We start from the raw sequence: 71,752 nt of genomic DNA, 5'->3' as shown, positions 1-71,752 counted from the left end.
TCAGAATTTGACTCCTAGACCATTTTGCTGAGTTTAAGAGAACCATTCCTCCTTGTTTGATTGTCATGCTGTGCACTGTTCATTCCTACAGGCTTTGGTTCTCTTAGATGTCACCCCCGACCAGTCAATGGTAGATGAAGGAGTGGCTCGGGAGGTCATCAATCGCATCCAGAAACTTCGCAAAAAGGTGAGTTTGTCCCGTTAAAAACAAGCTAATTGGGAGTTTTGTTTGGTTTTTTGGTTGTGGGGGAGGACAGGAGAGGCAGGTAGTAAACCATTGTAATTGAATAATGAAAATTAGCCACTCATCTGCGGTCCGTTCCCATTGTGCTCTGCAGGAAAAGTAGGCCCCTTCCACTCCCTTCTCATTCACCGCAAACTGGACGTGGCTCTTTTGTTTCTCCAACCAGGAGCTTTCAGCCAACCTATGCCTTGTCCACCTCTGTCAGTTCTTCAGGGTTTCTACAGAATCATCATCTGGATGTGCCTCCTGAAAGGCACAGAATGTTGGAGATGGCAGTGGGTATTTGAGGAAGGGCTCCTAGCTCAGGGAGACATTGTTGGATCTGGACAAAAGGGTGGTTCTTCCTCACAAGGGAGCTGGGACCCAGGGCAGGTGCACAGGCCTCTTGCCTGCCCACCAGGAGAGGGAGCCAGTAGCTCCCACCCCTCAACCCTGAGGAGGGGCTCCTGCACCTGCCACCGGTCCTCCTCAGGCTGGGTGTCTGAGACCTGCAGTTCCAGGTCGCAGGAGTCCACTCCAGCTGGTGACGGGATGCGTGTAAGCTCTGCCTCAGTTCAGAGCTTCGGGAGTGGGGAGTGCTTTTTTGCTCAGTCACTCCTTTGTTTCTGAGGAACATTGGGCAGGAGCACAGGAGTGTCAGCTCTGTTCAGCACTATACATTTTGATTAACAAATGTGTTTCCCTTTAAAATTTTCTGTATGTGCTTTCAGTGCAATCTGGTTCCGACTGATGAAATAACAGTTTATTATAAAGCAAAGTCTGAAGGGAAGTATCTGAATAACGTTATCGAAAGCCACATGGAGTTCATATTTGCCACCATAAAAGCTCCCTTGAAACCGTATCCAGTTCCAGTGTCCGATAAAATCATTATTCAAGAAGAAATGCCGGTAAGTTCTGGGTTCTGTTGAGCTGTGAAGAGACTTAAGGTTAGATTTTATATTGTTGATGGGGTGACCCTTTGATATTCTGCCCCCAGTATTGATTGGTGTCATCCTCTGTGCTGGGGTACAGGTGGGGCCCGGGAGGGGTGTCAGGGAGTAGAGGCAGGGATGGTGGAGCTGTTCTCCTGGGGAATACTGTCAGGGGACCAGGGGCCATGGGCCTACTTTACCTAAAACCAGAGAGGTTACTATTGTGGATCCTGTGGCTGACTTGAGCAGTTGACTTGAGCAACTAACTTTTCTGGTAGTAGGTCGTACATAAAATTACAGTTCCATTTCCTATTGGCACATTTTAGACGCAACTATGAAAATCTAATACCAAAACATGGAAGATACTGGCCATAATTCAGAAATAGGTCATTTATAACAAGGGAGGGAGTTCTTTTCTGTATTATTCATTGACTCCATCATTTACCCCTTGTCTCACTCCTTTCTGGGGGGCAGATTATACCAACAGGCAGGGGCTGGGTGTCACTGTTGGGCTTTTCAGTGGGGCAAGGTACAAGGTGGTTTCATTTTCTGTTTTGTGTATTTTTAAAAGAACAAGGTGCAAAGAGAAACATGAAGGGAAAAGTCATAGCTTTGCCTATTTCATGATGAGAGTGAATATGCTCTTAGAATTGTATGGAACTCTTGGTATGAAAAGTAGTTGCTGTTAGTTGGTGACACTGTGGTCGATGCTGCAATTACTCAGTCACATACTCTCATGTGCTCAGTTAAAGGGTTCTGCCCTGGAAATTACACTCACCAGAGGATCATCCCTGCCTGGTCCTGTTTGTGCATATGTCAATCTTAACATTTATACAAATGGCAGCGAGCAAGGTAAGAGTAAATGAATCCATGGCTTGTACTTTACTTTTTAGTTAAACCTTTGAATGTCTTTGAGGCTATTATAAGAGAATTAGTAAAATCATATAACTTTCTGTCTAATTGCCATCGGAAGGAATCCACAAAAGTAAATGATTGGACTTGCACTTCCAGGAAGATAAGAAAAGACATACTTTTCCCTATTCTTCCCTCAGCATACAACCAAACACCCTGGGTAGGATATATAAAAACAAATATCATAGGACTTTTCAAGGGGGAGGGAAGAAGGCTGATTTTTCTTTTTGCCTCATGTATCCCAGACTTGGAGCTAAAGGAACCAGCAACCTGGAAATGCCTAGTGCAGACAAAACGCTCAAACAAAATTCCTCTTTAGACAGAGGACCAGGAAAGGTGCACCCTAGCAAGACAGAAAACTTCTAGACAGTATCTGTTCTACTCCAGCTGAACACAACAGAAGAAACTATGGCCCCACTGGCACTCCCACCAGCAAAGACCAAGTGGGAAGCCTAGACTTTTGTCAGAGCCTCAGACGGCTACGACCATCGTGGTTTCAGAGAAACAAACACAGTGAGCTGGGACGTTTACCCTCCTTAGGCAGTAAGAAGCCCCTCTGCCCAGTACTATGAGTAAGACCACGTGGGAGCCTGGACTTCCATTCCTACCAGGCAGTAGTAACAAGGCATTCCTCCCCTCACCAACACCCAGGGGTAATGAAGCCCCATAGTCCCACCATGCCGCTGAGGTATCTATGAGGCCACAGGAGCAGTAATAAGGCACCCTTATTCTTGGAGGCCAGGGAGGTACCCGTTGAGGCTTACAAGAGTGTAGGAACTCTCTTATCTTGCCCCTCACCCCTGCAGTGTTGAGGAATCCTGACCTCTGTGACAGTGCAGCTGAACTGGGAGCTTAGACTTCTCCCACCAGTGCCTTTTCCCCCTGCCAGTGTGTTGTCGAACAAAGTCATCTAAAATAGATGACTTAAATAAGAACCAGAGTCTCAGGACCTAACACATCCAAGTATGGGTTTTTATTTTCACATCCAAGTTATAATTGAAAATTAGTCATCATATCAACAATGGGGAAGATCTTTAGCTGAATGAAAAAAGACAATACATATGAACACCAAGATGACAGAAATATTAAAGTTATCTGACAGAGGGGTGCCTGGGTGGCTCAGTCTGTTAAGCATCCAACTCTTGATCTCAGGTCAGGTCTTGATCTCAGGATAGGGAGTTCCAGCCCCATGTTTGGCTCCCCAGGATGGAGCCTACTTAAAAAAAAACTTTTTTTTAATCTGGCAGTGCATAAAGCAGCATAATAAAATTTTTCCATGGGGCAATTATAAACACAAAAGAAATAAATGAAAATAGGAAGCCTCAGCAAAGGAATGGATATCAAGAATCCAATGAAAAATTTAAAACTCATAAATACAAGACTAGAATACAAAACACAGTGGATGGTTACAATGACAGAATTGTGTTCGCATTGACTGGAAGATAGAGCAATAGAAACTACTATTCTGGACAGAAGAGAATTTTTTTAAAAAAATTGAATAAAATGAACAGTCTGAAGGTTCAGTGGGCTATTAACAGAAGTTTAATATTCTGTCACTGAATTTTGGGAGAACTAGAAGGAACGACAGGACTGAACAAGTATTCAGAGAAATAATGGCTGAAAACTTCCTAAGTTTGGCAGTACATGAGCACCTATAGATTCAATAAGCCGAGGGAACCCTATGCCCCATAAACCCAAAAGTATTCACATCAAGACATGGTGTAGTCAAAGCCCTGAAAACTGAAGAGAAAGAAGACATGCTGAAAGCAGCAAGAGAAATATGCTCCCCTAACCTAACAGGGGGAAACAATTAGAACACTATTGGATCTCATCAGAAACCCTGGAGGCTAGAAGGCAGAATAATGCTGGAAGAAGAGTGCTTTTGACCCAGAATTTGGTATCAAGAAAAATACTTTTCATGGTGAATCAAGACATCCCCAAATGAAGGGAGACTAAACTCTTTACTAGAATGACTTAACCTGAAAGAATAGGTACAGGAAATTCTTAAAACAAAGAAAAGACTGGGACACCTGGGTAGCTCAGCAGTTGAGCATCTGCCTTTGGCTCGGGGTGTGATCCCAGGGTCCTGGGATTGAGTCCCACATCGGGCTTCCCGCATGGAGCCTGCTTCTCCCTCTGCCTGTGTCTTTGCCTCTCTCTCTCTTTCTCTCTCTCTGTGTTTTTCATAAATAAATAAAATCTTTAAAAAAAAAAAAAAAGACAAAAGAAGAAATGTGGAGACATCAGGACAGAAGAAACAATAGAAAAAGTCAAAATATAGGTAAATTCAACAGGATTTCCCCCTTGAATTTTCTAAATTATTTGGTGGTTATAACAAAAACTATAACATCTCTGTGTATACACAAAAAACATTTAAGAAAATTAAAAGTAGGAAAGAGCAAAGTGATGTGAAAATAGGTCAGGTTTCTGTGCTTCCCTCAAACTGGCCAAATGCCGACAGCAGGCCAGTTGTGTGTATATGAGGTAACACCTGGTGCCACCACTAAGCCTCTTCCTGGAGATTCACACAGAAACACTACAGAAATAAAAATGGAATTCTAAAATATGTTCACATAACCCATAGGAAGGTTAGAAAAAGAAAACAACAGAAGCAGAAAATAGGACAGAGAGAGCTTAAGCTTACCATCAGTAATTACACTAAATAGGAGAAGGACCTGGCTGGCCCATTGGGGGGGAATATGTGACTCTTCCTCTCCAGGCTGTTAGTTCAAGTCCCACCTTGGGCATAGAGGTTACTTTTAAATAATAATTACACTAAAGGTAAATGGTTCTGAATAAACCAATTAATAGAGATTGGCAGACTTAGGATAAAACATGTTACGAACTATATGCCGTATATAAGGAAGTCTTCAAATGTAACAGTATGAGTAAATTGAAAAGACATACCATACAAATGTTAATCAAAGAAAGCAAGAAGGGGCACCTGGTTATTTCCATCAGTTAAGCATCTGACTCTTAATTTTGACTCAGGTCTTGATCTCAAGAGTCGTGGGATCGAGCCCCATGTTGGGCTCTATCCTCAGCAGAATCTGCTTCTCTCCCTGTGTCTCTGCCTCTTCCCCCTCATACCTGCTCTCTCTCTAAAATAGATTTTATTTATTAATGAGAGAGTGAGAGGGAGCACAAGAAGGGGGAAGGTCAGAAGGAGAAGCAGACTCCCCACTGAGCAGGGATCCCAGGACCCTGAGATCATGACCTGAGCCAAAGGCAGATGCTTCACTGACTGAGCCACACAGGTGCCCCATAAATCTTTAAAAAACAGTAAGAGCAGGAATCAGTACAATTGAAAAAGAGAACAGTAGAGAAAATCAATGAAACAGTGTGGTTCTTTGAAAAAATAGAATCCATAACAAAATTAATAAGCATCTGGTGAGATTGCTTTAAAAGACACTATTTACCAACATGAGCAAAGACCAGATATCAGTACAGACTGCAGAAATCAGATACGTGAATCCCAGGGAGAGCTCTCCACACATAAATTTGACAACTTGAGTGAAATGAGCCAATTCTTCAAAAGCACAAACCACCTCAACTCACCCAATATAAAATAGATCATTTCAGCATCTCTTAGCTATTAAGGAGATTGAATTTGTAATTTAAAAGCTCTCCAGAGGGATGCCTGCGTGGCTAAGCAGTTGGACAGCTGCCTTCGGCTCAGGTCATGATCCTGAGATCCGGGATCGAGTCCTACATTGGGCCCCACGGGGAACCTGCTTCTCCCTCTGTCTATGTCTGCCCCTTTCTCTCTCTTTCTCTCTCTCTCTGTCTCTCTCATGAATAAATAAATAATTAAAAATAATAATAAAAATAAAAGCTCTACAGAAAGTTCACTTATCTGGTTGAGTCTAAGACCATCACTGATAATGTTGCGCAGTGCACACGTCCATCAGAAAGTGAGTACTACATACTAGTTGAATGTACTATATCTGTAAGTTTTTCTATTTCAAAAATATTTCTAATGAAAGAAGCAAGTTTCACAGTTACTCATACAGTGGGGCAGCATTCATGTGTGAATTCATTTATATGTTGTATATAGATAAACACGGACTTGAGAAACAAAGTTCATGTTAAGTTTGTCTTAGAAAAGGGAGGAAATGTACGCCCAGTGGCTCAGAGGTTGGGCACCTGCCTTCGGCTTGGGTCGTGATCCTGGGATCCAGGATCGAGTGCCGCATTGGGCTCCCTGCAAGGAGCCTGCTTCTCCCTCTGCCGATGTCTCTGCCTCTCTCTCAGTCTGTGTCTCTCATGAATAAATAAATAAATCTTTTTAAAAGGGGGGGGGGAGGATGATCTGAGGAGAAGAATAAAAGAAGTATCATTTTTTAAAATTTCCTAAAGTTGGACCCAAAGGATTTTGCTAGAGAATTCAACCAGACTGGAAAAAAATTAACACCAATTCTACATAGATTCTTCTGGAAAAAAGAAGAGGAAAAAACCACCAACTCACTTTATTAAGGTAGCATTGAGACCAAGGCCAGATATAGATAATACAAAACATTATGAAATAGGATACAGCTATAAATACAGAGAATTTTGATAGGTGGGGTTTATTCAAAGGATATAAGACTGGCTCAGCATCCAAACACCAGTCACATGAATCCACCATATTAACAGGCTAAAATATCAATTGTTACAGAAAAAGCATTTGACAAAATTCAACATCCATCATGATTTTAAAGAAACAACTAAGAAAAACATGGAGAAAAAAGTGGACATCTACACATAAGCCTGCTGGTGACATTATACTTAAGGGGAAGAGATTGAATGTTTTCTATCCAAGATTAGGGCAAGAGTGCCTATTCTCACTGCTCTGACTCTGCATTACCCTGGACTAAAGCAAGAAAAGAAAGGGCATAGATTCGAAGGGATGAAATAAGATTGGCCCTGTATGAAGAGAACATGATGGTCTATGGAGACACTCCCAATGACTTTGCAGATTAACGTGTATGTCCTGGGACCCCTGCACTGGATTGCCCACCAGCACTGTCACCAGGTAGCACCTGGTGGTCGTGTGTACTTCGGGCCCATGACAATGGTCTCTAGACTGCTACTCTGGTTCCATGCTGTGTCCGTGATCCTGTGGAAGGAGGTGATTGGACGGGCAGTGGGTGTGCATCGTGGTGTCCACAGGCCAGGGTTCTGTGTCACCCTCAGTCACAGGGCAGCAGCAGGAGCAGCAGCAGGAGCAGCAACAGGACAGATGGGGCCTATGTCCCCATCTGCCGACTGCCAGGACTGCTGGGCCCCACTCTAGCAACGGTATTTTCCCAGGATTCTTACAGGTGCTGCCTTCACGTGATCTGGTTTGTAATTGACCTTTAGGCTGAAAGCACTCACATTGTGAGAAAAAAAAAACTACAAATGATCTTTAAATTTATTGTTTTAAAGTATTTTTGGTGTTGTATATACCTTCTGGGTTCATGCATTAATTGGTGGGATTTGTTTTCAAAGTTAAACATACAAAAGTCAATTCAATTTTTGTATACTAGCAACAAACAGAATGATATTTAAAGTGTGATGCCATTTACAGTTGCTCAAAAAAGAGACACTTAAGTGTAAATCCGGTAAAACATGTACAGGACTTGTTTGCCCAAATCTATAAATTACTGATCGAAGAACAGACATGCTGTGTTCACAGATTCTAAGAGTCAATGTAGTAAAAAACACATCAGTTCTCCCCAAATTAATACACAGGTTTAACTCAATTCTGATCAAACCTCAGCAACATTTTTTGTAGACACAGAAAATATCCTAAAATGTCTCTGGAAAAAGAAAGGAAATAAAATAGCTAAAACAACTTTGAAAAGTAAGACAAGAATGGGAGAAACTGCTGCACCGAGTTTCAGGATGTCTCAGATGATGGTGGCGTGAGCGTAGTGCAAGCACAGGCCCATGTCCCCGGGGGGGAGAACCCGGAAATATGCCCACATGTTGCCTGCAACTTCTAGAAAGGAGCAAACACAGGTGAGTTGAGGCATCTTTTCATTTTGTGGTACCAGAGCCTTTGGTGTCGGTATGCAAGTGAAGCCCTGGAGCTACGCCCTTAAAAGGAAAAAGGTCAATAAATTGAACTTCCTCAAAATTTAAAATTCTGCTCTGTGAAAGATCCTGTGGAAAGAATAAAAGCGTGAGCTACAAGGCAGGTCCTTGCAAACCATTTCCAGCCCTGGGGGTGTCCAAGATACACAATGAACTCTCACCACCCACAGATGATGGGGAAGGGACAGGAGCAGACATTGACCAGAGAGGACATACAGGTGCTGGGTTGTCCTGGAGTTCTCTTTCAAATTTAACTTTTGTTTTTCCCTCAGTTTCACTCATACTTGTGGTTCTTTAGGTGGAGTATTGCTTCTGGAAAACCCAAAAGGCGATAACAGGTTGGATGTTTTAAAGCTGAAGAGCATCATTACTAGTATCTTTGATGTACGGAATTCCGAGCTGGCTGTCCTCCATGGTGCAGTGGGTATGTGGAAAGGGTCAGCTGTCCTGGGACATGCGGTGGCCCCACAGCCATGCCTCCTCCCACATCCGAGCAGGCCTGGCCCTCGGCAGCCCAACTGGGATGGTGACTCCCCAACCCACAGACCCGCCCTAGTCCCTGCAGCCCTCAGGAGATGGACCCTCCCATCCTGCCCACTCCCTGCTGTGCCTTGACCTCACTAAGCACTAGTGACTCTGTCTTGCGAGACCCAGATCATCAGTAGGACAAGCTAAATTAGGAGAGAGACCTGTTAGTCCCTCCCCTGCATTCTACCAAATGTGATCTTTGGGGACAAGGTCATTGCCAGCGTGATGAGGTAAGAGGGTGTCACCAGGAGCACTGGGGTCAGGGCCATGTGATGACGAAGGCAGAGATGAAATTGGGGAGCTGCAAACAGAAGGTTGGGAGCCTCCAGGAAGTAGGGACACAATGGGGCAGGGCCACCCCATGGGCTTCCAAGGGGCCAGGGCCCACAGAACACCTCAATTTTGATGTCTCGCCTCTGAGACTAGTTGCCTGATGTCGTGAGCCCCAGGGTTGTGGTTCCTAATGGCAGCTATGGGAGATGAGTACCTGCTCTTTAGTAAGAATCCAGATGCTCATTTTCAGGAACTTCTACATAGCCTAAAGGTGGAGCTGCCAGACAGGCAGAGACTAGGGCAGGCCTGAGGTGCCAGATGCCGTTACCTCTGTGACCAGGCCCAGGGCAACTAAGGGAGCCACGGGTGTGGGTCTGGAGCAGATGCCCTACACCCCTACTCCCTGGGGACCTGCCCCAGCTGTGTGGCTCGTCCCATTCAGCCCACCCATGTTTATAACCCTAAGCAGTGTTCAGTTTTAGATAAATGAGATCTGCGTGTGTTTGTGTGTCTTATTTTTCACATGTGTTTATGGGTCAAAACTATTCTCTTCTGACTGTAATTATCATTTTTTTTATTATAATGCTTTTTTTTCCACAGTGAAGTTTAGCATGTAGGAGACTTTAAGAGGATCTATAATATCAGAGAACATACTAAAGGAGAAAAAACAATCTGCCATATGCTTTTAAGTTATTATGCAGTCTGTTTTGCAACATTCAAATTTCCTGTTATTTGCATGTCATTTAATCCCTATTTTATGGAGAAGGTGGTATCCTTTGACAAAGAGAAATCAGGTAGAAAATATCACTGCAAAGGTATAGTTTAATAAGTGAATGACTTCAGCTCTGCATTATATACCCTGAGTGATTTGTCATTGCTGTTTTTGTTGTTACTTCTAGAAATACAAAACCAGACAGATTTACTGAGTCTTAGTGGAAAAACACTTCGCGTGGCGGCAGGGTCAGCCCCCGCTATAGTGGACGGCCCCAGCACTGCACTCTGCCGTTACATCAACCTACAGCTCCTGAACGCAGGCCCGCAAGGTGGGCCCTCCCCACTAGCTGCCAACAGCTGCACAGGCAGTTGGCGGGTTGTGGGGTCGTGGGGTGCTGGGTGGCAGGACTTCCTTTCTCAGTCCACCTCTCCCACGGTGTAAGGTGCACTCCTATGCTCCCAGGGGGCACAAACGGGCTTGTTTCTCATGGTGTGTTTGTGTGGAAATACCTCCATCTGCACAGTCAGGGAGTGTTACTGCTAAATGAAGTGGTATTAAATGCAGAGCCACTGAAATGCTTAATTTTGCCTTATTTTTTTCTGGGAAGCATCCTGAAATCTGTTGTGCACATCTGTGCTCCAGTCAGCAGGCTAGATGGATGTGTAGTCTCCCTTGGGCTCGGGGCGCTCATCGTGTACTGCATGTGCTCATGGAGTAGCTCTTCCCCAGCCACAAGTGTTCAGACCTGTTGCTAATTCCACTGCCCCCTCCCCCCGCCCCCCCCTTGCAGACTGGACACCAGCTCCCAGGTCCTGCTGGCTCTGGGAGCCTCTGCCCTGCACGTGGCCTGCAGCTGGGGTGGGGGGGCATCCACCTCTCAGAAGCTGACCCAGTGGTGCTCTCTTGCGCAGAGTGTGTGAAGGGAACAGTGGGCACACTCCTGCTGGAAAACCCGCCTGGGCAGAATGGACTTACCCACCAGGGCCTCCTGTATGAAGCAGCCAAGGTGTTTGGTCTTCGCAGCAGGAAACTCAAGCTGTTTCTGAACGAGACTCAGACACATGGTGAGATCACAGTACCTGCTATATCTGCTTTATTCTTTGTTTTCTATTGTCTTTTTTTACATTTTTTTTCCTTTGGCTCTTTCTCCAGAAATCTGCCAACTAGAGGGTTAGAATGATAATTAAAAGGATGATTGCTTTTTGCTTTGAAAATAACCTTAAGGGATCCCTGGGTGGCTTGGCAGTTTGGCGCCGCCTTTGGCCCAGGGCCTGATCCTGGAGTCCTGGAATCAAGTCCCACGTTGGGCTCCCTGCTCCACGTTCTCCCTCTGCCTGTGTCTCTGCCTCTCTCTCTCTCTCTCTCTCTCTCTCCTCTGTCTCTCATGAATAAATAATTAAAATCTTAAAAAAAAAAAAGAAAGAAAACCTTAAAATTATGTTGGTAGTTATTAAAAACACATGCTTCTTGATAAATTAGCACGATTTGCTGGTTCTAATGGTATCTGTACCTCCCAACACTGGGAATGTCAGCATAATGAACTTGGTTTAAGAGAAAAATAGTGTTAATAAAATTGCAGCTTGCGGTTTAAATTGGTCTAAAGCTCTTCACCTTTGTTAGCAAAAGGGGTGAATGGAATTGAAAGTCTTAGGCAGAGCTTTGGAACTCTTTTTGACAGACTGGCCAGGCAATTACTACTTAAAATTTTTTCAAGATCCTAAGACTACTAAAATGCTCTGGGATTTGGGTTTTGAGTATTTATTTTCAGGCTTCATGGCAATTCCTGTTTTCCATTGTGGGAGATAGAAAGATACCCTGGCCTAAAGGAAAGGAAGAAAACAGCCAGAACATTTGGGGCCATATTGCATTGCCTATGCAGCTTTGCTTTTTAGTTTCTCATGTTGGCTTTACATCACCCTTTAAAAACAAATGAAACATTCCATTTTATGAATAGTATTTGCCCCGTAACAAGATGAAATCTTAAAAAAAAAAAAAAAACAATAAACAAGATGAAATCTTAAAAAAAAAAATCTTTTAGAATGATGACAGTACAGCAGTTGGTGGGAAGCTGATAACTGGCATTGTGCCTCCATCACGTGAAAAGCACGCACAAAGGCTTTTCGCAGCAAGCACATCAGAGTGGAGAGCCCGGCCCAGTCACCTGGGAAGGACTGTCGCACCTCTCCTCAAACCCCCTCAGGTCTCACTGCCCCATCGTCAGCAGCCCGTTCCCTCCCTTCCTCCCGGGTGCACTTCAGGCACTCCCCATGGTGTGGCTGCCACTGGGACCTTTTCCCCAGACAGCTCTTCTGTGTGCCCATCACTTGCTCCTGTCACCACAACTCAGCCTCCCAGCCTGCGGTCGGCTGGATGCTCTGACGGCATCTGACACCTCTGCGCGTTCCGTCCTGTCTTTGGTTTGTGCCCGGGTGTACGTGTTTCGGTAAAAGGGTCCTTTGTTCCTCCTCAGAGAGCCCCTGTCTTGAGTCCCTTCCCTCTTCCTTTTGTGTGTTTCTTTTTTGCTATGTTCTTAAGTGTTTCCCACGGGGATTACAGATAACATCCTGAATTAGCAGCCATCTGGTTTGAGTCAATACCAGTTTGACAGTTTGACTTCATTTGCAGAATCTCTGTGCCTGTACAGTTCTGCTCCCATTTATACTCTGCAGAACCTGCTTTGTGTGCCTCAAAACATAAATTTTTAATTGTGTCTTATGTATTTGTTTTTTAAGTCCTGTAGAAAAGAAAAAGTGGAGTTACAAAGCAGACACGGGGTAGCACGCAGCTCTGCATTCCTGTGTGTCCTGGCCCAAGGCCCTCCTGGGATGTGGACTCCCTGTGCTTTGGTTATTCAGAGTGTCTTCACTGCCCCTTGGCTCCACCAAGCTGCTCCTGCTCTGATCATTAGGCACAGTTGGCTAGAAAAGCTATTATTTTCATAGCTGAAAGCTTGGCGTCTTCCTGGGCCCCTTGTGTGCGTGCATCCTGCCCTGGGCACACGTACAGCTTGCTGAATGGCACAGAATGCCTGGTTTTCAGAGCTGGGTGGCTGTTCCAGGAGACGCCATCCTGGAGGCTTTCCAGCCAGGCTGTGAGCCTGTGGTCAGCTGTCACAGGCTGCAGCGGCAACCTCGCACCCTGGCAGCTGTGGACTTTACCCAACGGCGTTTTCAAGCAATGCTGCGCTTTTCCTCCCTGAGTGAGTTCCAGAGTGGAGACAAGCACCCCATGTGAGCTCCCCAGGCAGCCCCTGATCGGGTTAGGACACAGGGTGCCTTTGCTCAGTTCCTCCTGAGCCCATGGGGTGGGGTTCCTCCTGAGCCCTCAGGATATGAGGACATGAGGGCCTGGCGGCCAGGCACACATGTGACAACCACAGACCTGTCCCTGCAAGTTGCCTTCTCAATGCAGATTGGAATGGTTGCTATGAAACTTTGGTTGTTTCTAGAGTCCTGACAACAGCAGTTTGTGGTGTTTCTGTTTAAACCCCATTTAAAGGAACATTTCTGTTGTCTGGGGACACTCAGTGCAGGCCAATTTCACTTCAGTTACTTGGGGCCATGGGGGTGTTTGGATGGAGGAGGGCCAGAGCCTCACGGGGCTGTGTCCTGTCTGCCCCGGCCCCACAGCCAGGCAGAGTGAGGCAGGTTCTCATATGGTTTGCTGAGGCTGGCCCCAACACATGACCATAACCAGGGGCCGTGAGACTGGGTGTCCTCAGTTCTGGAGGCCAGAGGCCTAGTGTCAGCAGGGCCGCATTGTTTTTGGAGGCTCCAGGGCAGAATTTGGCCTTGGCCTCTTCGCACTTTGGTGGTTCCAAGTGTCCTGGACTTGTGACCCTGTCCCCCTGACCTCTGCCTCTGTGGTCACAGGAGGAACGTGGGCATATCCTCTGGAAGGCTGTGGTTAGACCCACTGCATCTTCTTGACTATCTTTCAAACAGAAGGATCTGTTTGAAAGCACTCTGGCCGTGGGCTCCTTATTCGGGGGGCAAGAGGGGCAGGTAGTGGATCCGGTTCATTGGACTTCCCAGGCCATAGACCCCAGGCTTTTTCTTGTCTCACTTTGATACCTTTAGGGCCAAAGTTTTGGGCCACCAGGACAGCCAGAAAACCAAAATGTTCAGGTACCTCTTGGAATTAATGATTTTTGGCCTAAAGATTTTCCTCATTTTTCTTTCCTTGCTCGGTTTCTTTTCTTTTCTTTTCTTTTCTTTTCTTTTCTTTTCTTTTCTTTTCTTTTCTTTTCTTTTCTTTTCTTTTTCTTTTCTTTCTTTCCTTCTTTCTTCCTTCCTTCCTTCCTTTTCTCTTTCTTTCTTTCTTTCTTCTTTCTTTCTTTCTTTTTTTTTCTTTCTTAGTTTTCTATTACACTTAAAAGTTTTCTGCTACATTGTTGAGGACTGGAGCCTCCTCTGTACCTGGGTTCCTCTCTACCTCCAGTTTGCTGTCAGGGTTCCCTGTGTCCTCAGCCCTCCCTGGTTTAGGGTCCCATCCTCCGTCTCCACCAGAGCTGTCCTCCTGTGCACTCCTCCCGTGACAGTGTCCTCACTCAGAGTCCCCTGGGGCTCACCATTAGCTAATGCGTCAGAATGTCACTTGACGCATGAGATCCTGTCTATTCTGGCCCTTGTCTGCCTCTGGTGATGCCCACAGGCTGTCCTGCCATCAACAGGCTCCTTCCACTTTGCCTCCGACATACCTGGTTCTTCTGTGTGGTTGGTAGTAAAGCTCAGTGTCCTGTCTTGTTCCACGCAGGTGAAACTTTGAGACTCTTACTTCTTCCTTATCCCCAAGTGCACCAGTCCCAGGTGCAGCCACGCTGTGGACATGGAGAGGCATCATCTCTGGTTCTGTGCATATGCAGGCACCTGGCCAACACTGACCAGGGCAGAGCCACACTTGTGGGAATTCGACCTGTGACTCACAGAGCAATGCCCTGAGGTTGGTGAGGCAAGTTGCATCCGTGAGACCACGAAGGCTCAGTGGCCCACCCAAGGTCACCGAGAAGCCTGGGGCTCTGTGCAGCCCAGTGTCTCTGCCCAGCCTCATTTTCATTGTGTTTTTTCCTCTCAAAGTTGTCTTTTATAAAACAGTGCTAATTTGGTAAATTACAAGGATCATATAATGGTTTCCTGCTTGTCCCACAAGATGCTCGGTATCATCTCAGACCCTGTAGTCATCTATGAGGAGGCAGCTTCAGGACAGATGTCCAGCATTCCTGCTGGGACATTGGTCCTTCCCTTTGAATTCAGATCTGCTAGAAGCAAAATGCCCCCCAGTGGGTGAAGAGCATTTTAAGTTTTTTCTTTCCTCTCTCTCTCTCTGAGTTTTCATCTATTTCGTGTGTTTTTAAGATTTTGAGAGAAAGAAAAAAAAAAGATTTTATTTGAGAGAAAGCAAGAGCATGAGGAGAGGGAGAGGGAGAAGCAGACTCCCCGCTGAACAGGGAGCCCCATGCAGGGCCCTATCCCAGGACCCTGAGATCATGACCTGAGACAAGGGAGACGCCAAACCAACTGAGCCCCCCAGGCGCCCTCTGTTTTATGTGTTTGGTCCTCGTAAGATGTTATAGGCTTATCGTGTTCTCGTACTTCGTAGACCCACACACGGCAATTCCTCCTGCTGTAAGGAGTTAATCTCTGGAGAACGATGAGGAAAACACCTGTTTGGGGCGGGGGGTGTGGATGTCTGGGTCAGTGCACAGGGCTATTGGGTTGAGGGGCTTTATTCCAGAAGGTCAGCCCAAGACTTCTCACCCAAACTGTAGGGAGTTAGGCGACTTTGGCAAATGCAGGGAAGAGGCCACATAAGACCTTGTCACTTCTGTCACCAACTATAAGTTCGGAGGGTTTTCCAGAATCACCCTTGGGCTTGATAATATACTAGCAAGATTTACAGAACTCATGGAAACTATTGCACTTAGGGCCACATTTGTTATAGGAAAAGGTACAGAATCTGGGAGGGGTCCAAACACGCGGCTTCCAGCTGTCATCTCCTATGGAGCCATGAGCAGTGTTCCCTCCTCCTGGCTCCAAAGCATGAACGGTGGTGCCCATGCTGTGTTACCAACCAGGCAGCTCCCCTGGGGCTGGGGGTCCAGCATTTGCAGTGAGGCTTCATTACATGGGCACCATTGGGTCATTGCCCACAAGGTTATGCCATGTCGGCTGATAGCATGTGAGTGAAAGCTTCCACCCATACATCATGTAGCTCGTCTTTGTGGCGTGGCTGCCTCCACCTGGAGTCACCTCACCAACAGAAACCCTCAGGGACATTCAGCAACCCCTGTAACAAAGTACTCTCATCGCTCAGGAAGTCCCAGAAGCCTAGCGGGTCTCCCCCACAGCCTGAGAAGGCCAGATTCCACACACAGGCAGTCAACGGATTTTCAATATTCATACAGAATAGGTAGAAAATTAATTTTGTTTAATCTTCTTTTTATTCTAGAAATTACAGAAGAAATCCCCATGAAGGCTTTGAACATGAAGACTGTGTATGTTTCTGTATTACCAACGACGGCAGACTTCTAACGGTCATCATCCTCGTGGTGGAGTCGGCCTATCCCTGGCACACACGGAAGGTGTTCTTTTCAGGTGCATGTATGATTTGCTACTTTGGGTACACAGTGGAAATGGGACTGATTCCTCAGGTGACTTGGCACCTCACATACACAAGTCCCTGTATCCCGCACAGCCAGGTTGGGGGCAGGCCGCACCTCTGCTCACTTCTGCACTTGCACAGCATGGAAGTGATTTCAATGGCAGATATTTATCATTCTGTGGCATTTTAAAATTTGTTTGAGATGTCTTGAAGGAATGTGTTAAATATCTGCTACCTGGATTTTCCTGGGTAATTTGATGGAATACGTTAAGCTTCAGTAAATTAGAACAATAAATAAATTTTCTCTCAGACAATAAATGTGTTAGAAATAATATATCCTTCCATAGTCGAATGAAACTTGGAATGTGTAATCTTTAAAGAACACAAAAACTTCATAGTGACTTCTTTGTTGAGACACTGCTGAACATTTAATTTCACTTCTTCCCCAAATCCTCTGTCAGAGAAGCAGATGCCAAGACAGAATCGGCTGCAGGAGTTTATTGGGGGAACACAGATGATGGGTAAAGGTGGGGATGGGTGGGACATGCATGTGGGTCTGGCACACGTGGACAGAGACGTTTTTAGAAAAAGCCCAGACTGTAGGGGAGCCCTGGGAACGTCTTGGTCAGGGGTTCCTCATAGGAAGAATCCAGAGCTGGGCAGACATGACCTGGCTTGTCACACCCACCTTGGTCAGTCCATGGCTGGATGCCAGTGGGGCACAGCGCAGCCACCACACAGACACCTCAGTTGGATTTGAAAAAGTGCAGTGGTAGGAGGCTATCCACCAGCTGTCCTCCTGCACCCAGGTCTCCTAGAGGGGAGCTGAATGGGTGCGTCTCTGCCTGCTGCAATAAATGTATTTCAACTCCACAGAGTTGGAGAGAAAAAAACAAAAGAACAAGTGTTGGCCAGGATCAGAGAAATTGGAACTCCTGTGCACGGTTGGTGAGAATATAAAATGTGGTCACTGTGGGAAACAGTATGGAGGTCCCTCAAAAACTTAACAGATGGCCAGCCCAGGTGGCTCAGCAGTTTAGCGCCACCTGCAGCCCAGGGCCTGATCCTGGAGACCTGGGATCGAGCCCCACATCAGACTCCCTGAATGGAGCCTGCTTCTCCCTCTGCCTGTGTCTCTCCCTCTCTCTCTCTCTCTCTCTCTCTCTCTCTCTCTCTCTCTGTGTGTGTGTGTCTCATGAATGAATGAATGAATGAATGAATAAATAAATAAATAAATAAATAAATAAATAAATAAAATTCTTAAAAAAAAAAAAAAAAACAACAGATAATCCAGTTACCTGAACCAATACCCCAGAGAACTGAAGGCTGGGTCTTGAAGGAGGTATTCAGCACACCCAGGTTAACTGCAGCGTTATTATCTAGTATACACGTGCAGTTGAATAGCATCCAGTCTCTAAAAAGAAGGATGAGCCTGCAGGACGTTACGGTGACTAGAACAAGCCAAAGAGACAAGTGTTCCAGGATTCCACTTCTGAGGTCCCCAGAGGAGCCAAGCTCATTGAATGAGGTCAAGTCCAACCATGGCTGCAGCAGGATGGGGAGGGGGATTGTTCCACAGGACAGGACAGGTTTTGGGTTTGCAAGAGGAAGAAGTTCTAGAGGTCACACCTGTGAATATCGTTAGTACTTCTAAACTGTTCCAGTAAAAGTGGTTGGTAAATTTTGGGTATCCGTTACCACAATTTTAAGATCCTTTTACTGTAAAAGGGAGAGAAGCCAGCCTGAAAGAGCTCCCGCTGGCCAAAGCCGGAACGGTTTGAACAAGAAAATAATTAAGTATTGGATTAAAATCCAAAGAATAAAATAAACTTCCATGAGTCCATACTTCTATAAATGACTATAAATGTGGCCCCCGATAACCAGTCACCCATCTAACCATGAGGAACACCTCAGACAAACCCAAATTGAGACGTTCCACACAGTACCTGACTCAGAACCATCAAGGTCATCAAAAACAAGGAATGTCTGAGAAACTGCCGCAGACCAAAGAGGACAAAGCATGTTCATTAGGGCTGCAACATGAATTTTGAAGGAACAATTCAGTTTGTAACAAAGTCATGGATCTACAGACCCAAAACTCAGAATTCTCCCCAACTGATATATAGATTCAATGTAATCTCAATCAAAATCCCAGCAAAATATTATGGTAAGTGAATAGAGAAATTCAAATACCGTATGATTTCACTTATGTGGAATTTAAGAAACAAAACAATCGAGCAAATGGAAAAAAGAAACAGATAAATGAAATAGACTTAACTACAGAGAATACAGTGTGCCAGAGGGGAGGGCCATGGCGGGCAGGGGAACAGGTGATGGGGCTGAAGGAATGCTGTGACGAGCACCAGGTGATGTATGTAAGTGATGAATCACTATGCCGTACGCCTGAAACTAATATTACAGTGTATGTTAACTACTGAAATTTAAAGTTATTTAAAATCCCAGCAGGGTTTTTTTCTATAGGCATTAGCAGGCCTATTTAAAAATTATGTGGCGGGCAGCCCAGGTGGCTCAGCGGTTTAGCACCGCCTGCAGCCCGGGGCCTGATCCTGGAGATGCGGAATCGAGTCCCACGTCAGGCTCCCTGCATGGAGCCTGCTCCCTCTGCCTGTGTCTCTGCCTCTCTCTCTCTCTCTCTCTTTCTATCTCTTATGAATAAATACATAAGATCTTTTTAAAAAAATAAAAATTATGTGGAAATGCAAAGGATTTAAAAGCCAAATAAACTTTGAAAGAGAAGTTAGAGGACTTAAATAATCTGATTACAAGACTCTAATAATTAGCTTCGCACAGTGGAAGTTTTGTAGCCAATGAGGTTTATCTGAGGTGCACAATTATTGCTAATTGAAAACTATAATAATTAAAACTATGGTATTGGCATAAAGATATAAATAGATCATAGAGAATCCAGAAAAAAACCTATATATAATTTTTTTTTAATGATGCCAAAGACATCAAGAGGAAAAGGATAATCTTTTCCCAAAATGGTATTGGAACAAGCAGATTGATGTAGTAGACATGCATACACAGAACCTCAGCCTATACCTCTCCATATGCAAAAATTAACTCAAAATACATCAAAATATAAACATAACAGACTCGTGTATTTTGCCACAATAAAAATATGTTAACAGAGGACTAAATGTAAGAGTCAAAACATCATTTTCTGTGAGGAAACAGGAGAAATTCCATCCCTAGTGGGATAGGTAGACTAGCCCCCAAAGATTACCTACCTACACCTTAACCCTGGAACCTACAAATATAGTAGATGCCACAGAAACTGCAGATGTGATTAGGGCTATAGGCCCTAAGGTTATAGATGCTCCTGATTTATTTATTGGCCCCAGTCTAATCACAGGAGCTTTTGGAAGCAGAGAACCTCTGGCTGGAGGCAAGAGAAATCGGCAGAAGGATCTGCCGTGCCTTTGCTGGAGCCTCTCATGCCTCCTAAAACAACTGCCAAACATTCCAAGTGCAAGACAATTATATCCGTGGAGTTAACGGTTACATAAATTAGAAATACTGGTCCCAGCCTGTCCATAACCAATGTCGTGACTGGACCAGCTTATGTGGCTCTTACAATTGCAGGACACTCAGCGATAAACATCAGGAACAGTGAGAAAACGGTGTATGAGCCGCACATCCCAGGAAGCAGCGAGCTTGCCTGGGGTTCCATGTTCACTGCGGTCCACGGTGGGGACCTAGAGTTTCAAGGGCTCGCTCTTTTATCGGTGATCATAAACTTAAGAGCCGGAATTTAAAGCTGAGGAAGAGAAAAACAAGCAGCCCAAATGGTCACTGATTACAATTAAGCAAGATCTCCAGAAACAGAGGAGCCTGATGGGGGAGGGGGTGGGCGGGGTCTTTCTCTGGTCTTGTAGCCAGCTTGGTGTCGCTGGAGACCACCAGCTCCCTTGACCCTCATAAGCTTGGGATTGCAGAGTGACATGTGAGGAGTCCCTATAAGAAGCACACCCACCCCCACCCTGAGCATCACCGCTTTCTCCAGAACAAACAGGGTTCTTGTACCACTGAAGGGACAAGCTACAGTCTCCTTGGGCATCTTTCTACAGAGCCGTGCACACTCTGTCCTAACTAAGCCTTGGCAACATATTCTAGGTCACTATCCATTACCTGGTTGATTTAATGAAATCACACTGCAAACAAAACCGTAGAAGCCCCGGGCTCATGAGCACAGAGGCAATTTCCCATCACTCCTGCGCACCGCAGGAAATGCCAGCACCCGAAACTCAGATGGGATGGCCTGCACCTTCCAGGTCACGTGGGTTCCCCGTCAAGGACCCACACTTTGCCACCACCCGTCCAGGCAAACCAGGAGGTCCCGCTTGGTTATCCTGAGATAGGTGCTTTACCACAAAATGCGCTTTGGAAAGGGATGGAACAAGCTGCGGAAACCCAGGATGCCTGAGCTCAAACCCTGTAGACCTTCAAGTGGGCGAGCAGGAGAAGGGGCTCCTCCCCAGGCTGGGAGTCGCAGGCAAGACGATCTCTTAGAAAACTCCAAGCCTGCCCTTCGGGCGCCATAGAGGAAGCATGGCGATTGGGGAGTTCTATGGCTCTCCACGGGCTTCTATTGATGTAGGACGGCTCTGGGCTGGGCTCAGCCTGGCTTGCTTCTGGGGCCTCGCCATGGCTTCTCCCACCTCCCATCACAACAAAAAGGAACCTCGCTCCCAATTCCGTCTCTCTCTGTCTCTGTGTCTGTCCGTGGGTCTCACTGAACTTCCTGAGAGCTCATGGCTGACACCCCAGGACGGGCAGGGTGTAGCGGCTCCGGGGCTTCAGACAGTCTCCCTCAGCAGGACAAAGAACAGAACGCGACTCTGATGTCACCTTGTGCTGACAGCCTTAACATCATCCTCTCCCGTGACTCAAGGCCACTGTCTCTGAGCCTCCTGCGCCCATGAAGGCCACCTGCCAGTGTAGACGCCCCACAGCCCTCCCCTAGCTGGTTGTGAGCAGAGCCTAAGCTGTTTCACCAGCTGGACCCTCCACCCCAGGCTCTGCCAGTGTGGACGTGGATGCACCACCCTTTTAGAAGTTCTAGAATTGTTGGCACCCAGGTGAGGACCACTGCCCTGGACGCACAATCTTCACAAAGAAGAGAGCTCAGGGAAGGAATGGGTGACACAGGGTTGTGTATGCTTCTGTTGCATCAAGAGTCACAAGTCACCCTGATGAAGAACATTTCAGAAAATTCAGACTTTATCTTATACTTCTAGTATATGCAAGGCTGCGGGCTTTGGAGACACAGGAATGGAACCCAGACGTTTACTCTTATCTTTATTTGACATGTTTCTTGTAGGTTATCTGCTACCAACACGATGCAGCGTGTGCTCGGGACAGAAACAGCCCTGCTCTGAGGTTTGGGGAAGTTATCCAGACCTTGGCTGGCAGCTCAGGAGCAGGGCCCACCAGCGTGAAAAGTTGAGAATTGTCTCTATGGCCCCGCAGCTCTGGTTCCAACCTGGGATCAGCTGAGCACCTCTCAGAAATTATTAAGATTCAAGCATTGGGGGAAAAAGAGAGATCATTTTATTTAGGAAGCCAGCAACTGGGGAAGAGAGTGGACAGATGTCTGCAAGGCCACCACCCTCCCCATCCAGCAGGCGGGGGCCTGGGTCAAAGCTGTGAGCAGGGGCACGGGGGTTAGCCAGCCATCTGTCCTTCAGGGCTTCCAGGTTCCTCTGTGCTGCCAGGAATCCGCTGCCCGCTGTCTCGCTTCGGGAACACCAGATCACTGGGGTAGCTTCTGAGTACTGTCAGGCCTTATCTTCTGAAACTCTGGTCCCTTGTTTCCTCAAAGCCAGTGGTCCACAGGGTCCCATGGTTGGCTCTGCAGCAGACACAGGGCATGCTTAAAGCGGGTGTGCCCTCACAGGGCGGCTGTCACAGATCCCCATCAGTCCTTCACTGCGTTTGTATGAACTATGGGTGCAGGTCCATCCTCGAGAACTGGTAGGGTGCGGAGTGGCTCTGTAGTACAAGGAGTCAGCGCCACTCAGGGTGTAACTTCTGGTCCTTTGTTCCAGTGCAGGGGGTCCTAGAGCCATTCCCGTGTGTGAGGTCACTAACCTTATCCCCGGGCTGTTCCCAGAACAGTCACAGTACATATGAGCCCAGGGTTATCATCCCTCTAAAACGGATCCAGTACCAGCTGGTGTCCCATAGACTCGGTCAACAAACCAGTCTCAGTCGCCTTGGAGAAGTGAGGAGTGGCGGTGTAGACATCTGGCAGCTGAGTGGCTTGCAGCCTGGTTTTCTCTGTACTTATGTCCACCTGTGCTGATGTATCACTGCAGCTCTAACCTGGGAGCTGGCTGTTGTGCCCAAGATTGCGTATCCGAGAAACCACCAAGGAGCCGACACTGATGCAAGCTCACGAGGGTTTATTTGCAAGCTTGAGTTTGGGTCCAAGTATACCCGACACAGCAGAGCAGGGACTTAGACCCCGAGGTTAAGAGGCATAGCAGTTTTATAGCAATTTACCCTATAGTGACTATTTGAACTAGCCTATCACTCTGGTCAGAATTGGTGCGCAGATTTGGCGGGCAAAAGGTGGGGTTTACATTCTTTGGTGGTTAGGGGTTCCGCATTCCTATATGAGCCGGTTTCCCGTAAGGGTATGCTCAGCAGCTTGACTAGGGTGGGGGAGTGCCTTAAGCAATAAGCAGGCCATGTGGGGGTTATACATGAGATGGTGGGTGTAGCACAAAATGGAGTTAGTCCTGCTCTGCTTGTCCAGGGGTAGGGGATTTTTGTTAAATTCCTTGGGTCCCACACTGGCAAATTGGTGAGCTGCAACCCTCACCAGGGAAGCAGATGCACACAAAGAAATGCCATGGACTACTCCTGGGAAGTCCCAAAGCACGTGAGTCATCTTGGGGAGCTACACTGACCACGAGCAGAAGAAACCACAGCTGTCTGTGTCCAGGGGGTCTCTCTCCCCCTAGAATGAAACACACCCCTGTCTGGGGGGGTGATTGAACCAGGATCCAAGAGGAGGAGTTTAATTTCTCCTTCCAGCCATTTGCGAGCTCCAGGGTAAGAAAGAAACAAGGGCTCTGGATGAGGAGCCACCAGGCGGACTGTCCATGATGTTTCTCTAGGTCAGGGGCACAACAGAGGAGAGGTAGGTGTTCTGTCTTCCCAGAGGCCTACAGGACGGTGGCCGTCCAGTGACTTCCAGAAGAGCGGCCACCGCTCTGAAGGCTTCTCCCCTTCAGGCGGTGCTCTGTTCACCCTGGTGCTCGGGGCCCAGAATGTCCCACCTGCACGTTTAACAGATGTACATGGTCAGTGACACATCTTGGGGTCCTGTCCACTCTTCTGCCCCCTGATGGTCAGGTCCTCGTTTCTTCTGGGCTTATCCCCGGACTGGAGGGAAGGGAGGAATGGGAGGGCTCCTTGCTGGGAAGAGCAGACTATAGCCAAGCAGCGCCTGGTATCATCGCTGTATATACTGTTTGCTTGGTTTCCACTGTACCCACGTGAGCGCAGGGCCTGTTACATGGTCTGAGAGTGTGTCCCCTGCAGGCTCAGTGACGCCCACTTTGGGGAACAACCCGTATTTGGAGGAGATGATACTTGATCCCATTTCGAGTGGGTTTCCTGACATTTGGGCCGAAGGCCTCTTCAGGGTGCAAGTCACCTCAATGATGTTGCCAGCTGATGGGGCTTCCAGATGCATGCAGAGGACGTGAGTTGCCGAGATTTCCTCACTTGTTGAGTCACTTCGGACACAAGCGAAGGAAGGGCAGTTATCACTCTCCACAGTGTTGGTGGTCCAAACTCAGGAATTATTTCTTTTTTTAAGATTTTATTTATTTGTGAGAGACACAGAGAGAGAGGCAGAGACACAGGCAGAGGGAGAAGAAGGCTCCCTGTGGGGGGAGCCCGATGTGGGACTCCATCCCAGGACCCCGGGGTCATGCCCTGAGCTAAAGGCAGACACTCCACCACCAAGCCACCCAGGAGCCCCAGGAATTACTTCTTTTCATAGAAGTTTTGCGACATCAGAGGCCTCTTCTGTGCATGTGGTGGGACCCCACCAACCCCGAGAGGGGGTCCCAAACCCAGCAAAGACCCTGGGCTGCCCCATTATCCTTGGCGTCTGGCCGGTCTGTTCGCCATCCTCGGTAGGAAGGTTCCCCTGTGACAGAGACGTCTTTTAGGCTCAGGACTGTTTCAAGCACACAGTTCACATCTGTCAGTCATGCTCTGGCTGGTTCCCTCCTGCGCGGCCTTGGGTTGGGGCACGCCAGAGCTTGGGCAGCAGGACAGCCCGTGAGTGTCACGGTCCATGATAAAGCAGGGCTACCGTAAACCCCCTTCCTCAGGCTCTTTCTTCATCCCATGCGGTGTCATGAGCCTTCCTTCTGACGAGGCTTTCTGAAGGATTCAGGCTGCCCGGATCCAAATCTGCCATTCCTCTGGTTCCTGCCTTCCTGGGAGCCCATCCCTTGGTGTCCTGGATGAGCTACCTTGACTCACAGAAGGACCACCTGCTGCAGATTTAAAATGTCCTAAGTGTGTTTGTGTCCTGTTACTGGAGGCCAGGAATCCTCTCTTTCCAAGCCTCCTTAGAGCCAGTAAAAAATGTTTGTTTTTCTCCCCAGAAAGTTCTAGGACTCTGGTCAAGGCTGGCAGCTCTGCCTTTTGTGCTCCTGCTCCTGCAGGGAGTGGCTGCCCTGTTTGCCTGTGCTCACACGCATTCCATGAAGCAGCTCGGTCAGTGAATGGTTCCAGCAGGCATCCTCCTGCCCTGTGAGGGCCAGGGCCCTGTCCAGATAAGGTGCCCTTGGGTTGTAAAAGGGGCACCATCCCATCCGGGGGTGGAGCCTGTGCCCCTTCCTTTCCAGCCTCTACGAGAGGCGGAGTGAGGTCGGCTTGGGCACTGCTGCTGAGCCCACACTTGGGACCCAGATCTAGGAATTTTGGCATCGGTCCCTCTTCCTCCCACCCTTCCCATTAGTCTGACCATTGGAGAGGGAGTCATGTGTCTTAAATTTTCATTTATCCTTCTCTCTCCGGACCATCAGTTGGGTCCCTTCCCGTGAGGTGTCTTCATTTTTTAATTTTTAGAAAGATTTTACTTATTTGAGAGTTAGAGATGGTGAGCACAGGAGCAACCACGTGGGGGGGGGGAGGTGCAGAGGGAGAAACAGAGTCCCCGCTGCGCAGGGAGCCCTACCAGGACCCCGGGATCATGACCTGAACCAAAGGCAGGTGCTGCACCCGCATCACCAACAGAGCCACCCAAGTGCCCCTGTGCTTCAATTTTTGAGAAATGTCCAAAACTGTTTTCCCAAGCAGCTGCACCATTTTCTATTCCCCTAACGTCATCTATGGTTCCAGCTTCGCCACATCTTTGCCAACACAACCTGTTCCCTGTCTTTGGGTCTCAGCTGTCCTAGAAGGGAAGGGGGACCTCATGGTGATCTTGGTTGCATTTTCCTGATAACTAATGATATTAAGCACCTTCTCATGTGCTTGTTGGTCATTTTGTATCTTATTTGGAGAAATGTCTGTTCATCTTTTGCTCATTTTAAATTGGGTTGTCTTTTTATTGTTGAGTTGTAGCAGTACTTTATGTATTTTGGATACAAGCCCCTTTTAAGACATATGAGATAAATTTTTCTCCCATTCTGAGGTGTGATATTGTAATTTATAGTAAGAAATATACATTTGGTTTTCATCCTCATTTCTTTTTCTATTATATTTTTCAGAATTTTAAATATTTTTCACTTTCTTTGAAACACATTATAGATCAATGTTGTATGTAACCCATTATCTGTATCATCTGAATAGTAATTCAACAATCATAATAAGAGTAAGGCAATACTAGACTAGCAAAGATAAGAAAATCAGTAGTGTGCTTACTTTAGGTAATCTGTTGTAGTAGGTTTTTGCTAGAATATCTAGATAAGACAGAGAAGACCCTAGTTTTAATTTTTTTAATGTCCATGTAATTGCCTCATTGTACAGATTCCCCTTTACGGGTCTATAACTATCCATTCTATTACTCATTAACTCCATCCATTCTTTGATGTTTTCAGAACTATGAAGCTTACCTCTATTTCTCACATTTTCCAACATTCCATTACCAGCCAAGTATATTCTTTTTTTTCAACCAAAGTATTTTCTTTATTTTTTATTTTTCAAAGTATAATTGACATACAATAGCCTATGAGTTTCAGGCACTCATCATAGTGATTCAATATTGTTATACATTATGAAATGACCCCTATGAGAAGTTTAGTTGCCAGATATCACCAAAGTTACAGTATTACTGACTGTGTTCACTGTGTTGTTCTTTCCAACCCCATGACTTATTTATAACTAGAGGTTTGTGCCACTTGATTCCACCCCCCCCCCTTATCTCACCCCACTCTGTTCACCAATGTTGTTTCCTGTATCTATGAGTCTGTTTTTCTTTTGATTGTTCATTTGTTTTGCTTTCTAGATTCCACATATGAGTGAAATCATATGGTATTTGTCTTTCTTTGTGTGACTTATCCCACTTGGCATCATACCCCCTAAGTCCATCCAGGCTGTTGGAAATGGCAAAGCTTCGTTCTTGTTATGGCCGAGTGATACTCTTTTATTTACGTACATTGAGTTCTAACCCCCAATACCTCAGAATGTGATCTTATCCAAAAATAGTCACAACAGATGTGATTAGTTAAAATGAGGTCATGTTGGAGTAAGGTGCACCCCTGATCCAATATGGCTGTCGTCCTTCTGAAAGGGGGAAACTGGACATAGGGAAACACACTATGTAACAAGGAAGGCAGAGATTTACAAACAAGGAAGCCCAACGATAGCCAGCAAACTACCAGAAGCCAGGAGGGAAGCAAAGCACATATCCTCCCTCGAGCCTACAGGAGAAACCAACCCCGTCAACACCTTGATTTTGGGCTTCTGGTGTCCAAACTGAAAGACAGTAAGTTTCTGTTGTTTAAGCCACTCAGTTTGTGGTAATTATTTTCTTTAAAAAATTATTATTATTCAGTTTGTGGTAATCTTTAATAGTTTTTAAAACATATTTATTTGAGAGAGAGAGAGAGAGAGCATGAGCAGGAGGAGGGGCAGAGGGAGAGAAAAAAGCAGACTCCCTGCTGAGCATGGAGCCTGGTCTGAGACTCAACCCCAGGACCCTGGGATCACGATGTGAGCTGAAGGTAGACATGGCTTGGCTGACTCAGCCACCCATGTACCTCAATTTTTAGTTTTTATTAAGACTTTTTTAGAGCAGTTTTAGGATTATAGAAAAGTTGAGGGGAAAGTGCAGAGATTTCCCATATACCTCATCCCCCCACTCACAGCCTCCTCAGCTAGCACATTTCCTACCAGATGGTACATCAGATGGTACGTTTGTTACAACTGGCAAACCTCCACGGACACATCATCATCATCACCCAGAGTCCACAGATTCACTCTCAGTGGTAGATATGCTGTGCGTCTGGACAAATGTACAAAGACATGTTTGCATCATCATGGCATCACATATTTTCATTCCCTAGAAACCCTATGTGTCCCACATCTTCGTCCCTCTCTGTCCCCCAGCCCCTGGTGCCACTGGTCTTTTCACTGGCTCCATACATAGTCCTATCTTTCCTGGAATGCTGTATAGCTGGGACCTGCACCCTCACCTTACACATGCCTTATAGTAAAGATAATGCATGCCTCCTTATAAAGGTCAAGGAATTAATGATTTCTTTGAAGTCTTCCAGCACAATAGATAATACCTAAGGAGTGACCTAGTGGAGTCACTGGGTCATCATACCAAGACCACTGAATCCTTGAGACCCCTGGTTCTGGAGCACAAGTGACTTATGGAGGACACCTAAACACTTATCTTTGTTCCTGGATACCTGAGAGGACACATGCACCAGACCTCAACCCTCAAGGAAAACCCCAGACACCAAGCAAAGAGGAGACTCACTCTTCTTTCTTTTCTGAGTCTCCTGGACCCTCTGTGTGTATCTGTTCCCTCTAGGTCTTCCATAAACTCTGCTCTCACATCCTCTCAGCTCACATTCAATTTCCATACTGCACAAAGCCAAGCACCCTCTTGGCAGGTCCTGTGAGACCCCCTCTGGGTCTGTGGACCCAGCCAGCCTGCATCAGCCTGACCTTTGCTGCCTCACCAACCCACACAAAGCTGGGTACTTGTTTAACCTCATGGATGCTCCATGTTCAAACTAGAATTACTATATCCCAGTTGACTTCAGCATCAGCCCACTGCCAAGGCAGAAACAAAAGAACACCATCGTTTTGCAGTCTTAGCATCTTAGGAAGGAATACTCCCCATTTCTTTCCAGTAGTCCTCTGCTCTTTTTTTTTTTTTTTTTTTTTAGTCCTCTGCTCTTGACTTGTGTGGATGTTCTCATCCTCAAACGGTGGGGACATTTTCTAGGATTTCCCTGATGGACATGTCTTTGGTGGGAGAACCAGAGGAACTGGAAGAAGGCCTTGTTTAGGGACCTGATGCTCTATGTGGACATTTGAGTTGTTGCTTACTACTGCTCAGTTAGACTGACTCCTTGAGGAACAAGCATAATCAACTATGATTTAATCTTTCTTTGTGGCTCCAAAGGTCACCTCTTCATATTGACTATAGACCAAAAAGCAAATTTCTTTGAAGGTTTGTTTCCTTTCTGTTCTTGCCTTCCTTCCTTTCTTTTGACCTAACAGAAGTAGAGATGCCTATACCACTCCACGCATTATTCTAGTAATTTTTCTTATAAAATTTTTGTTAATATTAGAGAAACAAACTCACCTTCCTCTATTAAAAAAAATGCATTGAGTTCTATATACCAACAACAATGAAAAAGATTAAATCCAGGTGAAAAAACTTTCAATAAAATAAGATGACTGACCACATAGGATAAAACACCTGGAATTAATTCAAAGTAAGGAAGGTGAGTGATTATTCAAAATATGTGTTTCTATCACTCAATAAAAAAATAACTCCCACAGGGGTGCCTGAGTGGCTCAGTCAGTTAAGGGTCTACCTTCAGCTCAGGTCATGATCTCAGGGTCCTAGGAGTCTGCTTCTCCCTCTGCTCCTCCTCCCCGCTGGCTTGTGCTCTCTCTCTCTCTCCCCCAAAAATAAATAAAACCTTTAAAAAACACCACAAAATAATAGGCCAAGGAAATGCAATCAACAGAAACAGAAATATAAATGGTTAATAAATACATACAAAAGATGTTCAAACTCAAAAGCCATTAAGAAATGCAAATTATAATGAGATACAACCCATTAGATTGGTCAAATACTTTATCTTTTTGAATAATAAATGCATAGTAAAACATACAGATTCACAAGCACAACCACAGAATTTACAAAGTAGAAAGAAAGGGTTACAGTAAAAAGATGTCTCATGACACCTGGGTGCCTCAGTCAAACATTTGACTTTAGTTCAGGTCATGATCTCGGGGTCCCATGTCAGGCTCCCTACTCAGTAGGAAGTCTGCTTCTCCCTCCCTCTCTGCCTCTCCCTACTTTTGTGTGCTATCTCAAATAAATAAATACAATCTTCAAACAAACAAACAAACAAACAAACAAACAAAAAACGTTGTGTCTCCCACCCCAGGGACCCATTCTCTGGTTCTGTGATCCAGCCAATTTATGTGCTCTGACAGGGCAATCCAAGAATGTAAAAGTGTGCACAGACATACCCCTTGCAACACAGTGGCTAGCATGGTAGGCAGTTTCTCATACTGTTCATGGAAAAGTCAGGTTCATTACATTCATCAGCATCTTGAAAACACTTCAACCCAGTACTCCTACCGCCAGAATGCTCGCTTCCTGACCACATCCATGTGTATGAGGAAGTTCCTTGATTCATTGCTGGAAACTGCCAAAAATGTAAACCACTGAATGAGCCTCTCTAGACTCTAGTTATCCAATCTCATGGAGAAAATTTTACCCAATACACAACAATCACACAAACTGACGACGGTTGAAGCTGGTGATATATGGAAGTTCCTGAAACTCTTCTTTTTTGTGTTCTGTAGAGAGCAAGATGGTCACTCATGTCAAGCAATGATGCAAGCGGCCAAAGACACTGCGGCTCAGACCAGATGCCATCCAAACCAGCACAGGCTGACTGATAATCAGCAGAACCAGAGGGGGTCTGTAAAAGTCCAAGACTGGTTAAGTCCTTTAAAAGGGGGCGATTGGGCAGCCCAGGTGGGTGGCCCAGGGCAACCTGAGTGGCCCAGCGTTTTGGCGCTGCCTGCAGCCCAGGATGTGATCCTGGAGACCCGGGATTGAGTCCCACATCGGGCCCCCTGCACGGAGCCTGCTTCTCCCTCTGTCTGTGTCTCTGCCTCTCTCTCTCTCTCTCTCTCTCTCTCTCTCTTTCTCTGTATCTCTATGAATAAATAAACAAAATCTTTAAAAAATAATAATAAATAAATGGGGGGTATTTGGGATTGCCTGACTGTCTCAGTTGGTGGAGCATGAGACTCTTGATTTCAGTGTTGTGAGCTTGAGCCCATGACAGATGTAGAGATTGCTTAAATAAACCTTTTTTTTTTTTTTATTTGATAGTCACAGAGAGAGAGAGAGAGAGAGGCAAAGACACAGGCAGAGGGAGAAGCAGGCTCCGTGCACCGGGAGCCCGACGTGGGATTCGATCCCGGGTCTCCAGGATCGCGCCCTGGGCCAAAGGCAGGCGCTAAACCGCTGCGCCACCCAGGGATCCCTGCTTAAATAAATCTTAAAAAAAAAATAAGATTTTTGCAGCAAACTGTCAAACTTTCCAGACGCTGACTCTTTCACATCTGACCGTATCTAAAAGGCAGCTGCCACGGAAGGCTCTGCTGAACTGATCTCAGAACAGAAAAGATCCTCCACTGCATGAACGTAAGCAGTGTGTGCCAAGGGCTGACCTAGACTGGACTGAGGCCTTCCTTCAACTGCTCACTCACAGACTGACTTCACATGTGGTTCATTAACCTTCTACCTTTTGTTCTATCATGTTTGTCCTGTGACTTTATCTTGTGCTTTGCTTGATGAGACATGTAAGGAGCCAAGTTAAACATGTAGTGAAATATCATTGAGTTTACAATTATGTTAATCTTGCCTGAGGACTGGATAAAGTGGACTCTGTGTGTGTGTGCCTTTGTAGTGTGCTTGTGACACGTGTATTTAAGACTTTCCATAACATGGGATCCCTGGGTGGCGCAGCGGTTCGGCGCGTGCCTTTGGCCCAGGGCGCGATCCTGGAGACCCGGGATCGAATCCCACGTCGGGCTCCCGGTGCATGGAGCCTGCTTCTCCCTCTGCCTGTGTCTCTGCCTCTCTCTCTCTCTCTCTGTGACTATCATAAATAAATAATAAAAAAAAGAAAAAGAAAAAAAAAGACTTTCCATAACAAGGAAATCATTGTTAGATGATAGAGCCTAATCATTGTCATCTCCAAGAAATACTGCAAAGTTGCAAATGTAATCCTTTATTTTTTAAAGATAAACTTTGTTTCATTATCTCCAGTTTGCAAAATCAAGTCACAAGATGTTCTGTCCCATAGCTTCCTAGGAGATTTTGGTCTTCCTCAAGTAGATGTTCTCTAAATGCTCCTTTTCTGTCCCACTTCCTCAAGGATGACAAGGCCTGCTGGTTTTCCTTTTTCACTGCATGTCCTTGCTAAAGCATCCTGAAATCCATTGGCAAAGCAAAAGGTAATGCAGGGAACCTGATGTGGAACTCGATCCCAGGACCCAGGGATCATGCCCTGGGTGGAAGGCAGATGATCCACCACTGAGCCACCCAAGCGTCCTAGTTTTCTTTTAGTGTTATTTAGTGTGCTATAGCTTTCTCTATTACTTTTAATCTATTTGTATCATTTTTTAGTAACTGTTTTTGAGTTTGAATCCATCCTCCAGCTTTATTGATATCTAATTGACATATAATGTTGTGTAAGTTTAAAATGTACAATGTGATGATTTAGTGCACATATATATCATAAAGCCATCACGTGATGCCTGGGTGGCTGAGTGGTTGAGTGTCTGTCTTCGGCTCAGGCTGTGATCCCAGTGTCCTGCATTGGGCTCCCTGCATGGAGCCTGCTTCTCCCTCTGCCAATGTCTCTGTGTCTCATGAATGAATGAATAATATCTTAAACATAAATAAAACCATTTCAAAAATAAGGTTAGTTAACATATCCATTATCTCACATCATTACATTTTTTTATTGAAATATAATGGACATATAACTAGTTTCAAGTGCATAACATTATTTGCTATAGCATATATTGCAAAGTAATCACCATTATAAGTCTAACATATCACCACAGAGTTACAATTTTTTTTTTTACAATTGAGAACTTCTAAGTTCTATTCTCCTAGTAACTTTCAAATATGCACTACTGTATTATTAACTATAGTCACCATGCTGTGCATTAAAGCTCCAGGTTTATTTATATTTTTTTTAATTATTTTTTTTTTTTATGATAGTCATACAGAGAGAGAGAGAGAGGCAGAGACACAGGCAGAGGGAGAAGCAGGCTCCATGCACCGGGAGCCTGACGTGGGATTCGATCCCGGGTCTCCAGGATCGCGCCCTGGGCCAAAGGCAGGCGCCAAACCGCTGCGCCACCCAGGGATCCCCTCCAGGTTTATTTATAAATGGAAGTAGGCACCTTTTGAGAATCTTCAGCACCCTCCTCTCCCAACCTTTGTCAACCACCAATCTATTCTCTGTATCTATGATTTCAGGTTCGTTTTTGTTTTTTTATTTCTTAGATTCCAAATAAAAGTGAGAACATACACTATTTGTCTTTCTCTGATTTAAATAAGTCCCATCCATATTGTTGCAAATGGCATTTCCTTTTGTTGTGGCGAAATATTCCACTGCGTATATGTACCTCATTTCTTCATCCATTTGTGTGTTGATGAACACTTAGGTTGTTTATTTTTGGCTGTTGTGAATAATGCTGAAATGAAAACAGGAGGGCACGTACCTCTTCCACACACTCATTTCAACTTTTTTTTTTTCATTTGTTTTTTTTTTGAAGTTCGATTTCCCAACATGTAGTATAACACCCAGAGCTCATCCCCCATCAAGGGCCCTCCTCAGTGCGGGTCACCCAGTCACCCCCCCACCCCCGCCCACCTTGTTTTCTACTGTTTTTCAATTTCATTGTTTCTACTTTTTTGTTTGTTTGTTTCTACTTTTTATTATTTCCTTCCTTCTTACTACAGGTTTATTGCTCTTCCTTTTTTAGTTTATTGAGGTGGGAGTGTAGGCAGTTGATTCAAGAATTTTGTTCCTATGTAATGTAAACCTTTGCAATTTTCCCTGGTACAGAATTTCCTCTCACCACTGCCTTAGCTACAACCTACACATTTTGAGATACTGCGTTTTTATTTTCATTCATTTCAGTGTATTCTAAGATTCTCGAGACTTCTTCTTTTGGTCTATGGGTTACTTAGAACTGTGTTAATTTACAAGCGTTAACTTCCCGTTGTCTTTTAGTTCCCAATTTCTACTGATGCCACTGTGTCCAGAGAACAGAGCCTGTACGATTTCAGTTCTTAAATTTTGTAAGATTTGTTTTATGACCCAAGTTAAAATAAATCGCGGTAAACGCTCCAAAGGTGCTTGAATAGAATGCATACCCTACTGTTTTGGGGTGTTCTGTAATTGCTGATTGGCTCAAATGGTGCTGCGCGCAGAGGCGCACGCAGAAAGGCTTTGAGCAGCTCTGAGGAGGAGGCTCCGGTTTTCTGGCTTACTGCCAGAGCGGGGCCGCCGCTAGCCGCCTGACGGCTCTGAGCGACGCAGTCTCACGTCACTTCAACATGGCCGCCCGCAGGCCTGGCTGACGATTGCTGCCATGTTGGGCTGAGTCAGCCATTTGGAGGGGGCCGATTTTAGCAGAGAGCCATGTTGAGTGGGGAGACCTCCCGCCAAGCAGCAGCGGCGGAGCATGCGCACACCCAGGCGGCGCCTGAAGGAGTCCCGCAGGGACTGAGAGAGAGCGAGAAAGGAAGTCGGCCAGGTTTAGTCACTGCCTGAGGTAAATGGCCACGGTCCTAAGAGAGCGTGGGTGAGGGGCAGGTGAGTACAGCGGTGGGAACGTCGGGAGCTGAGCGGAGAAACGTGTCTGAAGTCTGTGATTAGCATCGGGTCAGTGATGAGGGCGGGCAGTGGATGAAATAATGGAGCCCATGGGGTCTCCGTCAGCGGGGGCGAATCGGGGCCCTCGGGGTCTCCGTCGGTTGGTCGGCGGGGGCAGGCCCGGGTCCCCGGGGTCTCCGTCGGTCGGTCGGCGGGGGCAGGCCCGGGTCCCCGGGGTCTCCGTCGGTCGGTCGGCGGGGGCGGGGCGGGGTTTGTAGGGTCAGTGGGAGGTGATAACTGTGGAGACTGAATAGTGAGGAATCTGAGGGATGAGTGATGTTAGACATTAATTGATATCCTCTGTTTTTTAGGCTTTTTGGTTTAGGAATATTTATGATTTATTTGTGCTATATTTTGCTAGAGATTTAAAAATTATTGCCATGAAGTTGCATAAATTTTCATTTACCTCATTTTGATCTGTTACCCAGATTAGTAGCTACTTTGCTACTCATAATATGTTTTTCTTTCTTTTTTTATTATTAGACGTCTCAAATTTTATTTTATGGACCATTTAAAAGTACATTTAAAGTATGGACCAGTTTAAAGGACCATGGTTGTCTTTATAATCTCTGCTTTTTTTTCTTCTTAAAGATTTATCTGTTTAGAGAGAGAGCAGGTGTCCACAAGAGGGGTAGGAGGGGCAGAGGGAGAGGGAGAGGGAGAGAATTTCAGGCGGGCTACTCTAAGGAGCCCCAGGGGAGGCCCCATCCCAGGACCCTGAGATCATGACCCTGGCAGAAATCAGGAGCCGCACACCCAAATGACTGAGCTACCTATGTGCCCCATCTCTACTGTTTTTTTTTTTTTTTTTAATTTTTTAAAATTTATTTTATGATAGTCACAGAGAGAGAGAGAGAGGCAGAGACACAGGCAGAGGGAGAAGCAGGCTCCATGCACCGGGAGCCTGACGTGGGATTCGATCCCGGGTCTCCAGGATCGCGCCCTGGGCCAAAGGCGGGCGCCAAACCGCTGCGCCACCCAGGGATCCCTCTACTGTTTTTATATTAATTTAGTCTCTCCCTTTTTAAAAGATACTTTCTCTTATTTTTTCACTTTTTGATGTAAATTGTCATTCTTCCCCTTGTTTTTTCAGTTTTATGCTGCATACTTATAGGAGTATAAAATTTCCTTTATATCTTAATTTATGAAGTGTATAGTTTTATTTATTTATTTATTTATTTTTTGAAGATTTATTTTAGAGAGAATGTAAGAAGGGGGGGGGGGGCAGACTTCCCTCTCCCACAACCCTGAGATGATGACCTGAGCCAAAATCAAGAGTGGGAGGCTTAACTGGTGCCTCTTCTTTTCTTCCCTTTTTTTTTTTTTTTCTTTTCCTTTCTTTTCTTTCTTTATGAGAGACACAGAAAGAGAGATGGCAGAGGGAGAAGCAGGCTCCATGCAGGAAGCCTGATGTGGGTGGACTTGATCCCGGTACTCCAGGATCTCGCCCTGAGCAAGACAGGGCAGACACTCAACCCGGGAGCCACCAGGCGTCCCTTCTTTTTCTTTTTTAAAGTAATCTTTGCACCCAACATGGGGCTTGAAGTCACCCAAGATCATGCTCTTCAGACTGAGCCTGTCAGCACCCCTATGAGGTGTCTAATTTAAATTTGATGTTTTTTGATCCTGAGTTATTTAGGAGACTTTCTTCATTTCCAAAGTAAACAGATCTTAATGATCTGTTTTATTTTCAAGTTGACTGTGTTGTAGCAAAATGTGGCCTGTAAAGTATCAATATTTAAAAATGTATCAAGGTTTTCTTTGACTTATACAGTAAACTTTGTTCAATGGATATAAGAGAAAGAGTGTATTTTGTTAGTATGCTGCCGAGTTCTCTATGTATATTAAATAGTCTACTTATAGTTTTAAATCTTTTTCCTCTTTTTTAGTTTTTGGTCCACTTGATTTATTGTATTCTGAAAGAAACAACAATCTCTCACTGAAGGTTCACTTTATAGATCTATGGGTGTTTTGTTTTTTGCTAGTTTTATTCGTATGTGTTTTGGGTTCAGGTATGTATTTTGGGTGCAGGCATACGTACATGTAATGGTTAATGTATTTTGTATCATTTTTTTCATTTATCAAATGCTATTATTAAAGAATCCCTCTTTTCAACAAAAAAGCACATTAACTTCAAATTTCACTTTGATACTCATATTGCCGTCCTTTTGTTTTTATCTCACTTTGATAACGTAATCTTGCCCAGGGCTTTATTTTGTATTCATATTTGTCTCATTGTTTATGTTAACTACCTGTAAATAAATAAATACATTTGTTTTTTCCAAATCCAACATATAGTCTCTGTTTGTCAGTAGGATCATTTTCTCTCTTCAGTTTAACGTTGTAATGGTTTACCTGATTTTGTATCTTCCATTTTATTTTATTTTATTATTATTTTTAAAGATTTTATTTATTCATGAGAGACATGCAGAGAGAGAGGCAGAGACACAGGCAGAGGAAGATGCAGGCTCCCTGCGAAGAACCCAATGTGGGAATCTATCCTGGGACTTTGGGACATGCCCTGAGCTGAAGGCAGACGCTCAACCGCTGAGCCACCCATGCATCCCTGTATCTTCCATTTTAATGTTCACTATTTAAGTCATTATTTTCTACATTTCCTTTGCTTTTTCATACTTTCTACTTTCAGAAAATTCATGAAATTTCTGTTGACTGATTTCATCTTACACTCCACATAACATCTGTCTTTTCCTGAGGTAATTAGAAATATTTTCTCCTAGGGTATTATTAATTTTCCATTAATGGCCTCATTGCATCACTGTCATCGTCCTTTTTATAATTATATTTCTTGAAAAATAATTAACATTTTTTTTTTTTAAAGATTTTATTTATTTATTCTTGAGAGATAGAAGGAGAGACAGAGCCAGAGACACAGGCAGAGGGAGGAGCAGGCTCCATGCACCGGGAGCCCGACGTGGGATTCGATCCCGGGTCTCCAGGATCGCGCCCTGGGCCAAAGGCAGGCGCCAAACCGCTGCGCCACCCAGGGATCCCCATTTTTTCTTTTTTAAGTGTTATTTGAGAGAGTAGAAGTGGGGGGAGGGGGCTGAGGGAGGAGCAGACTCTCAGCAGAGAGCCCTCCCCATCGGGCTTCATCCCAGAAGGACCCCCCCCCCCCCCACTGCAGTGCTTTTATCATACCGGATCAGGACCTGAGCTGAAGGCATACACTTAACTGACTGAGCCACCCATGTGCCCCAAACAGTATTTTTCTATTTGGGATTTCTTATCTGATTCATTTTATATATATTTGTAATACTTTATATTTTCCTCAGATAGAGATAGTCTGCAAGTGCTTTTTGTTTTTTGTTTGTTTGTTTGTTTTTATTTATTTTTATTTTTTTTTTTTTTTAAATTTATGATAGTCACAGAGAGAGAGAGAGGCAGAGACACAGGCGGAGGGAGAAGCAGGCTCCATGCACCGGGAGCCCGATGTGGGATTCGATCCCGGGTCTCCAGGATCGCGCCCTGGGCCAAAGGCAGGCGCCAAACCGCTGCGCCACCCAGGGATCCCTGCAAGTGCTTTTTGAAAAGCACTTTGTTTCTTTCTCTGGCCCTAACAGAGAAATGATCTTTTAGATGATATTTCCGATACTTAATTTTCATTACTGCGGGTGAAGAATCTTGATTTTTGGAAAATTTTCTCTGTAGATGACCTGTTATTTCACATGCACATTAGATTTATGTGTTTTCAATTTTTTTAATTTGTCTTTAAAATTCAAGAATAATAAAATAAAATTCAAGAATAGGGGGCAGCCTGGGTGGCCAGCGGTTTAGTGCTGCCTTCAGCCCAGGGCATGATCCTGGAGACCTGGAATCGAGTCCCACCGTCGGGCCCCCTGCATGGAGCCTGCTTCAACTGCCTGTGTCTCTGCCTTTCTCTCTCTGTGTCTCTCGTGAATAAATAAATAAAATCTTTATTTAAAAAAGTAATAATAAAATTCAAGAATATCCCCAGATTTGTAGATTCATTGGGTTCCTTATATGTTTGTGTGTGTGTGTACGTTTGTGAGGAAGGCTAATGGTATAGGCCTAGTGGTGTGTGAGTGATGGTAAGTGTGCTTGAGTGCTTTCCTGGTCCTGTTGTAGGTGCAGGTATGTCTGGGATTGGGACTCTTAGGATGGTTGATGGAGATGCATGGTGGGTAGTGATAAAAGTGTGGAGGCCAGTAATGGGAGCCCATGCTCCCATTGTGATATAATATGGGATCACAGTTATCCCATATTGTGATATAATAAGAAATAGATATTTTAATCTTCGTCTGTGGTTCCCAGCACAGAGCTCCTAAAACCTTTGTAATTTCCTAAATAGTAAGAGCTATAGGAGCACCTTTTGTTCCTGGCTCCTGGAATAACTCCAGAGAAATGAATGTGAATGAATGTTTTCATTATTCATAATAAATTCCTTTGAACCACACCTGAATTTATGTTAATGAAGTAATTTTTGGAAAGCCCTCAGATAACCACTAGATGGCGGCTGGTTGTGAAAGGAACTAACCATGTGATTAGAGGGTTGGAACTTGAAACCCATCCCCTGGATGGAGGTTGAGTCCATCACCAATGGCCAGTTATTTAATTAATCATCTGTATGAATAAAGCTTCCATAAAGCCCCAAGAACGTAGAATTTGGAGAGTTTCTGGGTTGAGCACATGGGAGAGAGGGGCACCCTTTCCCATATACCTTGCCCTATGTGTTTCTTCCATCTGGTTATTCCTGAGGTATGTTCTTTTAGGGGTGCCTGGCTGGCTCAGTCAGTTAAGCATCTGGCTCTTGATCTCAGCTCAGACCTTGATATCACGCCCTATCATTTGACTCCATGTGGGTTGTGGAGCCTACTAAAAAAACCAGTATCTAGGGGTCCTGAGTTTGAGCCCCACATTGGGCATAGACATTTTTTTATTCATGAGAGACATAGGCGCAGAGTGTCTCAGCCACCCAGGTGTCCCAAAACAAAGATTTTTAAATAAAAAAGTAAAAATATTGGAAAATAAGTGACTCAGATCAGCTTTTAAGGTTTGTTATTAACTAGAACCAAATCCACTTACCACATTGTAGCCAAGAAAAAGTTTCAGTTGAAGGTACCCTTTTAAGAACTGTAAGCAAGGGACTTCTGGGTCGCTCAGTAGTTGAGTGTCTGCCTTTGACTCAGGGCGTGATCCTGGGGTCCTGGGATCCAGTCCCTCATCGGGCTCCCCACAGGGAGTCTGCTTCTTCCTTTGCCTGTGCCTCTTTCTCTATCTCTCATGAATAAATAAATAAAATCTTAAAAAAAAAAAAAAAAGAACTGTAAGCAAAGGAGAAAAGTGAAAAAGCTGTAGGCTCCTCTTTGGTCTTTCCTGTGAATGTTCTCACTAGTTGGGATGGGCTATTCACAGAAGCTCAGAGCAAACTCATTATAGTCTTTAAAAAGTTACTTTGTTTTTTACTAGCAAATAAGAAGAATATAACAATTACCTGTAATTTTACCATCACCCAAATAATATATCCGTAAATATGGTAGTATATTTCCTTCCAGTTAATTTTCTTTTTTGTGCGTGAATATGTTCATATACCTGTATATGCATGTATGTGTGCATGTGTATGTACACACATTCAGTGAAAATGGAAACATACTGTTCCGTACATCTTTTTACTTGTCAGTTTAGCATGTTTTTCTACTGTAATTTAATTTTATATAACTTTATGTTCTCAGGATAGCCTATAAATTAAGCAGTCTACAATTATTGGATATTAAGATTTTCTGGCTTTTATATTTTGTTATTAGCCATGCTGTGGTAAGACATCTGCAATTAAATTTTTGTGCAATACAGGATGATTTTTTTATGATACAGTTCTAGAAGTAAGTTTTTGGGTCAGATACATGGATGCTAAGTGATGTATGTGTCCATGTGTGACACACTTCCTTTACTCATCTGTCCCTCTATCTCTTTTCTCAGATCTCTGCCTCTTTCCCAGAAGAGCCAGAAATGACTAAGTCCCTGGTGAGTTCTTATTTCTTCATATATTTATTTGTTGCTTTATTTTCTAGTGGATTTTAGGAACCATTTAATAATCTGCATAGTAAGACACAGAAGCATAAATAAATAAAAACTAAGATCAGGGAAGAAAAATGAAGTGACTATTAACTCCAGGTCAAGCTTGGAGTATAGAAACATGTGACTTGTGTGGTTTTATGCAGCTGTGAACTTTGAACTGTAAGATTATCTCTGATCTTCCTGAAAGACCTAGCAATAATGGAAATGAGATGCTGGTTCATATTGTTGATAAGTAATTTATTTCATCTGTAGTAAAGATATCCTGGTTCTTGATATTTCAGAAAATTTTTGACAGCTCTTCAGGTGGATGGAGACAGAACTGTGTCTTCAGCAACAGCTCTGTTAGTAGAAGTGTACTGACAGGTTTTCTGTTCTTAGAAAGCAGTGCTTCTCACACTTCATATGACTTCAGATTCTTATTTAATAGGATTGGCATTCTCACAGGATGTCATTGTTCCTTGTCCAAGGACTACCTTCTAAAGCAGAGTTTTGAGGCTTTATGATGAATGCGTGTTGAATTTTGTTAGGTGGTTTTTCTGCATCAATTGATATGGTCATGGGATTTTGTTTCTTTGGTTCTTTAGCCTATTGCTGTGATGGATTACATTGATTGATTACATTTTCACATCTTGAGCCAGCCTTGCAACCTTTGAATAAATCCTATTTGCTCATGGCATATACTTCTTTTTGTGTATTTGTATGTGCTAGTACTTTGTTAAGTATTTTTATTTCATATTTATGAGGGATACTGATCTAATTTTATTACTACTGTGTATGGATGAAAGTTCCAACTCCCCACCTGGCCTTTTCCCACACCAACCTCTGGAGTGTGAGAGGAGCATCTCTGTCTTTAGCTAGGCAAGAGTGGGAATCTAGGCTACTCACTGGTTCTTTGCTAATGGGTGTGGGATTAGGCCCAAAGTTTCTTTTTTTAATTTGTTGTGTCTGGCTGGAGTATGTTATGCATAAAAGTTTTTTGCATTTCTAGGTTGCCCCTTTGCTGGTCTTTTAGCCAGAGAGTTTATTTTTCTTTGAGCTCTCTGTGTTCTCTTGTTGGTGGCTGGTTATAGGCTTTCCTAGCATCTGTAAGGCTGTATGAAGCAGTTTCAGGAACTCATGTTGTGTAGTTCCTTGGTTCCTGATGTCCTTAGCCAGTTCACCGTGTTTTCTTCAGCTTACAGAGTCTTCTTATATTTGGTTTATGGATGATGTCTGTGGTTTTTAGATGTACTTAGTGGGTTGAGAAGGGACAAGTACATCTATTCTCATCTTTCCAGGAATGGAAGTCAGTCACTGATTCTTTTTTTTTAAAGAAGTACTTATTTTATATTAAGCATACTCTTATACATTTTTTTCAATTATATTTACCTCTTTGTTCCTTGGATTTTAACTTTTAAAAGTAGGTATTTCATTTTGAATATCATGAGATTAGACTTGTATTTGCTTAGCTCTCAAATTCTAGCTCTGTGAACTCAATTGAACTGTGTATTTTAGTACTGACTTTCATATGTTTATATTGGTACTTCTTGGCTTTCAGGTTTAGGCAGTATCTACTGACTGGAAAATAAGAATTTAACTACCTTTGAGACACTTAGTCCCTCAACATTCACATGCACATTTCTTATGTACCCTTATGATAGGATGCCATAGTATTAGGTAAGTCAATAGGCTGTATTTATTATGAAGAGTATTTTAATTATATTCACAGGTGAGCCATTTACTTTACCTTTTGTGCACTACTTTTTGTTTTGCCTGTAATCAGTAATTGTTCGGTTTGATCGTTTGTTTCATTTTCTACATATGTGTACCTTGTGATTATAAAATGATTAATTCCATAAATCTTCCCAGGTATAGAAAAATCTTTTCAATATGTTAAAATATATTAGATAATAACATTAATGGTAATCACAAGCCTTACTATACTGCTTGCTGTTTACCAGGCACTATAAGCACTCTCTCTATTAACTAATTTAATTACAACTCCTATGAGATATCTATAATCATTATCCTCACTTTACAGAGGAGGAAACATCCACAGAAAGGGTAAGTAACTTGCCCAAGATTGCACCACTAGTAAGTGTTGAAGTCAGGTGGAAGCCAAGGAATTTGGCTTTAGAATATAGGCTCTTCATTTCATCTCTAAAGAAACTTCACTCATAGTCTTTGACCTGCTCAGAGTTTGATACTCAGCTACTGACTTGGGGCTTCCCTTTGGCATAGTCCTAGGAATTCCTCTCATGTCGCTTAAGTGTTGGATTTCTTGTTTTAGGCTCCTTCTTGATTTATTCTTTCATTTTTAGAGCCTGTCGTACAGTAGCTCTCTATAAAGTGTGTGGAGGAAGTCAATTTTTTGAGACCTTGCCTATCTGGAAATGTCTTTATTTTACACTCAGTAACTTTATAGTTGGGTTGGGTGTAAATTCTAGATTGTAAATCACTTTTACTCATGATTTTGAAGCCATTGTTTTTACTTTTACCATCTCATTTTCTCTTATTAGATGTGGTAATAAGAATAATTGCCCCCAAAGATGTCCACTGGAAAGTGTGGATATGTTGCCTCACATGGCAGAAGGACTCTGCAGATGTGGCTAAATTAAGGAAATTTTTTTTTTTTCATAGGAGACCGAGAAGTAGAGACATAGGCAGAGGGAGAAGTGGGCTCCTCGCTGGAAGCCCAATGTGGGACTCAATCCCAGGACCCGGGATCACGCCCTGAGCCGAAGGCAGATGCTCAACCGCTGAGCCACCCAGGCATCCCTAAATTAAGGATTTTTAATTAGGGAGATTACACTGGGTTTTCTGGGTGGGCCCTGTGTAATCACATGGGTCCTTGTAAGTGAGAGAGGGAGGCAGGAGGCAGGGAGAGATTGGAAGATGACACTTGGAAGATAGATGACGCTTTGAAGATAGAGGACGAGGCCATGAGCCCCTAGAAGTTGTGTAAGTCAGGGAAACGAATTCCCCCTTTAAGTGTCCAGGAGGAATGAGCACTGCAAACATCTTTACTTTGTTTTGTTTTGTTTTATTTTATTTTATTTTATTTTATTTTATTTTATTTTATTTTATATTTTATTTTATTTTAATTTAATTTACTTTTATTTTATTTTATTTTATTTTATTTTATTTTATTTTATTATTTTATTTTGATAGTCACACAGAGAGAGAGAGAGAAAGAAAGAGACATAGGCAGAGGGAGAAGCAGGCTCCATGCACTGGGAGCCCGACGTGGGATTCGATCCCGGGTCTCCAGGATCACGCCCTGGGCCAAAGGCAGGTGCCAAACCGCTGTGCCACCCAGGGATCCCAACATCTTGATTTTAGTCCAGTAAGATCCATATTGAACTTCTGGCCTTCAAAACCATGAGATAATAAATTCGTGTTGTTTTAAATTTGTGGTATATTGCTGCAGCAGTAGGAAACCATTACAGATTTTGGTCCCTGGTAGTGGGTTGCTACTGTAATAAATACCTAAAAATGTGGAAGTAGATTACGAAGTAGATTTGGAATTCAGTAGTGGGCAGAAACTGTAAGAATTTTGAAGAACAGGATAGCAAGAGCCTAGGCTTCCTTAAATGGACTGGTAGTAGAAATATGTTAACCACTCCGCTAGAGGACTCAGAAAGAGGTGAGGAGCACAGTAGGAGAAACCTGTGATTTAGAGAATACCTAAAGTGTTATAAACAAATTCTTGATAGAACTGAGTATTCCAGGTGCTGCTGGTGATGACTGCAAGGAACTGAGGAGCATGTCACTGGAAACATGTCACAACTCTGTTGTGCAGTGGCAGAAAGCCTAGATGTGTTTGTCCTGGAGTTATGTGGAAAACATTTATAGTAGCGAATGTGGATTTTTCTCTGAGGAGATTTCCAAGCAAAAGGTTAAAGATGTAGCCAAGTTTCTACTTCCTGATTATAGTGATAGGTGACTGTTAAGATGGATTGAGAAGACAGCTGTTAAACAAAAAAGGAACCAGACTTGATGACTTGGGCAATTTTCAGGCTATCAAGATTCCAAAAGGTGCCAGAATTAGTTTCACTGTCAAGAAAGCTGTTGAGAGGAAACCAAGGATGTGGATAAATGTTTTATGTATTTTTCTAGGTTTTGGGTAAATAGCAGGAAAAATAGCACGTACTCCTTTTATTTATTTATTTCTAAGAACGAGAAGTCTCAATCTTTGCTTTTATTTTATTTTATTTTATTTTATTTATTTTATTTTTTAAACATTTTATTTATTTATTCATGAGAGACACACAGAGAGAGAGACAGAGACCAGACAGAGGGAGAAGCAGGCTCCATGCAGGTAGCCCAATGCAGGACTCGATCCTGGACTCCAGGATGATACCCTGGGCCAAAGGTAGGTGCTCAACCGTGGAGCCACCCAAGCATGTGTTATTTTATTTTTTTATTGACACACAATATTACATTGGTTTCAGCTGTATAACACAGTGATTTGACAAGGCTATACATTGTGGTATGCTTACCACAAATGTAGCTACCATCTGTCACCATATAACGCTGTCATGATACTATTGGCTCTATTCCCTATGCTGTACCTTTTATCCTCATGACTTACTCATTCCGTAACTGGAAGTCTGTACCTCCCACCCCCCTTCACCCATTCTACCCCTACCCTCTGTCAACCATTAGTTTGTTCTCCGTATTTATGGGTTTATTTCTGCTTTGTTTTTTTTTTGTTTTTTTTTGTTTTTTTTAAATTTTTAATTTTTATTTATTTATGATAGTCACACAGAGAGAGAGAGAGGCAGAGACACAGGCAGAGGGAGAAGCAGGCTCCATGCACCGGGAGCCCGACGTGGGATTCGATCCGGGGTCTCCAGGATCGCGCCCTGGGCCAAAGGCAGGCGCCAAACCGCTGCGCCACCCAGGGATCCCTGTTTTGTTTTTTAGATTCCAAATGGTATTTGTTTTTCTCTGACTTGTTTCACTTAGTATAATACCCTCTAGGTCCATCCATGTTGTCACAAATGGCAAGATCTTATTCTTTTTGGTGTCTGAGAGATATTCCATTATATATTATATTATATATATATGTATATACATATATATATATATATATAAAATTTTTTATAAGTTTTTTAAAGACTTTTTTCATTTATTTATTTTTTAAAGATTTTATTTATTTATTCATGAGAGACACACAGAGAGAGAGGCAGAGACACAGGCAGAGGGAGAAGCAGGCTCCATGCAGGGAGCCCGATGTGGGACTCAATCCCAGGACTCTAGGATCACACCCTGAGTCCAAGGTAGGTGCTAAACCGCTGAGCCACCCATGTATCCCCATGTTCATTTATTTTTTATATAGAGAGAGAATATGTGTGAGCCTGGGGAGGGGCAGAAAGAGAGGGAGAAGGAGATTCCCAAGCAGACTCCCTGCTGACCAGGGAGCCCAACACAGGGCTCAGTCATGACACTGAGGTCATGACCCAAGCTGAAACCAAAAGTTCGAAAGCTCAACTTACTCAGCCACCCAGGTGCCCCACTACACCTTTACTCATTCATTTATTGATATGGACACTGGGATTGCTTCTCTAACTTGACTGTTGTAAATAATGCTGCAGTAAACATAGGGGTACATGTATCTTTCTGAATTAGTGTTTTTGTTTTCTTTGGGTAAATACTCAGTGGGTGACTGGATTATATGGTATTCCTGTTTTTATTCTTTTGAGGAACCTCCATACTGTTTTCTTTTTCTTTTCTTTAAAGATTCTGTTTGTTTATTCATGAGAGGCACAGAGAGATAGAGAGGCAGAGACACAGGCAGAGGGAGAAGCAGGCTCCATGCAGGGAGCCCGACGTGGGACTTGATCCTGGGTCTCCAGGATCATGCCCTGGGCTGAGGGGAGTGCTAAACCCCCGAGCCACCTGGGCTGCCCCCATACTGTTTCCTGGAGTGGCTCCATCAGTTTGCATTCTCACCAACAGTGCACATCCTCATCAACACTTGTTATTTCTTCTTTTTGATACTAGCCATTCTGACAGGTATGAGATGATAAGTCATTATAGTTTTGGTTTTTATTTCCCTGATGATTAGTTATGTTGACCTTTTTTTGTGTGTGTGCTGTTGACTATGTATATCTTTTTTGGAAAAATGTCTATTCCGGTCCTCTATTTTTTTTTTATTTTTTTTTATTTATCTATGATAGTCACACAGAGAGAGAGAGAGAGGCAGAGACACAGGCAGAGGGAGAAGCAGGCTCCATGCACCGGGAGCCCGATGTGGGATTCGATCCCAGGTCTCCAGGATCGCGCCCTGGGCCAAAGGCAGGCGCCAAACCGCTGCGCCACCCAGGGATCCCCGGTCCTCTATTTTTAATCATTATTTGGGTTTTTTTGGTGTTGAGTTGTCTAAGTTCTTTATATATTTTGGATATTAACCCTTATTGGATATACCGTTTGCAAATATCTTCTCTCATTCACTAGGTTACCTTTTCATTTTGTTGATCTTTCCTTCTTTGTAGAACTTTTTTATTTTGTCGTAGTCCTAATAGTTTATTTTTGCTTTTGTTTCCTTTGCCTAAGGAGACATATCTAAAGTGTTGGTAAAGCCATTGTCTAAAGGATTATTGCCTATGTTCTGTTCTAGGAGTTTTATGGTTTAAGGTCTCACATTCAGGTCTTTAATACATTTTGAATTTGTTTTTGTGTATGGTGTAAGAGTATGGTCCAGTTTCCTTCTTTTGCATGTAGCTGTCCTGTTTTTCCAACACTGTTTATTGAAGAGACTGGCTTTTCCCTTTTGTATATTCTTGCCCCTTTTGTTATAGATTAATTAACCATATAATCATGGGTTTATTTCTGGGTTCTCTCTCTGTTTCATTGACCTATGTGCCTATTTTTGTGCTACTATTAAACTGTTTTGATTACTACAGATTTGTAGTATCTCTTAAAATATTGGATTGTAATACCTCCCACCTTTGTTCTTTGATTGCTTTTACTATTCAGGATATTTTGTGGTTCCATAAAAATTTTGGTCTTATTGTAGATCTGTGAAAAATACTTTTGACATTTTAATAGAAATTACATTGAATCTACTGATTGCGGGATCCCTGGGTGGCGCAGTGGTTTGGCGCCTGCCTTTGGCCCAGGGCGGGATCCTGGAGACCCGGGATCAAATCCCACGTCGGGTTCCCGGTGCATGGAGCCTGCTTCTCTCTCTGCCTGTGTCTCTGCCTTGTCTCTGCCTCTCTATCTCTCTCTCTGTATGACTATCATAAATAAATAATAAAAAAAATTTAAAAAGTATTTAAAAAAAAAAAGAATCTACTGATTGCTTTGGGTAATATGGAATTTGAACAATATTCTTCCAATCCATGAGCGTGGTATGTTTTTCTATTTGTTTGTGTTGTCTTCAGTTTCTTTCTTTCATCAACGTTCTATAGTTTTCAGGGTACAGGTCTTTCACTTCTTCTGTTAAGTTTATTCCTATTCCTAGACATTTTATTCATTTTTTTTAGACATTTTATTCTTTTTGATGCAATTGTAAGTAAGTAATTTCTTAATCTTTCTTTTTTTTTTTTTTTTTAAAGATTTTATTTATTCATGAGAGACACGGAGAGAGAGAGAGGCAGAGACACAGGCAGAGGGAGAAGCAGGCTCCATGTAGGGAGCTCGACGCAGGTTTCGAACCCGGGTCTCCAGGATCAGGCCCTGGGCTGAAAGTGGCGCTAAACCGCTGAGCCACCGGGGCTGCCCATTAATTTTTCTTTCTGATAGTTGTTAGTATATAGAAACATAACCAATATCTGTACTTTTTGCATATTAATTTTGTATCTGCTTTACTGAATTTATTTCTAATATTTTTTTTTTTTGGTGGAGTCTTTAGGGTTTTCTATGTATAGTACCATGTCATCTGCAAATAGTGACAGTTTTATTTCTTCCTTATCGTTTGGATGCCTTTTCTTTTTTCTTTCTAATTCCTATGTCCTGGACTTCCAGTACTATGTTGAATAGAAGTGGTGAAAGTGAATAGCCTTGTCTTGCCCCTGAAATCTAAAACAGTAAAATTTCAATTACTAGTAATGAAATTGAACTGATAATGAAAAAACTCCCAAGAGACAAAAATCTGGGACCAGATGGCTTTACATGTGAATTCTAGCAAACATTTAAAAGAGTTAATACCTACTCTTCTCCAACTATACCAAAAAACAGAAGAGGAAGGAAAGCTTCCAAACACATCCTAAAAGGACAGCATTACCTTGCTACTAAAACCAAAGACACTACAAAAAGGAAAACTTTAGGCCAATAACTTTGATGAACATAGATGCAGAAATCCTCAGCAAAATATTACCAAACTGCATTCAACAATACACGCAAGGGCTCATTCACCATGATTAAGTGGGATTTATTCAGTCTTTGCTTTACCTTGAATGTTTAGTCCATTTATGTTTAATGTAATGGCTGATATACTTGCATTTATATATACTTATTATTAGTTTTGCATTTGAACCATTAATTTAATATTATTTCCCCATTCCTTTCTTGATCTTCTTTTAATTTATTCAAAATTCTACTTTTTCCTTAGTTAACTTGCTCATTATATATTTTCTTTTATTTGTTAGCATAGATATAATATTCATCTTTAAATCATTATTTTTTTTAAGATGTATTTATTCATGAAAGACACAGAAAGAGAGGCAGAGACATAGGCAGAGGGAGAGGCAGACTCGCTGCCCAATATGGGACTCAATCTCTGTGTCTCAGGATCACAACCTGAGCCAAAGGCAGAGATGCTCAACCATTGAGCCACCCAGGCATCCCTCTTTAACACATTATTATTTCTACTCCTTTCTCAATAATTCTAGGATTCTAAATCACCTTAATTTCATTTACTGTCTCACTTTTGCATTAGTATTTTCATGCATTTAAATTCTACTATGTTTTAAAAATTGCTAGATATTACTGTTACTGTTTTTTGCAGTTTTATAAAGTTGGATTTGAGGAGCTTCTTGAATCTTTGGGTTGATGTTGTTCACTGATACTCTCAAATACTGCTTTTGCTTCACACTCTCCCCCCTAGTCTTTTCCGACTACAATATATTATTCCTTTTCACTGTGTCATATATGTGACACATGTCACATGATTTTGTGTTTATTTTCATTAAAAAAAATCTCTGTGATTCAGTTTGGATATCTTCCATTTTCTTGTCTTCTATTTTATTAATTCTGTATTCTGCTGTTATACCTATCTCAGTTCTTGATTTAATGTATTAAATGTTTTAACTTGAATTTTCATTTGATTCTGTTTTTTTTTTTTTTTAAGATTTTATTTATTCATGAGAGAGAGAGAGATGGGGGTGGGCAGATACATAGGCAGAGGGAGAAGCAGGCTTCATGCAGGGAGCCTAATGTGGGACTTGATCCTGGGACCCTGGGATCACGCTCCGAGCTGAAAACAATATGCTCAACTGCTAAGCCACCCAGGCGTCCCTTGATTCTATATTATAAATCCTAATTCTCTGATGAAATTCTCCATCTTTTTATCTATCTCCAGTTGCCTGTTGGACCATTTTTATTGAATATTTTACCTGATTTTGGGCATTTGAACCTATCTTTGGTATGCCTAGGAGAGAGAGAGAGAGAGTGTGTGTGTGTGTGTGTGTGTGTGAGAGAGAGAGAGAGAGAGAGAGAGAGAAACAGTGTATGAAGCATTGTAAAGGATCTGGATGATGGTAATTTTTCTCAACAGAGGATTCATCTTTTTCTTGGCACCTTTATCCAGTCAGGCACAGTGTTGGATCAAGGCTGAGTTGAAGCCTTAACCTCTGGTTCATCTTGACCATCCAGGATTTTCTGCTGAGAGCCCAGTTTGTCCTTTGTGCACCCTCCTGGCAGATGCCCAACTGTGTTTTCTTTCCAGACTACTGAAATTTTGCTTTGCTTTTTCAGACGCTATCTGGTTTTTAGTCTTTTGCCCATGTAGCCCTAGAATTTGGCAGATGTCTCAAGGGGAAAACTGGTGTTTGTTTGAGTCCTGTTTTCTCTATCATCCAGCTACAGCCTTCTACTGGTTCAAAGGTGGATTCTTATCTTTGCTAACACCTAGAATTGATAAATACTTCCAGTATAAAAGTGGCTACATACATCAGCTTAAATTTTCAATGTTCTCTCCAGAGTCTTAGCTCCTAATAGCTTTCTTGTACTTTAAAACAGATGATTTCAGTATTTCATCTGGCATTTATAGTTATGCTTGGAAGAAACACCGGACTCCCAAAAGCTCTTGTGTCCCATCTGGAGATGGCAGTGCCTCAAAGAGCCCTTTTTATATACCATACAGTTCGTCCATTTAAAGTATATGTTCATTGGTTTTTAGTATATTCACAGAGTTGTGTAACCAACATCAGTTTTAGAATATTTCCGCTAACCTCCCCTTCCTCCTATCCCTAGACAGTTACTAATATTTCTATAATAATAAGTACTCCTGTTCTAAACATTTTATATTAATGGAATCATAGAATATCTGGCTTTTTGTGACTTTTACTTCAAGATTCGTCCACATTATAGCATATATCAGTACTTCATTCCTTTTTATGGCTGAATGACATTCTGTTGTATGGATATAGCACATTTCTTTTTAGCCATAATTAGTTCACAGACATTGGGTTGTTCTATTTTTGAATATTATGGATAATGCTATTATGAACATTCATGTGCAAGCTTTATGTGGACAAATGTTTTCATTTCTATAGGGTATATGCCTAGAAGTGGATCTCTTGGGTCATATTATAACTCTGTATTTAACTTTTTGGGGAATTGCCACTGTTGTGCAAAGTGGCGTTCCATTTTACATTTTTACCATCGCCACATGAAGATTCCAGTTTTTCTACTTCCTCGCTGATGTTTATTATTATGTATTTTTTATTGAAGCCATCCTAGGGGGTATTTTTCCCTGATGATAAACAATATTGAGCATCTTTTTTTTTTTTTTTTTTTTTTTTGAGCATCTTTTTTATTATAGTCACCTCAGTGAATTTGAGCATCTTTTTTATTATAGTCACTTCAATGAATTTGGATTTCTGTATCCCTTATGACTAAAGATATTGAGGATATTTCCATGTGCATTTTGGCCATTTGCATATCTTTGAAGAAATATATATTCAGATCCTTTACCCATTTTAATTGGATTATTTATTTTTTATTGAGTTATAAGAGTTCTTTATGTTCTTTATATAGTCTAGATACAAAGTCCCTTTTTGGACATATAATTTATAAAACTCATATCCCAGTTTTTGGGTTGTCCTTTCACTCTTTTCATGATAGTCTTTTTAAGCACAAAGGTTTTAATTTTTTTAAAGGTTTTAATTTTAATGAAGTCCAGTTTATTTATTTATTTTTTCTTTGCTTGTGCTTTTGATTTTTATGTCTAAGGAGTTATTGTCAAATCCAGTGTCAAAAAGATTTACTCTTTTATTTAATTGTAAATTTGGCTAAAGATAAGAACATTTAGGCCTTTGGTCCACTTTGAGCTAATTTTTTTTTTTTTAAGATTTTACTTATTTATATGAGAGCCAAAGTCAAAAATAGTGACAGAGCACAAGCCGGGAGGAGAGGGAGCAACAGGTTCCCCACTGAGCAGAAAGCAAGACATGACCTGAGCCGAAGGCAGATACTTAACTGACTGAGCCACCCAGATGGCTGAGCCCTGAGCTAATTTTTTTATGATATGAAGTAGTGGTCCAACTTCATCCTTTTACCTGTGGATATCCACTTGTCCCAGCACTATTTGTTTAAAAACTTTTTTTTTTTTATTTTAAATTGTTCTGACACCCTTGTTGAACATCAGTTGACTATGAATATGAGGGTTTACATGTGGATTCTCAGTTACATTCCATTGACGTATATGTTTCTCTTTATGCTAGTACCACACTGTTTTGGGGGAAAAAAAACCTTTTTTAAAATCTTTTTTATTTTATTTTATTTATTTATTTTTTAAAAGATTTTTTATTTATTTATTCGTAGAGACAGACAGAGAGAGAGAGAGAGAGAGAGAGAGGCAGAGACACAGGCAGAGGGAGAAGCAGGCACCATACAGAGAGCCTGACGTGGGACTCAATCCCGGGTCTCCAGGATCACGCCCTGGGCTGCAGGCGGCTCTAAACCGCTGCGCCACCAGGGCTGCCCTAAAATCTTTTTTAAAGAAAGAATGGACTTATTCAAAATTGAATGGCAGAATATATTTTATTGTTCACACAAAGTGTTAATGACATGGCCTAGAAAATGCACAAATCATAGATTTACATTTATGAATTTTCACAGCTTATTTCTTTGAAACCAGCACACCAGTGAAAACAAGACCAAAACTACCCAGAATATCATCAGTACCACAGAAAGAATGGCATATTTTTGATGTTTTTTTTTTTCCTTCAAAATAATAATATGTGTTTTAGTGAGGACCTTATTTGTTGTAATATGTTAAAAATCATTAAAAGTAAGTTCCTAAATATCTTATTTCCATTCTTCAATCCTCATCCTTCACATTGAATAGGAATGTGTTTTTCAGGGATCAGTGTCATTCAAGGATGTAACAGTAGACTTCAGCAGGGAGGAATGGCAACAATTGGACCTTGCTCAGAAAAGCCTATACAGGGATGTAATGCTGGAAAACTATTTCAACTTGATCTCAGTGGGTAAGCACAACTCCACTATATAAGGAATAAGGCTGGGCTGTTTGAGTATATTTTCATTCTCAGTGGAATTTTTTAATTCTTTGGGATTTCTGAGGTATGTGGGAGTTCTAAAGACTGCAGAATATGTGAAATGTGTAATAGTTTTGTCATTTTGTTCTATGTTATTAATTATCCCTTTGGGGTATTACGAAATATACCTTTGTTCTTCATGAACTTTTCTGAAAAGTAAATGAATGTCTAACTGAATGGCCTCTGAAACCAAGTCTTCTACCATTTCCTGTTAATAGGGTGTCAAGTTCCCAAACCAGAAGTCATTTTCAACTTGGAGCAAGAGGTGCTACGTATGCTGGCTGGTGACATCTGCAGTCACAGTCATCATGGTGAGTAGGAAAAAACCAGGAGCGGGGGAAGCAGTGTGAGTGAACCTCCACTGGAATGGCAGAGGCTGTCAGCTGTGAAGCACTGTTGATGTGCTGCTTTGGTAACTAGTTGGTCTACTCCCCTGGACATCTGAAGGCCCTCCCCACACAAGGCCTCTTCCTGGATTAGTGTCTTTATCTTTGTAGGAGGGAATGTGCTATAATTACTGGTACTTTGGATCTAGGATCCTGCTTTATGCTTTTTCTCCCTTTCTCTAGCATTTTTATTCTTTTTACTTTCATCACATCAAGGTCTTCAATCCTTTTCTTACACATTCAGAAACTCATTGTTTCACCATTTTAAAAAATTACTGTGGGACATATTCTTGTAAGTTGTTTTTCATTTTCATTCTTTCCCTGAGTGTTTCAGAATTGCCATTTAGAGATAGCCTTCCTTTATTATCTCCCGTGCCTCTCCTCTGTCAACTTTGAGGGTACCATTAGTACATGTAGGGGGCAGCTTTTTGCTAAATAGGACACTAGTAGTTATGTGTTCTGACATTTTCTTTTTTTTTTTTTTTTAAACATTTTTTTTTAATCTTTATTTATTTATGATAGTGACAGAGAGAGAGAGAGAGGCAGAGACACAGGCAGAGGGAGAAGCAGGCTCCATGCACCGGGAGCCCGACGTGGGATTTGATCCCGGGTCTCCAGGATCGCGCCCTGGGCCAAAGGCAGGCGCCAAACCGCTGCGCCACCCAGGGATCCCTGACATTTTCTTTTTATTTGGCTAGTGTAATACAATACTGAGTTGATCTTTCTAACTGATTTACTTTGACATTTTACAAAAAGTTGTACTTTGTTAACAGGAAATTGATTGTATTCCTTAGTTTTTATTTAATTTTATCATAATGTATTTACCCCCCATTTTGTTTTTTTGTTTTTCCCTTTTAACTCTCACTCCTCATGTTTGTTGTTATCCTTAGAGGTAACTGCTCTCATGTAGTTGATATGCTTGCTATTTATCCTTGAATTTGTAGGGTATTTGTAAAATTTAAATTGTTGATACTTTTTAATTTGTAGAAATGGTACTATGCTGTATGTCCTACTCAGTTTATTTTTTTCCTCTTAGCACCAAATTGATTCATGTTGCAAAGTGTTTTTTAGAAAAATTCATTGCTCCTAACTGATGCATATCCTTCCATACTTTGGATATATATCACATTTTACTTGCCCAGCTTCCCACTATTACAATTAGTATTGTAATAAATTTCTTCATGAACTATTCTTTGGGGATGAGAATTTCTTTGGAAAGAGTAATAGGATTGCCTATAATTGGGTTATAATATTTTATTTGATGGAGTATGACCACATTATTTTCTAGATTAGATATGTCCTTCTACAGTACAATACAAGAATATCAGTTTTTCTGTATCCCTGCCTCTATTTCTAATAATTTCTAATGATTTGGCCAATCCAATGGATTATAATTTCTAAATTACTACTTTGTGTTTCTCTAGTAAAATATTTTGAAAATCTCATCATGTATCTAGTAATAGATTCTGACTTCATTACTCTTTCCAGTTTTATTGAGAAATAACTGATAAATATCACTGTATAAATTTAAGGCATACTACAGGATTTGATTTGCATATATTATGAAATGATTACCACCATAGCCTCAGATAAATCCATCTTCTCATACAGATACGATTAAAAAAAAGAAAAAAGGGGGAAATTGTTTATTCTTTTGATGAGAATTAAGGATCTACTCTTAACAGCTTTTCTGTATGCTGTACAGCAGTGTTAGCTCTAGTCACTGTGCTGTGCATCATATCCCTAGCACTAATAGCTGGAGGCTTGTACCTTTGACCACCTCCCTCTACTTTCTCTCTGAGGCCCTCTGCCTCTGGTAACCACAAGTCTGATCTCCTTTTTTATGAATTTGAGTTTTTTTATTATTATTTATTTTTATTTATTTATTTTTTTAAGGTTTTATTTATTTATTCATGAGAGACACAGAAAGAGGCAGAGACACAGGGAGAGGGAGAAGCAGGCTCCACGCAGGGAGCCTGATATGGGACTTAATCCCAGGTCTCCAGGATTATGCCCTGGGCCAAAGGTGGTGCCAAACCGCTGAGCCACCGGGGCTGCCCAATTTGTTTTTTTTTTTTTTTTAGATTACAAATGTAAGTGAGACCAAGTAGTATTTATCTTTTGCTGACTTAATCTCACTTAGCATAATGTTTTCAGGATCCATCCACGTTGTTGCAAATGGTAGGATTTCCTTATTTTTTTATGGCTGAATAATATTCCATTGTATATATACATTACTACTTTATCTATTCATTTGTTCATTGATGGACACTTAAGTTGTTTCCATGTCTTGACTATTACAAATATATCTACAGTGAATGTGGGGTTGCAAATATCTTTTCAAATTAGCATTTTTTTTTCCTTTGGATATATTCCCAGAAGTGGAATTGCTAGATCATATAGTAGTTCTATTTTTAATTATTGATGATCCTCTATACGTAGTGGCTACTCCAGTTTATAATCCCACCAATGGTACATAAGGATTCCCTTTTCTACATATCCATGCCAGCATTTGTTATCTTTTGTCTTTTTTTTTTAATTTATATATCTTTTGTCTTTTTGAAGATGGAAATTTCTAACAGGCATGAGGTGGTATCTCATTGTAGTTTTTTTTTTTTTTTAATATTTTATTTATTCATGAGAGACACAGAGAGGCAGAGACACAGGCAGAGGTAGAAGCAGGCTCTGTGCAGGGAGCCTAATGTGGGACTTGATCCTGGGAGTCTGGGATCACGCCCTGAGCCAAAGGCAGACCCTCAACCACTAAGCCACCTAGGCGCCCCTCTCATTTTTTTTTTTTTTTTAGATTTTTAAAATTTATTTATTCATGAGAGACACAGAAAGAGGCAGAGACATAGGCAGAGGGAGAAGCAGGGTTCCTGCAAGGAGCCTGGTGTGGGACTCCATCCCAGATCCCTGGATCACACTCTGAGCCCAAGGCAGACGCTCAACCACTGAGCCACTCAGGCACCCCACCTTTCATAGTAGTTTGTTTGTTTGTTTGTTTATTTATTTATTTATTTATTTATTTATTTATTTATTTATACAGAGAGAGAGGCAGAGACACAGGCAGAGGGGGAAGCAGGCATCACACAGAGAGCCTGATGTGGGATTCGATCCAGGGTTTCCAGGATCATGCCCTGGGCTGCAGGTGGCGCTAAACCGTTGCGCCACCAGAGCTGTCCTCTCATAGTAGTATTTTTTTTAAATATTTATTTTTTATGATAGAGAGAGAGAGAGAGAGAGGCAGAGACACAGGAGGAGGGAGAAGCAGGCTCTATGCTGGGAGCCCGACATGGGACTCGATCCCGGGACTCCAGGATCGCACCCTGGGCCAAAGGCAGGCGCCAAACCGCTGAGCCACCGAGGGATCCCCTCTCGTAGTTTTTTTTTTTTTTTTTTTTAATTTTTTTTTTCCCTCTCGTAGTTTTAATTCACATTCCCCTAATGGTGATTGAGCATCTTTTCATGTACCAGTCAGCCTTTTTACACATCTTCTTTGGAGAAATATCCACTCAGGTCTTTCACCCATTTATTTTCTGATTTAGATTATATTTATATTTTTTCAGTTTTTATTTAAATTCCAGTAGTTAACCTACAGTGTCATATTACTTTCAGGCGTACAATATATTCAACATTTATTTAGCACCCAGTGCTCACCACAAGAGCACTCCTTAATCCCCATCACCTATTTCTTCTTTTCTTTCTTTTCTTTTCTTTTCTTTTCTTTTCTTTTCTTTTCTTTTCTTTTCTTTTCTTTTCTTCTTTTCTTTCTTTTCCTTTCTTTTCTTTCTTTTCTTTTCTTTTCTTTTCTTTTCTTTCTTTCTCTCTTTTTTCTTTTCTTTTCTTTTCTTTTCTTTTCTTTTCTTTCTTTCTTTCTTTCTTTCTTTCTTTCTAGATTTTATTTTTTTCTTTATTTGAGAGAGAGAGTGCAAGAGAGAGTGAGCACTAGTGGAGGGAAGTGAAAGGGCAGAGGGAGAGGGAGAAGCAGGCTCCCTGCTGAGCAGAGAGCCCAACTCAGGGCTTGATCCCAGGACTCCCATATCATAACTTGAGCCAAAAGCAGATGGCTAAACAATTGAGCCACCTAGGTGCCTCCCCTATTCTGTATTTCTCCATCCCCTCACCTATTTCCCCCCTTGTAACTGTCACTGTGTTCTCTCTATATATTTTTTTCTTTTTAAGATTTTATTTATTTGAGAGTCTGCATGAGAGTGCATGAGCAGTGGAGTTGGCGGGGGCGGGGCGGGGGGCGGATGGCAGAGAGAGATAGAGAAGCAGACTCCCTGCTGAACAGGGAGCCTGATGTGGGACTCCATCCCAGGACCCTGAGACCACTACCCGAGCCCAAGGCAGATGCTTAACTGACTGGTGCCAAGGGTATTCTCCCAGGTTGGGGGCATAAGTATTACATGATCTTGTGATGGATAGACCCCTTAATTATGATATGGTATTCTTCTTCTTCATCTCTTGTTATTGTCTTTGGTTTGTATTTTATTTTACGTTTTTAGTGGGCAGAAGGTGAGAGGAATCCCAAGCAGGCTCAATGCCCAGCACATGAGCCAAATGAAGGGCTCAGTCTTACAACCCTGAGATCATGACTTGAGCTGAAATCAGGAGTTGGACACTTAACTGATTGAGCCACCTGGGTGCCCCTAGTCTTTGGTTTAAAATCTAGTTTGTCTGCTTTAAGTACTGCTACTCTGGCTTTCTTTGGACATCTATTCACATGGTAAATGGTTCTCCATCCCCTCACTCTCAATCTGCAGGTGTCTTTAGGTCTAAAATGAGTCTCTCATAGGCAACATATAGATGGGTCTTGTTTTTTATCCATAGGACACCCTGTATCTTTTGATTGGAGAGTTTAGTCCATTTACATTCAGAGTGATTATTGATAGATATGTATTTAGTGGCATTTTATTATTTGTTTTGTTGTTATTTCTGGAGATTTTCTATGTTCCTTCCTAGTCTTTGTCACTTTTGGTCTCTTCTTTCCACTGAGAGTCTTTTTTTTTTTTTTTTTTTTTAAGATTTTTATTTATCTATTCATGAGAGATGCAGAGGCAGAGACAGAGGCAGAGGGAGAAGTCAGGCTCCATTCAGGGAGCCCAATGCGGGACTCAATCCCAGGACTCCAGGATTACACCCTGAGCTGAAGGCAGACGCTTAATGAGCCACCCAGGTGTCCTGAGAGTCTCTTTTAATATTTCTTGCACGACTGGTTTAGTGGTTATGAACTCCTTCAGTTTTTGTCTAGGAACCTCTTTATTCCTCTTTCTATTTTCAACAGTAGCCTTGCTGGATAGAGAATTCTTGTCCTTTGCCCATATTTTAATTGGGTTATTTGATTTTTTGCTCTTGAGGTGAGTTTTTAAGATATATTTTGGATATTAACCTCTTATCAGGTATATGGTTTGTAAATATCTTCTCCCATTTCATGTATTTTCATTTTGTTGTCTATTTCTTTTACTGTTGCAGAAGCTTTTTAGCTTTAGTTCTACTTGTTGATTTTTTTTTAAGATTTTATTTATTTATTATTAGAGAGAGAGAGAGAGAAAGAGAGGCAAAGGGAGAAGCAGGCTTCATGCAGGGAGCCTGACATGGGACTTGATCCTGAGTCTCCAGGATCACGCCCTGGGTTGAAGGTGGTGCTAAACCGCTGAGACACCTGGGATGCCCCAATTTGGGTTTTGTAGCTTTGCTTTAGGTGTCACATCTGAGTTCATTTTCCATGTTTGACTGCTGACATCCTCTAAGTCTCATCCTTCAGTCTCACATCTAGGCAAACCAATAAGACAGCCCAAGTGCTCCCTCCCTTGGTGCTGATGGGAAGCTGCATAGGAGTAGTCAGCCTGGCCCCACTCTGCAAACACCATTAAAAAAACCAGTCCTTTTCCTCTCTCTCAATCTACTTTGAGCCTGCTTGGGAGCTCTCCCTTGAAAGTTTCATTACCAAAAAAAAAAAAAAAAAAAAAAAAAGAAAGAAAGAAAGATTCATTACTAAGTAACAAATGGTTTCATACCTTATTGGTGTGTGTGTTGCATAATCACTCTTGACATCTGAACCAAATTGGAGTGGGGTTCCATTCTTCCTCTACAGATGACTTAACAGATGGTTCAGTGAGTAGGATGTCTAGACGGTCCCTACCACCACAGGAGTCTTTTTCTTCTCTTAATATCAGGCTTCCCTGCCTGCTGATGACTACATACTTTGAGCTGAACTGCTTTATGCTGCATTTCATGAGTCTTATAAGCCTCTATCATATATATAACCATCCCACTTGAAAGTTATTAGCATTTAGGGACAGATGTGTGTCTCAGATTGAATTAAGTGTCTCAATTCCTGCATAGGTTGTGACCAGCATTAGGCTTGGCTCAGGGAAACAAATACGGTGTCACCATTGGTATGTGTCTCAAGCAGCCATTGGCCCTTGTATAGAATACTCAGGGTAATGAGTGATAGCTTTTGCATATAAGGGCCCATCAGGTGGCCAGTTATGTGAAGGAAGAGCAGGTATAGTACAGCATGCTAAAAGCAGAGCACTCTCTTTTCAAAATTTTGTCAGGTTCTCTTGGCAGTTTTTGTTTTTTTGTTTTTTTTTTTTTTTTTTTTAATTTTTATTTATTTATGATAGTCACAGAGAGACAGAGAGAGAGGCAGAGACATAGGCAGAGGGAGAAACAGGCTCCATGCACTGGGAGCCTGATGTGGGATTCGATCCCGGGTCTCCAGGATCGCGCCCTGGGCCAAAGGCAAGCGCCAAACCACAGCGCCACCCAGGGATCCCTCTTGGCAGTTTTTGATTTTCCCTATGGCTCATCTTCTCAAATAATTCTTTCTGCCCTTTATAGTAACGTTTGTCTTCTAAAAAATATAATTTGGATGCTCTCTTCCTCTTACTTTCCAGTGATATTACTCAAAACCATGTCTATTTTGTCTCATGCTTTTAGGTTATTCTAACCCTATTTGGATGGGCTAATCCTCCCCACCCTGCTTTTTTCACTAGTTTATCTTAGGTGCTACTAATAGATTTCACTGCTTAAGACACCATGTTTGGAGTGCCTGGGTGGCTCAGTTGGCTGAGCTTCTGACTATTGATTTTGGCACAGGTCATGATTGAGCCCCACATCAGTCTCCATGCTCAGCACCAAGTCTCCTCGTACCTGTCCCTTCCCCTCTGCCCCTCTCCCTGCTTGTACTCACGCTTTCTAAATAAATAAATAAATAAATAAATAAATAAATAAATAAATAAATATTAAAAACAAAAACACCGTGTTTATTCTGTCATAGCTATATGGAGCCACACTAAATGTACTGCCTATTATATAACACCTGACAAATTCTTCTCATAGTGGGTTTGTAAACTAAAGAAAGTAGTTTGCAATTCATATTGCCTCATATTTGCAATTCATGTTGTCTGTGTTTAGTGCCCATGATTATGTTTACTTTGTTCTAATGTTTTTTTTTTTTTTTAAGATTTTATTTATTCGTAAGAGAGAGGGAAAGAGATTGGGAGGCAGAGACACAGGCAGATGGAGAAGCAGGCTCCATACAGGGAGCCTGACCTGGGACTCTACCCGGGGTCTCCACGATCATGCCCTGGGCTGAAGGCAGCGCTAAACCACTGAGCCATCCAGGCTGCCCTGTTCTAATGTTTTTTAATGATCCCCCTGCATCTATTTGTTTTGCAATATGTCTGCCTAGTCAGATATTTATTCTTTTGCTTAGTCTTCACTTTCCCTTGAGTGTACATGACCAGTACAGCATACATGGCTTTTTCTTTTTCTAATTCAGCAGTCCACAGAAACAGACAAAACTACATTAAATTATGTGATAACTGAATTTTCTCCCCGTTTTTCATTTAAATGTTTCTGTAGAGAATTATTTAGCAAAATTAAATTCTTGAATTTATGTGATGAGCAGAGGAGGTTATTTTTCTCTTTGTGAGCAATGTAAAAAATTTTTCTGCTAGGAACAATTCTAAGGGCCAATAATTTTATTAGGAAAGGAAAAAGAACTGCGTGAAATGTTTAAAATGTTAGCCATTGTGCATTAGGCATTGGTTACAGTGCACATATGTGCCAATTAAGTATGAATATGAGTGGCTCAGAATATCTGGTCTTTGTTTTTATTTTAAGTTAAAGAAAAGAAGGACCCCAGATGATCTGTGAAAGAACAATGAATTTTAATAATTTTTTTTTTAATTTTTATTTATTTATGATAGTCACACAGAGAGAGAGGGAGGCAGAGACACAGGCAGAGGGAGAAGCAGGCTCCCTGCAGGGAGCCCGATGTGGGATTCGATCCCGGATCTCCAGGATCGCGCCCTGGGCCAAAGGCAGGCGCCAAACTGCTGCGCCACCCAGGGATCCCAGAACAATGAATTTTAAATAGGAACAGAGGATCAGAAAAAATAGCTGAATGGGGAAAAAATATAGTTGATCCATGGACAGCATGAGGTTATATGACCCTTCATACAGTTATGAATCCACATGTAACTTTGCCCCAAAACCTAGCTACTAATAGTCTCCTGTTAACCAGAAGCCTTATTCGTAACATAAACAGTCATTTAACACATATTTTGCATGTTAGATGTATTACATGCAGTATTCTTAAAACAAATTAAGCTAGAGAAAAGAAAATGTAATTAGAAAATCATAAGGAAAGTAAATTTACAGTACTTTACTGTGTTTTTTGAAAAAAATCCATGCATAAGTGGACCCATGCAGTACAAACCTGTGTTGTTTAAGGGTCAACTGTATATGTTTAGATTTAGCAATAAAAGAGACTTTAGTGACAAGTGGGAAGATAGTTTGCATATGCACATTTTATTGACCTGAAATTATGATGCTTTATTTTACTGAAATAGCAGTTGAATCAGTGGTAACAAGAATAATTAAACTTTTTAGTACATAAATAAATTTTTACACTAACATTGTTGATAGTAATGTAAATGTGTCAGATGTAATAATAGGTTTGTAAGCTAAAGAATATGAAAGATTGCCAAAGATCAAAATCCATGTTCAGGATTCCATTATTAGATGTTCTTAGGATTAATAAAAGCCATTAATGTGTGTGAGTAAAAATGTAAAATAGCATCTAAAGAATATGTCCTGGGACATGACAGGGCCCTGGAGGCAGAATAAAATGCATATGAGGTTAGACTGTGTCTATATTCAAGAACTCTAGTAGAATAAGATAATAGTATCTATTTTTTATATAAATATTTACTGAGAAGTTACTATGTCTTATATGCTCTTCCAGAATTTGGAATATTAATGATCTTATTCTGGGCAAGAATAGTGTATTGGAGAAAGCCAAGCTCCTATCACCAAGAGACCCCAAGAAATAGTGAACATAAACATAGTGAACATAAACATTGGCCCAGCATCACATGACAGCTTCCAAGTCATTACACGGCCATCCCCTAGAGCAGAGGTTGGCAAACATTTTCTGTAAAGGCTCGGACGTCATTATTTCAGGCTTTGTGAGCCATATGATTGCTGTCATTACTACTTGGTTTTGCTGTTGTTGCCCCAAAACAGCTATAGGCACTACATCAATGAATGAGTAATAAAATAAAATAACAAAAAAACTTTATTATATATTTATTAAATATATGAAATTTGGATTTCATGTATTTTTCATGTGTCATGTAATTCTTTTATTATTTTTTTTACCATTCAAAAATGTAAAATCCATTTATAGCTTTTGGGTGGAGGCCTGGATTTAGTCTGGGGGCCATAGATTTCTAAACTGTGCTTACGACATTACCAGCCACAGAGCTGGGTGCCACAGTCTGGAATACAGTCAGCAGGAAGAGAAGAGGGTTGTGAACACATGCCTATGTCCTTAAGACATGGGCTTTGTCACAACAAACATAATTTTTACTCCCATTTGACTGGTAAGAACTGAATTACTTGGCTTCACCTCACCATAAATGAGGCTGTTGTTCAGGGGCAGCCATGAATTTGGTTACAAACTTCATACTGCTGAAGAGAGAGGACAGGTTCTGATGGAAGACTTTCAGGCCCTGAATCAGGCAGCTATTCCTTTCTCTTGTTACATGCCTCCTGTTGAGTGCATATATCTCTGCACCCCAAACTAGAACAAAGGATTGAATCATAGACATTTTTTGTCAGTTGGCTGTCAGAATGAATGAAGCTATAATAGTTTTACTCTAGGGGTGCTCGGTGTCTCAGTTGGTTCAGCACTGACTCTTGATTTCAGCTGAAGACATGATCTGAGGTCATTAGATTGAGCCCTGCTTCAGGCTCTGCACTTGGTGTGGAGTTAGCTTGTCCCTCTCCCTCCACCTTTGTTACTTACCCCATCGCCACTCACGGATGTTTGCTCTTTCTCAAATATATTTTTATTTATTATTTTTTTAAAGACTTTATTTATTTATTCATGATAGAAGCAGAGACACAGGCAGAGGTAGAAGCAGGCTCCACGCCGGGAGCCCGACGTGGGACTCGATCCCGAGCCTCCAGGATCACACCCTGGGCCAAAGGCAGGCACTGAACCACTGAGCCACCCAGGGATCCCCTCAAATAAATACATCTTTAAAAAAATAGCTTTACTCTACATGAATCAATTGGTATTTAGGACACAGTGATTGATGCAGAAAGTGAAAATAGATAAATTAGTGGTTGAAGGATTAAGAATAATAAGGATAACAAGAATATAGACTCACATACTTTTTTTTTTTTTTTTTTTTTTTTTTTTATTCATGAAAGAGAGAGGCAGAGAGAGAAGTAGGCTCCATGAAGGGAGCCCCATGAGGAACTCGATCCGGGGACCGCGGGATCATGCCCTGAGCCAAAGGCAGAGGTTTAACCGCTGAGCCACCTAGGCATCCCCACAGTTTTATTTTTAAGGTTAACACTGTTTAGAGCCTCTTTTCCCAAGACCCTGCTGTGTGTTCTTCTGACCTTACCTAAGAGTGAGCTTGAAGGTTTCAACAGTCCGATAAACCCATACTAGGAAAGCCTTGCTCAGAGATGCTGAAAGGTTTCTTCCCTATTAGTGTTGGGAATTCAGCAGTAGAAACCCATGGGTTAAGCCTAATCATATATTTTCATGGCTCCTGGAGTGATCTCCAAGAGGCCTTGAGATTTCACTTTTGCTGTCTCTCTCTCTTTTTTAACTTTTGACTCTTTGTTTTTCTTTCTGGTTACTGGCCAGGTCTGTTTGTGACTTGTCTAGCTTGTTTTGGGGCTCTGTCCCTTTTCATAGCTGGTCCATGAGCAGAAGGTATTGGACCACTAGGCCAGGCTGGATGGCATTGCTGAGAGCACAGTGCATACACAAGAGTCTGATTGTGCAGGGGTGGTGCATTTTCCCTATGGGATGCACTGATAGTCAGGAATCTCTGCCAGGTGAATGATGAGCTCTTTTAGATCACCAGGTATTGTAAAAAGGATAAAAACTCAGGAAGAGCCAGATGGAAAAGATGCATAGGGCCAGCTTCCATGCCCTCTCCAGGCATGCTGCTCTCTCCAAATATCCATGTGTTCACCAACCCAGAAGCTCCACATACTTCTTTTAAGCCACACAGTTTGTTACTTTGTTCTTCTGACAGCTTACTATGTAGTTCCGCTACATACATAGAGCTGATGCGGCTTTACTTTAAATCTTCTGTTTTCTAAACATTTGGTATTTGGCAAATACCTGACTCTTCTGTGGCTTAGTTCCCTCATCTGTAAAATACAGACAGTACTGATATCAAGAGCAGGGGTTGTGATGATTAAATGAATTAGTTATAGAACTTAGAACAATGCCTGGCATATCTAAATGCTACTGCTTCTTATTTAGTAAACATGAGATAAGTATTCATTTTATTGCTATATTTTAAATATAAATTTATTACTACTCATACATGTTTTTACATATATTTGTTATATAAAGTCTCTTACAGTTCTCTCTATTCCTGAATTAACTATATGTATTCTCCCTTTTGTGTTCTCTTAACTGTTCGTTGTACATTTTATTTTTTCCTTCTTTCTTAGATGGGGATATTGGTTTTGAAACTTCACAGCATGGAATGTCTGAAGAAGTTTCCATCCAGTTTGAGAGAATTAATCTTTTCACAAGCGGTGACCCATATTCCATTTTAGAAGAATTGTGGCAAGATGATAAACAGACAAGGAGATGTGAAGGAAACCAGAACACAAGTGCAGATCATGTCGTGTTTATCAACAAGGGAACACTATTTAATGAGGGAGACTGTGAATATAAAGGCACTCAGAAAATTGATCATGTAAACACATACCTTGTTCCTGCGAGAAAAAGACTCCAGAACTATGACTCATTTGGAAGGAGTTTGAAGCCTATTGTAAGCTTATGTGATTATAGAAACAATGCAGCAGAAAATCTTGATAAGATTATTGGATGTGGTAATATTTTCACTCATATGGATTCTCATACAGAAACACATGCTTGTGAATATAACCAGTGTAAGAAACTTCTGAGTCATGAGCAAGCTCTCATTCAACATCAAAAAATTCGTACTGGGGAGAATCTCAGTTTATTTTCTGATTATGTAAAAATTTTCACCAGAAAGTCACACCTCTTTGCACACCAGAGTATTTATACTGAAGAGAAACAGCATCAATGCAGCAAATGTGAGACAGTCTTCAGTCAGAAGCTCCAACTTGCTGTTGCTCAAAAGGCTTCTGTAGGAGGGAAACCCTGCACATGCGCTGAATATGAAAAGGACTTTTCCCTCAAGTCAAATCCTGAGAAAACTCACAATGAGGAGAATCACTGTAAATGCAGTGAATATGGAAAAGCCTTTATCCAGAAGTCAGATCTGTTCAGATGCCAGGGAATTCATATTGGAGAAAAACCCTATGAATACAGTGAATGTGGGGAAAATGTCTCTCAGAATTCAAATCTCAATGTACATAAAAAAATCCATACTGGAGAGAAACACTTTGAATGTACTGAATGTGGAAAAGCCTTCACAAGGAAATCAACTCTGAGTATGCATCAGAAAATTCACACAGGAGAAAAACCGTATGTATGTTCTGAATGTGGGAAAGCCTTTATCCGGAAGTCACATTTTATTACACATGAGAGAATTCATACTGGAGAGAAACCTTACAAGTGTAGTGACTGTGGAAAATCCTTTATAAAGAAGTCACAACTCCATGTGCATCAGCGAATTCACACAGGAGAGAATCCCTTTATATGTACAGAATGTGGGAAGGTCTTCACTCACAAGACAAATCTCATTATACACCAGAAAATTCATACTGGAGAGAGACCTTATATATGTACTGAATGTGCAAAGGCCTTTACTGACAGGTCAAATCTAATTAAACACCAAAAAATTCATACTGGAGAGAAACCCTATAAATGCAGTGATTGCGGAAAATCATTCACCTGGAAGTCACGGCTCAGGATACATCAGAAATGCCACACTGGAGAGAGACATTATGAATGCAGTGAATGTGGGAAAGCCTTCATCCAGAAGTCAACACTAAGTATGCATCAGAGAATTCACAGAGGAGAAAAGCCCTATGTATGTACTGAGTGTGGGAAAGCCTTCTTCCACAAGTCACACTTTATTACCCATGAGAGAATTCATACTGGAGAAAAACCCTATGAGTGCAGTGACTGTGGGAAATCCTTCACAAAGAAGTCACAACTCCATGTGCATCAGCAAATTCACACAGGAGAGAAACCCTACAGATGTGCAGAGTGTGGAAAGGCCTTCACTGACAGATCGAATCTCTTTACACACCAGAAAATCCATACTGGGGAGAAACCCTATAAATGTAGTGACTGTGGAAAAGCCTTCACTCGGAAGTCAGGTCTCCATATACATCAGCAGTCTCATACCGGAGAGAGACACTATGAGTGCAGCGAATGTGGGAAAGCCTTTGCAAGAAAATCGACGCTAATTATGCATCAGAGAATTCATACAGGAGAGAAGCCCTATATTTGTACAGAATGTGGGAAGTCCTTTATCCAGAAATCACACTTAAATAGGCATCGAAGAATTCATACTGGAGAGAAACCCTATGAATGCAGTGACTGTGGGAAGGCCTTCATTAAGAAGTCACAACTTCATGAACATCATCGAATTCACACTGGAGAGAAACCATTTATATGTGCTGAGTGTGGAAAAGCTTTCACCATCAGATCAAATCTTATTAAACACCAGAAAATTCATGCCAAACAGAAACCCTATAAAGGCAATGACTTTAGGAAAACCTTACACTGGAGGCCACAGCTCAGTGTATGTCAGAAATCTGATTCTGGGGAAGTAGAGTGCTCGGCGCAGCAGTCATGGTGTGGGGATACAAAGTAGTGAGAGGCTACTGCTTCACTATGAAGCAGGAGGTGACCAAGCCACCATATCTCTGGTCAGAAGCGTGAATGTCTGGATCACAGAACTGGTGTCCAGTTACATGTATGGGGGAGACACTGAAGAAAGTGCTTAAACAATGTGTTTGGGCCAAGGTTAATTACTGGACTCCTGCAAATAATAGTAAATATGCCAGCAGAGGACTTGGTAGACTTTGTTTCATGTTATGGATAAAAGGCTTTATAAATTCAGGGCTGTATTCACTATTGACCAAAGCAATTTCTTAATGAGTGCTAAGAAAATTTTTCTTTGTCTAAGGATGCTGAAATGAGGGCAAAAGTATAGACAATTCAAGCCTGTAACTAAGAGAAGTCAGAAGTTTTTGTGAAAATTGACATAAAAGACACAAAGGAAGGACCTCCTTTTTTCCTTCAGGAAGTCACTATTATTTATTTTTTACAGTATCAGTGTGTAGAAATTCGGATAAACATTTTTTTTATTTGACTTTGAGATTGGCAAATTAGAACCACAGGCTTTTTTTTTTTTTTTAAGATTTATTTATTTATTTATTCAGAGAGAGCGAAGAGAGAGGCAGAGACACAGGCAGAGGGAGAAGCAGACTCCATGCAGGAAGCCCGATGTGGGACTCGATCCTGGGTCTCCAGGATCACACCCCGGGCTGCAGGCGGTGCTAAACCGCTGCGCCGCCAGGGCTGCCCAGAACCACAGACTTACTTGAACATTAACAGGCCTCTAGTTATCCAGTATGTTTCCTTACTTAATAATTCCCTGCCATGGCACAGGTAACTCACACCTAAGAGGCATAAAGTTCTGCCAGCTTATATCCATCCCCAAAGTGACCAATGAGGTAAGCAGCAGCTCTACAGACTATTTATTTGTTACCTTAGAACTGGCCCTGAGACCATGGGACTAAGCCTTGGGTCACAGATATAAAAGTCTTAGCCTCATCCACAGAAATCTGTAATTTTTACTGATTTCTGTTTGGAAAAGAGACAAATTAAGAAAATGGGTTTCAAAACCTAGAATTCTTTCCTTCTAATTTTGTTAATACATTCTCTACATAGTCATCACATGCTACATCATCTTTGGACACTACTGTTTGCCTTTGAGTTTGTCTTCTTAGAAGACAGAATTGCACATTTGGAAGAGTACTCTTCCTGACCCCTCTCATTCTCTACAAATTAATCTTACTGTGTTTTGAACCCTCTTTCTATTCTTAGAGATTTATTCCATCAGATTCTAAAAGAAGTGTTTTATCTTCCAGAATATTCGTGAAATTGTCTCTCCTTTTTAGTTTTCTATATTTTGAGTCTTTGTTTTTATATACATTCAAATTTAGAACTCTTCCTGGTTACTTGAACCCTAATCATCATGAAATGTCCATTTTTATTGATACTGATAATTTTTTGCCTTAAGATTTACTACACCAGAAGTTAATACCGTACATATACTTCACTTATTGAAGGCTGATATAAATTAGTACCCATATCACTCTCTGGACGAGGTGAGCAGCTACAAAAGTAGCTCCTTTATTTCCCTCTTGAGTTACATGGTATTAATGTTATGCATTTGGATTTTTATGTAGTTGATGTCGTGGTTATTGTCTCAGAGTCAATATTCATCTAGATTAATCCTCATACTTACCCTTTTTATTACTTTTTTCTTCCTTCTTTTCCTTCAAGTTTCATTCTAGAATAATTTTTTTTTTCTACTGACTGAAGAAGACCCGTTAGCAATTTTTTTTTAGTGTGTGCTTCCTAGTGACAAATTTTGTTCTTTGGAAGATGTCATTTATTTTGCTTTCATTTTTGAAAGATATTTTTACTCAATATAAGATCCTAAGCAGACAGTTCTTTTCTGTTAGTATCTTGAATATATTTTGTTAAAGTCTGTGTTTCACTGTTTTGTTGGAAAATAAGCTTTCAATGTAATTACCTTTGAAGGTAATGTGCTTTTACCTCCTTTTCTCTAGCTCCTTCAAAATTTATGTCTTATCAGGCACCTGGATGGCTCAGTGGTTGAGCATCTGCTTTTGGCTCAGGTCATGATCCTGGGGCCCTGCAGGCAGCCTGCTTCTCCCTCTGCCTTCGTCTCTGCCTCTCTCTGTGTCTCTCATGAATAAACAAAATCTTTTTAAAAAATTCATGTCTTAGGCTGCCAAAAATCACACATTGAAATGCCTAGGTATGATTTTCTATGTATTTTTTTGGGGTTTGGAGTGTTTTTTAAATCCTTAGCTTAGTTTTTTTTTTTTTTTTCCTTCACATTTTTGGAAATTTCTTGATATTACCTATGTATTCTTCAGCTTCATTACCTTGCTCTGCTTGTCTAGAAATAACCCCATTATTTACATCCCCATTAACTTTTCTCCATTAGTTATTTCAGATTTAGTGATGCTTATCTTCTCTTATACCTGATGATTTTAAATCAACGACCAGATACTATAAACTAACAATTGTAGAGATACTGAGATGGTCTGGTTGATATCTTCTTCCAGAGATTTGCTTTTCACTCTAACAGGTAGCTAGGTGAGAGCATGAGCACCCCTGCTTGTTTTTCTCCAGTCTTGTAGTGAGAGTCTGTAAAACTGGGCTCCAGTCTCCATGATGGCTTGTCTGGTGTTTTTCACTCTTATTTCTAGGGGATACTCTAGAGACGTGGACTTTGCCAGATATCTCATTCTGGGAAGGAACTTAATTTGTCTAAGAGGCCCCATAAGCTTGTCAAAAACTTTAACCTTTCTTGCCCAGTATTTGCTTTAAAAATGAGCACACTGGGATCCCTGGGTGGCGCAGCGGTTTGGCGCCTGCCTTTGGCCCAGGGCGCGATCCTGGAGACCCGGGATCGAATCCCACGTCGGGCTCCCGGTGCATGGAGCCTGCTTCTCCCTCTGCCTATGTCTCTGCTTCTCTCTCTCACTGTGTGCCTATCATAAATAAATAAAATTAAAAAAAAATAAAATAAAAAAAATAAATAAAAATGAGCACACTTTTTTTTTTTTTTTAAACATCGTATTTATTTATTTGACAGAGAGAGAGAGAGAGAGGCAGAGAGAGTACAAGTAGGCCAAGCAGCAGACCGGGAGAAAGAGAAGCAGATTCCCCGCTTAGCAGAGAGCCCAACTCGGGGCTTGATCCAGGGACCCTGGGACCATGGCCTGAACCAAAAGCAGACATTTAACCGAGTCACCCAGGCATCCCTGCAAACGCCTCTTTTTAATAAATAGCCCCAAATTCCAGAGGTTCTGTCTTTTTTTTTTTTTTAAAGATTTTATTTATTCATGAGAGACAGAGCTAGAGACAGAGGCAAAGGGAGAAGCAGACTCCCTGCAGGGAGCCTGATGCAGAGCTTGATCTCAGGACGCCAGTATCATGCCCTGAGCGGAAGGCAGATGTTCAACCATTGAGCCACCCAGGCATCCCCAGAGGTTATGTCTTATCTTTAATCTTATTCCTGTAGTTTCTTACTTCTTGGTAGCTCTCAGTGCCATCACAAAATTAAATATATTTAATATTTTCTTCCACCATTTTTAGTTTTAATTACCAAAACTTTCCAAACTAAAAAATGAAAGTGTTCTGATTTGTGACACTATTCCCATTTCTTTTGGTGGTAAAAGTTAAGACATTTACTGTTTGTTTCAGATTTTGTGAACTTTGATACATAAGGGGAAATTACCTTTCTTTGGTAGTGTCAAATTTTATTATGGTAGTTGCCAGACTTTGGCAAAAAGAGATTGACTAAAAGACTCTTGTATTTCTTTTTTAATAGTATGGTTTTTTTACCCCCTTTGGATGGTAAATAGGAAGTGAAGTTAATGAAAACTGGTCTAACAGCCCAGGGGTTT

The 71,752-nt window shown here is 42.0% G+C and overlaps 2 protein-coding genes and 1 pseudogene across 5 annotated transcripts in view; all 3 read left to right on the top strand.

Annotated features, from left to right (window-relative positions):
* The window catches only part of IARS1 (isoleucyl-tRNA synthetase 1), a 68,761-nt gene extending 52,200 nt beyond the window's left edge, over positions 1-16,561 (top strand). Inside the window, exons 28-34 of one of the 3 annotated variants that reach the window (XM_025984486.2) lie at positions 92-187; positions 955-1,131; positions 1,902-2,007; positions 8,426-8,551; positions 9,828-9,971; positions 10,555-10,707; positions 16,091-16,561. In XM_025984486.2, the coding sequence (XP_025840271.1) occupies positions 92-187; positions 955-1,131; positions 1,902-2,007; positions 8,426-8,551; positions 9,828-9,971; positions 10,555-10,707; positions 16,091-16,173 (885 nt within the window). In that variant the 3' untranslated portion in view covers positions 16,174-16,561. Of the gene's footprint in view, positions 1-91; positions 188-954; positions 1,132-1,901; positions 3,922-5,295; positions 5,902-8,425; positions 8,552-9,827; positions 9,972-10,554; positions 10,708-16,090 lie in introns of those variants that run through there. The other 2 variants (XM_072760520.1, XR_012001945.1) reach the window with 2 other exon arrangements.
* A 2,481-nt stretch (positions 16,562-19,042) lies between these two features.
* On the top strand, positions 19,043-19,128 carry LOC112908877 (U4 spliceosomal RNA; annotated as a pseudogene).
* Positions 19,129-34,084: 14,956 nt separating this feature from the next.
* Positions 34,085-69,823, top strand: ZNF484 (zinc finger protein 484). 2 transcript variants are annotated; one of them, XM_072723489.1, is made up of 5 exons: positions 34,085-34,315; positions 40,372-40,416; positions 52,988-53,114; positions 53,402-53,494; positions 65,582-69,823. In XM_072723489.1, the coding sequence occupies exons 2-5, from the start codon at positions 40,402-40,404 to the stop codon at positions 67,888-67,890; spliced, it is 2,544 nt and encodes an 847-aa protein (XP_072579590.1). In that variant the 5' UTR covers positions 34,085-34,315; positions 40,372-40,401; the 3' UTR covers positions 67,891-69,823. The 2 variants fall into 2 exon arrangements, with proteins under 2 accessions (XP_072579590.1, XP_025840178.2); XM_025984393.2 differs by having other exon boundaries at positions 34,130-34,356.
* The last annotated feature ends 1,929 nt before the right edge of the window (positions 69,824-71,752 follow it).

Source organism: Vulpes vulpes, chromosome 1, assembly GCF_048418805.1.
Source record: "Vulpes vulpes isolate BD-2025 chromosome 1, VulVul3, whole genome shotgun sequence".
NCBI classification, from domain to species: domain Eukaryota; kingdom Metazoa; phylum Chordata; class Mammalia; order Carnivora; family Canidae; genus Vulpes; species Vulpes vulpes.
Note: the sequence above shows the minus strand (reverse complement) of the source record. Positions and strands in the feature narration are given on the sequence as shown.

Coding starts and splice junctions, on each gene's coding strand:
- ZNF484 (XM_072723489.1), top strand. Junction 53,115..53,401: donor TTTCAACTTGATCTCAGTGG/GTAAGCACAACT, acceptor TCCTGTTAATAG/GGTGTCAAGTTCCCAAACCA. Junction 53,495..65,581: donor CTGCAGTCACAGTCATCATG/GTGAGTAGGAAA, acceptor CTTCTTTCTTAG/ATGGGGATATTGGTTTTGAA.